This window comes from Pseudorca crassidens, chromosome 15, assembly GCF_039906515.1.
Source record: "Pseudorca crassidens isolate mPseCra1 chromosome 15, mPseCra1.hap1, whole genome shotgun sequence".
NCBI lineage: Eukaryota > Metazoa > Chordata > Mammalia > Artiodactyla > Delphinidae > Pseudorca > Pseudorca crassidens.
In genome coordinates, this window is record NC_090310.1 from 107,449 (window position 1) to 175,064 (window position 67,616).

At 57.8% G+C, this 67,616-nt stretch overlaps 1 long non-coding RNA gene and 1 other non-coding gene across 3 annotated transcripts; both read left to right on the forward strand.

Annotated features, from left to right (window-relative positions):
* The first annotated feature begins 25,208 nt into the window (after positions 1–25,208).
* Positions 25,209–29,472, forward strand: LOC137206554 (uncharacterized). 2 transcript variants are annotated; one of them, XR_010934683.1, is made up of 5 exons: positions 25,209–25,506; positions 26,288–26,426; positions 26,995–27,465; positions 28,141–28,227; positions 28,998–29,472. It is a non-coding gene; the product is annotated as an uncharacterized lncRNA (long non-coding RNA). The 2 variants fall into 2 exon arrangements; XR_010934684.1 differs by lacking the exon at positions 26,288–26,426 and having other exon boundaries at positions 25,211–25,506.
* LOC137208299 (small nucleolar RNA SNORA62/SNORA6 family) lies at positions 28,715–28,864 on the forward strand. Its single transcript, XR_010935604.1, has one exon. It is a non-coding gene; the product is annotated as a small nucleolar RNA SNORA62/SNORA6 family (small nucleolar RNA).
* Positions 29,473–67,616: the final 38,144 nt, after the last annotated feature.

Genomic DNA, 67,616 nt, shown 5'->3' on the forward strand with positions numbered 1-67,616 from the left:
GTCTTTGCCCCGGGGTCCATAACCACATCTATGTGCAGAGACCCTGTTTCTGAATAAGGCCACGGCTATAGACTGAAGGTTTGTGTCCCCCAAGTTCACGTGTTAAATCCCAAGCCCCAGTGTGATGGTGTTGGGAGGTGAGGCTTTGGGGTGATGAGGGCTCATGAGGGTGGGCCCCTCAGGATGGGATCAGCGGCCTCAGAAGAAGAGGTCCCGGAGAGCCCCTGCCCCCTCCTCCATGTGAGGGCACCGCGAGGAGCCGCCATCCGTGAGCCAGGAAGCGGGTCTTCACCAGACATGGAATCTTCCAGCGCCTTGCGGGACGCCCAGCCTCCAGGCTGAGAGAAATGTGTACCGTTTATAGCCACCCAGCCTGCGGTGTCCTGTTGCAGCGGCCCAGGCAGGCTGGGACGGTCCCTTTCTGAAACGCCAGGTGGACGGGAATGTGGGGGGATACTGTCCAATCCAGTCCGGGGTTTCCAGTGACAGTGTTTGGGGATGTCTCTACACTCACACACTAACGTGCATCACAGGCTACAGCGAAGAGGAGCCACAGGCCCTGAGGTCTGAGGACATACCTGCTCACCTGTGCGCAGCCCAGGGCGCCACGCTCTCCAGCCCGCTGCGAGGCTGCCAATCATTGCCTGCCCACCGCCTCCCACCCCCTCCCACCCCCTTCCTGGCCATTCCTACTGCTCCAGCCCCTCGCAGCGGTGAATCCCGACATCCTGGACACCTCGGAGGGAACCGAACACCCCTTAACGCAGAGACTGTGTCTCCAGAAATGACGCCCACCGTAGTCTTCATCAGCCGGGCTGCCCAGCATCCCAGGAGGCTGTGGGAGGGCAGGATCCCCAGCTCTGCCCAGGCCTCCCTAATCAGAAGCGGTATTTATCAAGACCCTCTGGCAACCCCAGGCAAGTCGAAGTCTGAGAGGCACTGGCCCCGATGGCCAGACAAATGGACAACTTGTCCTGGCCGTTTCCCCCGTCCCAAGCAGCCCTCCCACAGACCCACGCAGGTGTGAGCCCACAGCGCAGGGCCCCCTGGCTCCAGAAACGTCGAGGGTTGGTGTCTGGTTCGCTACTGCTCGCAATGACTCTGATGTCTTCCCACCTTCTTTGACCAGCAGGCGTTTCTTGCTAGAAGCCTGTTGCTGCCGACAGAACCAGTGTCCTGCAGGGAGCACGGGTCACCTGCAGCTGTGGCAGGCAGCTCCCCTGCCCCCGACTGCTCCCCTCTCAGCACCTGCTCTGGTAATTTCTCGGCTGAGAGCTCCCCCCGTGCCCGGCACCCTGGCCCTGGCCCCGGCGCGCCTTGACCAGCGGGGAAAACAGGCCTGGCGGGGGGGGGGCGAGCCCATCCCTGGCCCCAGCTGTGGAGCAGCTGAGCTCATTGGAAACAGGCTGGGGCCTGAATGCCTCCCTTGTCTCTGGCCTCGTCAATAGCCTCCAGAACCACCCGGCCTTCTATTGACTCAAGATAAGTTCCAGGAGGCCCAGAGCAGCCCTGTTTGGGCCTGCATTGGCCGGCCGGGCCTGCATTGGCCGGCCAGGCCAGCTGGGCTTGGTGAGTCCTGCAGGCCAGGACCCAGCTCTGCACACACCCTTATCCCTGCCCCCCTGCCGCCAGGCGATTACACCTCTCGCTCCCCTTGGCAGTGCCAGTGCGGACACACCCGCGTTCGTGCAGCTCCTCCAGAAACAGGTGCTGGAGGTGACATCACATCTCATGGCAGAGAGCACTTAAGTCTTCTGACTTCTATCAATATTTACGTTTCCATCTCCGCAGAGAATCTAATCAGACTTCCGATGACACCTGCCCGTTGCGGGCCCGCTCTGCTCCCGGCTAGGGGCCCTGGGTGGTGGCCCAGTCTCGCTGGTTTGGGAGTTTATACTCCTCGGGGCCTGGTCAGCTGACAGGCGGAGCCTCCGGGTCCCCAGACATGGGGCAGAGCTGGGTTCAGAGACAAGGCCCAGGAGTGGAAATGGTGGGGTCCGTCCAGGGCCCAGACCATGTGGGAAGAGAGGGTGTGACCCCTCGGTCTGGGGCTTTGCATTTATCTGCTCGCCCCTAACCTCATCGCTCACACTCAGAGGCTCACCCCAGGAAGAAGCGTGCAGAAGCTCTTTCCAGAACGTTCTTTTTGGAAAAAAGCAACTTTGCAGTCCAACGGCCAGGTAGCAAGTACCGTATGAATCAGGTCCACTGGCAAGTTCCAGCTCTGCTAGAGAGGGCCCTGGACCACCAGAGCCGGGCTGTGTCGTGAGGACAAGTTTGGGGCCAGGTGGACACGAATCTGGGGGGTCGCCCACTGTGGCTTTGGAAACCCGAGGCGGAGGCTCCCGTGCTCTCGTCAGGCACCTGCGCCCTCAAACACAGCAGCAGAGCTGTCCCCGGTGCCCTGGGGGAGACCCTCAGGCTCTCTGGAGCTCCCAAGGAGGGTCCTCCTCTCCGCACAGGGTGCTGTGCCTCCCCAACCGGCCCCAGAGGCCAGAACCTCAGGGAGACTCCCCAGCAGCGTCCGGGGTTTTACTGACACGCTAAGAGGAGACATAAACCCCACCTAATGTCAGAACAAATAGAGGCTGAAACCAGAGTGGCCTGGGAGAGACAAGAAAGGGTTCGCCGGGCCATGCCCCCCAGCCCCCCCTCCCCGGACCTGGGCAAGCAAAGAGCTCGGGGGCGGAGAGTTAATCATTCCTGGTGGGCTCAGAGCAGGCGGGCCCACCCCCAGACCAGGCCAAGGCTTCACGGTGTCACCTCTCAGGGTAACACCGGCGCCAGGCCCGGGCCAGGGGCCTGGACAGACCCCCTCCCTGCTCTCTGGAGGCTCCAGTCTCAGACAGACAGGGCTGCTCAGATGACCACACAGCTGGTGGGCAGTGACACAGGTCCGTGGGCCCTCGCCAGATGGTGGCAGAGCTTTGGGAGCCCATCGTCGGTCGGAAGAGGGCCCCCATGCCCCAGCTGAGTCTCATCATTATCACGGGGTACGTGTGGAGGGGGAGGAAGACGTTGACCCCCACCCCCAGGTGAAGCTTCCCCAGCTCCTCCGCTGACGGCACTGGACTGGCTGAGAGCAGGAGATACGCACCCCACGGGACCCCAGGTCACCACCAGCCCCTGGCAAAGGGCACAAAGCAGGTGGAAGGCAGAACTGAGTGAAGGCCGCCAGCTGCCACGGGCTGACCTGGGGTCTGACCTTGGGGTCCAGACTTTCCAGTCTGGGCCAGAAGAAGCCAAGCTGTCAGAGAGGGGCTGGCCTGGGTCCTTCCCTGGGAAAGCAGGGAAACGGCCAAAGTCGCCCAGGAGCAAGAGAGGCCCCCGCAGAGGGTGACCTCCTCGGACAGTCTGGGAGCGGGCGGCCCAGAGGCCCTGAGGAGAGGACCTCTGAGTGGCCAGGGTGTGGGCAGCCAACAGGGGGCCTGGTCAGAATCTCCCCCCGGGGCCACCAGGCAGGTGCCTCCTGCCAGCTACAAGGTAGGTGCCTCATGCCAGGTACCAGGTACCTCACACGTATCATTTTCACAGCTTATGCTAATTAGTTATATTTTTCTAATATTATATAATAATGTTATGGTCATGTTTTATGCCAATGAAATGGTAATTCTTGATGGAGGGGACAGATTCACAGGAAAAAATGGCTGACCAGGCTCGCACAGAGGGAAGGTAGGAACAGTGACAAGGACTCAGGACTCATCCAACCCACATAAGGCCAGAGGTCAGAGCAGGGAGGGCAGCCTGGGCTCAGCAGGTCCCGACCCCAAGGCATGGCTCTTCCTGTGAAGGAGAGAACACGTCCAGTGAGAGAGGGAGGGCTGCGCCCACCCTGGACAGGGCCTGTGCACAGCTGTGTGCGTGTGTCTGTACCGTGAGTGTGTACCGTGTGTGCGTGTGTGGTGTGTGCATGCAGAGAGTGAAGCCGTGCAGACCCCAATGACATTTGAATACAAAATATGTTTCTGTAATCTTGCCTTCCTGGATTAATGTTCAACGAAAAACCACTTTTCCAGGGCAAACCCTATTAAACCACTATAATAAATCCTTGTCAATCATCTAACCTTGAAATCAAGCAGTTTCCAATTAACTTTTTTTCATTTCACTGAAATTCTAAACATAGAAATCATTTCTCTTCCATTTCAATTTAACCAAAAAATATGATGTATTCATTGTTAATTGTTCGTGTCAGTTTTTATGACTAGAGCTTCTCATCTGGGGTCATTGGGGGTGAAGAGACACACCCAAGAGCAAATTGCTGCGTGAGGAGCCCCTCACGTGCCCACTTCCCAGCTTTGCAGACCACGTCCACTTTTTCTGGGTCAAATTTTGCACAATGCACTCTCAACTTAGAGTCCAAAGCAAAATTTACCATGGGTAGTTTAGTTTGTATGGATTTTATTTTGTTTGGACAATTTCTACCATTCTGACTTAATGATGTAAGTGATAGTTTCTGGGGTTTTGCTTGTCATTTTGTCTCGTTTTGTTTTTTCAGCTAATCCCTGAGAAAATCGTGAATAGTGTGTTACTGAGAAGGAGGGAGGGCGGGTGGAGGTGTGTGCAGGAGACAAGGGGCAGAGCGGGGCTGGGGGCAAAGGCGGGGCCGGGGCGGGCTGGGAAGTGGTGGCCGAGAGAGCGCACGGAGGCCCCAGCCTCGCGTGACAGGTCAGCGCATTTTCCGTGTCAAACGCCAAAGGCATGGTGACAGCTGCATTGCATGCGGACGACTCTGACTTCGCACAGTCAGGGTTTCGGGGCACTGCAGGGGCTCAGGACCCAGACTCTGATGCTTCTCGCCCCTGAGGGGTGGGGGGCTGCGAGGGTCAGGGAGGGCTCTGGCGGCGGGCGACGACCGCAGGAGACCTCACCCCGGGTGCTGTTGTGTTCAGGTAGCCCCTCGCCCTCGGCCCCACATACAGCCGGGCAGCCATTTCCCTGCTCGAGCCCAGGCTCCCCCGCCGCTGGGCGGTCGTCACAAGCAGCAGCTTTGAAAACTGCAGAAACTTCAAGGGCAGCTGTATCCCTCCCGGTGGCAAACTCACTCTGGAATTGAACGAAAAAAGGGGTGTAACCGAAGGCCTCCGACGGGCTCTTCAGTGACCAAGACAGCGCAGCAGCCCCACCCCACCCCGGCCAGGCTGGGCCAGGCCCGTGTGCCTCGTCTCCTCCCCTGCGCCCAACCAGGTCGGGGGTCCTGATTCCTCCTGGACTCTCGGTCCCCCACGATAGCCTGGGACCCAGGAGTCATTTCCCCAGACGGAGGCCCGGGTGCAGGGCCCGGGTGCCTCATCTCCAGGAGCTGGGGTCGGGGTCCGAGCCAGCCCCCTGCAGGAGGGCAGGATATGGAGCCCCGAGGAGACCGCCCCCCAACACCGGGGCTCCAGCAAGGGAGGCTCCTGCGTCCACAGCTCTCTTGCTGGGCTTGAGAAAACCACTTTCCTCTCCCTGCTGCTGGCTGCATCTGGAGAAATTCTGTGCTCCCCATTCAACTTAACCTGAATTAATCACCACAGTGATTAATTGTGGGCAGGTGCCTCCCTCCCACTGTCTCCCCCTTATTTGCTTGCAGATGGCTCAGTGGCCTCGGTGGGACCCCTCCGCGGGTCCAGGACCCATGGACAAAGGCTGAGGTCTCCTGGAGTCAGCCTGCGCGTGCTCGGTGATCCGGGTCCACGCAGCCGCCCCGAGGGGCTCCTGGACACCCTCCCGGCCTGGAGGGAGGATTTCTGCTGCTTTAGCTCTGCTACCTCAACCCCTCAGCCCTTCCCTAGGGCAGAGACTAAGATTCTAAATCCATCAGCAAAGAATCAAGGAACCAGGCCCAAGGGGCACCCCTCATCTGCCTCCTGTGTGGCTGAGGCCCTGCTGCTTGGGGGCAAAAGCATCTTCTCACCCCCCGGGGCCCATGGACGTGATCCTGAGGTGTCTGGCCGCACCTCTGCAGACCTGGGCTTAGCGACAGTCCCTGAGATGAAGCGCAACTAGGGCCTGGGGCACTTAGAGGGAGGCCCCAGGACAGCAGGGCCCAGGTTGGGGGGGCATCCATTCCAGGCCACACAGGAGACTCTGAAAGGTGGAAAGAGGAAGGAGAAGTGGGTCCCAGGACCAGGGCTCTGTCACCCCACCCAACAGAGACGGCCTCCAGGCCGGTGCTCCCAGCTCCCGGCCCGGCAAAGGAGGTGCTCAGGTAGGGTCACTCTCTGCCTCTGCCCTCGGCCCCCTGCTCTGTTCTCTGTGCTGCCTCTGGCCACAGGCCCTAGTTTCCGAGGAATCCGGGTGATTCCAAACTGCACAAGGGCAAACAGGGACAGGGAGGGATCCGGGGCATCTGGTGATGGTCCAGCTGCTCATGATTGGAGACTCACCCGGGGGGGGCGGGCACAGTGCCCACAGGGAAAGCCCTCGGGACACGCACCAGATGCTGACAAGCTCCCGAACATTCTTTCCGATGTGAGTTGCCAGGGAGTGGACGCCAAGAGGGAGGGCAAGGCCACGTTCAGCCTCCAAGGGTGTGCATCTCCATGGCCGAATCCTGCACTGTCCCCCAGGCTCACCAGAGCCCTGAAGAAGGGACAGCCTGGGTGTTGGAGACGGAGGCCTGGAGCCAGGTCTCTGTCCCATCATTCAAGCAGGATGGCCTTGGGCAAGTTCCACATCACCTCCTCTGGACAGTGGAGGCCACACAGTGCCCACCTCGGTGACTTGTAGGAGGGTCCAAGGAGATGCCTCAGGCCACCACCACCATCACCACCATCACCTTCATCAGCACTGTGACCTTCATGATCCCATCGCCATCACCTTCTCCCCCTGGGAAGGCACGCGGGCCAGGCCACTTCCTGGAGGGTCTGCCTACCCTGCAGGGCCCAGCGGGCTCCCGGGCCCCTCTGCCTGCCTGTTTACTTGGACCCTAACCACTTGCTAATGGGATCTGGGCTGGGTGGCAGCTGAGATCACCAGGAAAACCTCAGGGAGGAGGGAAGATGCTGGACACCTGACCTCCTGGTGGGAGGAAGCAGGTGTGCGGGGCCCGGGTGGGCTTGGGGGAGAGGGGGTGGCACTCTGAGCCCAGCCTGAAGCAGAATCAGTTCCTTTCCGTCAAAGTTTAGTTTTCTGGGCTTCCCTGGTGGCGCAGTGGTTGAGAGTCCACCTGCTGATGCAGGGGACACGGGTTTGTGCCCTGGTCCGGGAGGATCCCGCATGCCGCGGAGCGGCTGGGCCCGTGAGCCATGGCCACTGAGCCTGTGCATCCGGAGCCTGTGCTCCACAACGGGAGAGGCCACAACAGTGAGAGGCCCGCATACCGCAAAAAAAAAAAAAAAAAAGTTTAGTTTTCCAAAAGTCATGAAATGAATCGTGCCCACGGCAGACTGAATGAATGAGTCAGACCCCAAGCGTGTTGTTCGCACAAGCATATTGGTGGGAAACCCACATTTGCCCCCACCCCCCAGGTGAAGACACTGGACAAGCCTCTCTCCCCTTTCACATCCTGCCCTGGATTTCGTGACGGTCACTGGCTTGCTTTTCTATGTAGTTTATTTGTTTATTTATTTATTTTTGCGGTACGCGGGCCTCTCACTGCCGTGGCCTCTCGCGTTGCTGAGCACAGGCTCCGGACGCGCAGGCTCAGCGGCCACGGCTCACGGGCCCAGCCGCTCCGCGGCATGTGGGATCTTCCCGGACCAGGGCACGAACCTGTGTCCCCTGCATCAGCAGGCGGACTCTCAACCACTGCTCCACCAGGGAAGCCCTTCTATGCAGTTTTATCATGAATTAGGTAGCTTTGCCCGTCTCTTAATTTCTAGTCAGCAAAATCTTGCCTCCATGTCCTGGGACCCGCTTCTCCCTGAACGGAGTCCTTCCTGCCAGAGTCTGGGGCAGCGATGGGCTCCACTGAACAAACACCCCACACGCTGTTCACGCTGCTCTGAGTGTTACATTTGGGTTGTTTCCAGGTTTTTTGCTCTATAAATAATACTGCCATGGACATTCCCACAAAATCCCCAAGTCCTCCACACGGGAATTTCTCCAGGGCTGGTGACAGGGAGGAGGCGCCCATCTGGGGTGTGCTCACCGGGCTTTTCCAAAATGCTGGTGCCAAGTGACCACCAACCCAGCGGGGCGTGAGGGTTCCCGCGCCCTCACCAGCCGCTTGTCTGGTCTTTTTTAAACTTCTGCCAAGCTGCCGGGTGAGTAATGATCTTGTATTGTGATCTTAACTCGCTTTTCCTGATTACTAATGAGGTCTGATAGTATCTGGGTTCCTCTTTGCTGAGCCACTTACCCGGTGTTAAGTCAGGCGCTTTGTCCTACTGACTCCTGTTAGAGTTTGGTTTTCCATATTCCCGGCCCTCCTTTTTTGGTTGAATGTACGCAGATCTCCTCCCACTCTGTGGTTTGTCTCCTCACTCCTTTTATGGGGCCTTTCAATGAACCAGAATTTCTTAATTTTGATGTATTGGAATTGATCAGTCTTTGCCTTTATGGCTATTATCTCGTAAATTGTATAAGAGGTCCATCCGCAGCCCAAAGTTACCAAGATGTCCCTCTATATTCTCTAAAATGCTCTAGTTTTGTGTTACATTTAAGGATTTTTCTACCTGGGTCATTTTTTTAGTGTGAAGTAGATCCTTATCTCCCACTTAACTCGCTGTTTATCTCTGTGTTCAATGCCCATTGGTCTCTGCAAACTTGGGGGCAGGGTTTGTGCAGTGACCCCCCCACCATAGATCCGAGAAGAGTTGTTGATTTTCTGTCTGTTCAGCTTCTTCCTTGTTGTGAGGACGGGGTGGCGATTTCCCAGCTCCGCGAATGCAAAACCAGAGCCGGAAGTGGACCTCCTCCGTTGGGTGTCAATACCACGTGCATGGCTTGTTCCTGAGCTCGCTGGTCTGTTCCACTGGTCTGGTCTGTTCCCTCATCGGTGCACCAGGTCTTGAAGATTAAAGCTATAATTGCCTCGATATCAGAGCCAGTCTGCCCCTTGTCCTTCAGAGCGGCTTAGCTATTCTCAGCTCTCTGCACCTCAACATAAATTTTTGAATCAATTTGCAATGATCCACCAAAAATAAAAAAAGAAATTTAGGCTGGGATTATACAAATCCACGGATTCCTTTTGGGGAGAACTGACTCTCAAGTTCAAGACTACAGCATTTCGTTGCTCTAATTACTTGGGTCTTGTACGTCTCTCAATTTTTCTCGATCAATTTCTTCTACAAGAATCTTACACATCTTTTGTTTTTCTTATGCATTTCATACTCTTATGTCTTTGTAAATGATAAATTTTCTAAATCTCAGTTTGTCACTGGCCTATAGAGAAACAGCTAAGTTTTACATGTCGATTTTGAATGTAGCAAACTTCCTGGGTCTCCTATTAATTTTGACAATTTATCTCCTTGTTTTTCAGCCCTTTCTCCACACATTATCATGTCCTCTGTGAACAGTGAAAGTTTTCTACTCTGCTTGTCGATCTTTGGCCGGGCCTCCAGAATGATGCTGAGTGAAACCGGTGGCAGGGAAATTCCTCCTTTTTCCCAGCCTCAGAGTGAAAGCTATAGGGTTTCTTATGCATACAATTAAGGTTAAGGAAGTTTCCTCTCTTCTTAATGGAAGCATGTTTTCATGAATGGATATGGGATTTTATCAAACATTTTTCATCTGTTGATGTGATCCTCCCCTTAAATCTGTTGAGATGGATGACTATATTAATTGATTTTGTAGAAATTAAACCACTATTTTATTTCTGGGATAAACGCAACTTGGTCATAACGTATTATCCCTTTTCTACATTGTAAAGATTCGTTGATTTTTTAGGGCCTATAATTTTCCTTTCTTGGACTGCTCTTCACGAGTTTTGTTTTCAAGGGCACCTCCTACCTTGCTGGGCCTGGAAGAGTTGAGTGGATCATTCGCTTCTTGAATATATTTGCTGAAAATCACCAGTGAAGGCATTTGAAGCTGGCATTTCTTAATAAGAATTTTTAATTTTAACAATTAAAAATATATAAAAGTATATTTATATATTTTTTATATTTTATAAATATTTTATATTTATATGGGTATTACTTCATATAAAAGTAATATATAAAGATTCTCATACATTGCTGGTAAGGGTGCAAGTTGATACCATCACTCTGGATGACAACTCAGCAATTTCTCCTAAAGCTAAACGATCACATCCCCAGTGTGACCACGACCTGAGCACACACATCTACCCGGACAAGTGAGTCCCACCTGCTTTACTCCGAGAGCCCAGAGCTGGGAACTGCCCACTTGTCCATCCACGGGGCTGCGGTTTGTCCCCACGCTGGAATCGTGCCCACCAGCAAAGCAGAGCACACGGCAGGTTCACGTGACACGAGTGGGTGTCGCAGGCACGGAACTGGGTGACAGGAGCAGATGCTGTGACCTCACCCACGTGGGCTCGAGAAGGAGCAAAGCCGAGTCGTGGAGACGACACCCGCAGGGCCGGGACTGGGGCAGGCGTTAAGTCACTGCCCTCGGTTCCCCACCCCCGACCCCCGGGGCCAGGGTTCCTCCCCCCGAGCGCCAGCCTGGAAGTCGAATCGCGGTCACTCAGAGGCGGGGCTTCTGGGGAGACGCTCCAGGCAGCTCTGGGGGGTCTGGAAGCATGAACGTCATATAGAAATTCAACCGTGTGTGACTTCACATTGGTGTGCGTTGCCTCATTCCCTGGCGAGCGAATGGACCGGAAGGGTCCCCTTGGCTGGTTCCTGGGCTTCCCGTGGGCCTGGGAAGGAGGCACTTTGGACATCATCTCATTGGACAAGCAGGGAAATTGACACCCAGAGAGGGAAGGGCCGCCCGAGGCACGCCTAAGTGCCACAGATCTGAGTTGGGCTGGACGTCAGGGAAGGGCTAGGGAACGCGCGTCCCTCGGCCCACGGTCAGACCAGAGACTCTCAGGCAAGACCTCCTTGGTCACGGCTACAGCGGGGACCCAGGCACCTGGGCCTGCTAAGTGGGAGCCTCTGGGCCCAGAGGCGGGCCCGGAGCTGCCTTTTCCAGGCCCCGGGGCCATCTGTGGACTCCCTACTTGGCCCCTTCTCCATGTGCCCAACAGAGCTTTGTCTGGTCCACCAGCTGGCCGCAGGGATGGGCTGTACCTCCAGCGGCTGGTGTCCTGGACATCACAGGAGGGCGGAAAGGGCAGGAGAACCCATCTGCCCTCAGCACAGACTCCTGCCACGGCCTCGGGCACTGATGACCCTGAGGTCATCATGACTGGCAGCGTGTCCCCAGCCACTCGACCTGGGGTCTGGGGTATCCGTGCAAGCCTGTGACTTGGGGTCCAGATTCTCCAGCACCGCTTTGGCCCTGGGCCAGCTGGTCCTCATTTTCACACAGCTGCTCAGTGACTTGGTCGTTTCATCCGGTGGGGACGCGGTTTCAGGATCCAAAGGCCCCTCCGCCTGCGAACTGCGAGCCTAGATTCGCCCCCCAGGGATGACCCCATCCGAGGACGCTGAAAGCCTCCCCGACGTTTGTGGGTGACACCGGTCCCTCCAGATACTTGGGTCTGTGGCCGGGATGTGTCCTCCCAGAGAGCAGAGCCAGGGTCGCGGTGGGAGAGGGGCCAGGAGGAGGGGGACGTTCCTCGACAAGAGGAGGCAAGGCCGCTCCACCGAATTCCGGATGCAGCTCCCAGCACAAGCCCGGTCTTGTGGGGACGGGCCGCCCCTCCTGGTGCTGACAGCCCGGCCCACGGGGCAGCCTCTCTGGGCTGCAGGTGGCCTGTTGAAGACGGGAGATCATCCCTAGGGCCGGGGAGATTGATGGCATTCCTAGGGACCCGCCCTGCAGCCCGTGTGGACGCAGCCCCAGATCCGGAGGCCAGTCTGCGAGCATCCGCAGGGCCGCAGGCCATGTCGAGATGAGCTGGCCCTGGCCCTGGGCCGGGGAGATAAGACACCTACACAAACAAGGGCACAAAGGCTGCTCTCATGGCCGCACCAGCTGCGTGCCAAGCCTTCAGCGGGCACTTTATGGCATGTTATCTGCTCTGCACCCCACAACAGCCCTGCCAGGTGGGATTTTCGCTCCCATTAAACAGATAAGGAGACAGGGTTCTGAGAGGCGAGGAGGTGGCCAAGGTCACGCAGGTTATAAAGTGGCTGGGCCTGGATTCCACCCAGGCCCACCTGGACAGAAGCCCACCTCCCTTTAATAGAGTAATAAATAGACTCTTTGTTTTAAAGAAAACATTTTGAAAAGCTATGCTGGTTCTGGGGAAAGAGCAGGGGTGGGACACGTGCACAGCCTCCACCCCTCCTAGCATCCCACAGACCTGGTCAGGAGATGCCACCTGCAGAGGCAGAAGCCCAGGGGCAGTGGGGAGAGAGGGCAGTGGCGCGAGGGCTGTGACACAGCCTGGTCTGCATGCAGAACCCACATAGGTCCGGGGGGTGGTGGCCCCAGGTGCCTCGAGCTCTGAGGGGGAAGACGGGGTGAGCCCGTGTGAGTCCCTGATCTGAGCCCCCATGACTCCCTTCCCTGACCCCAGCAGGATTAGGAGATTTGTTCAGATGACCTGGTCTCTGTGATGCCAGACTAGCTGAGACCTGGAAACCACAGGACAAACGGGAATCCAGAAGGTGGGTGTGAGAGCAGCCCAGGACAGGCAGGGTCTTCATCTCCAGCAGGAACCTGGGAGCATCTTCCCAGAAAACAGCACCACCCGGGAGCACGTGGCCCTGGAGATTTCTGGCGAAATGGTCCAGCTGGATCCCCTCACGCCACGGTCCCCAGGCTGCAGCAGGAAAAACAGGGACCAAAGCAGACCCAGAGATGCTGGTTCAGGACAGAGCCCAGGTGAGGAGACCAGGTGAGGAAACTTCTCAGATGACCTCGGTGTGAGGACAGGCCCGGCGACCATGAGATGGCCCCAGGCACTGTTGAGAAGGGGCACCCAGAATAGGAAATGAAGATAAAAATGGAAATAAAAGCCTGATAGTAAAACAGAAGATCTGGGTGATACGGTTGAAGAAATCTCCCAGAAAGTAGAGCCGAAGGACAAAGTGGTACAAAATTGGAGAAAAGAGTCTTAGAACCATGGACGACCAGGTCAGGGGGCCCAATGCCCAAAGAGGAGTTTAGAAAAAGAGACTAGAGAAAATGGACGGAAGGAAATCACTAACGAAACAGTTCAAGAAAATGTCCAGAACCGAGGGCATGTTTAGAGACAGAAACAAGGCAGAGAACCGGCCACAGAGCCCTGGGGGCAAAGGGACGAGCTGGAGCCACAGGAAGGAGGCGTCACTCAACGGTTCTGAATTCTGCACAATGGTGTGGAAGCTGTGAGTCCTCGGAACTAACGGTGTCTCCGCAGTTTTGGAGGGAAGTCATTGCAGCTGGGACTCCACTGGCAGCCACACAGCCAGCCAGGACAGCGCCAGCCACGTCTGGTGTGATCCTCCCAGACAACTTCATTCAGACACACACACGGCCACACGGTTTCACAAGCGGGTCCAGTTGTGAGGACGCTGTATCAAGGACGATGTTCTCTGTCACAACGTACACAGCGCTGCTCTCTTCTTGCCGGCCACGGGTGCTCCTTTCTACCCACGCTGAGACCAACTCAGCCACCACTGTGACGGGCTTGTAACCTGCTTCGGTGTTTCTGCTCTTCCCAGTAATTGTGCAGGGATTGTCCACGAGCAGGTCCCGGGGCCCGTGTGTGAGCATCTTAGTAAGACAGAGGCCCAGAAGCGGAATTCCCAGCGTGCATGCTCTCAACGTTGGCAGGTACTGCCCTCCAGGAGGGTGGACCCGGTTCACCACCCCCATGCTGGCGCGAGACGGCGCTCCGGGCAGCCTTGCCAGCCCGAAAGAGCCGCAGTGTCCTCAGTTGGTCAGTCTGGTAGCCAACCCCCCCCAAAAAGGGGCAGATGTGAGTTTCCCCGATCGCCTGTGAGGTGCACCCTTTCCTCTCCCATGACTCACAGGTGCCTGTCCTGTGCCCCTTCTTCTGTCACTTCTTTTCTTTTTATCTTTGACACGTAGATGCTCTTCCTATAACTGGAGTATTAACTCTGTTGAGTATACACGCTCCCATCCCACCATCCACATTTTAACTTCCATACACAAGTTTTAAATTTTTAGGTGATCAGACCTGTGAATCTTTTCCTCTATGGTTGCTGGGTTTGTATGTGGCTTATAAGACAGGCCAAGTCCCGAGGAGCTTCGGGTCCTAAGGGCCTTTCTCAACCAGGTGTAGGGGCTGGTCAGCGGCAGCCGGCCCCGCTTTCCCGCGCTCCAGGCAGGGGGAGGGGAACACCACCCTCCTCTCCCAGTGCCATTCCCTGAAGCCCCACCCCCTGAGGGGGGCTGCCCTCAACATGCACAGACAGCTTCCTGGTCTGGGGTCCAAACTGCTGGTCTGATTACAGGAGGAACGCAGACCTGGGGAGATATTGGGTGGCCGCCCCCCCAACTCTCTTCCTTCCTGGAAGACGCTGGTCAAGCCACAGAAGCCCAGAGGCCATCAGGACGTTGAGGGGACGGCCCACCCTCGCTGCCCAGGCGATGAGCACAGCCACCCTCAGGTGGCTCTGCAGGAACAAGCCCTGTGGCCCTGCTCCACGAGCTAGCACAGGTGACACTGGGCCCAGGATGCGCTGCAGGCCCCTTGCAGCCCCGTCGACCCCTTGGGCGGAGTCGCCATCATTCCGCTTCCCAGAAAAGATCCCTGAGGAACCAAGTGGCTGGGTGACCAGGAGCAAACACTGGGCCTAGATTTGAAATTAGGGAAGCAGCCTGACCATCGCCACCCTGGCAGGTGCCCAGCTCTCCCAGGAGATGCCCCGAGGGCAATAGACCAGCCTCCCCGCACGCTCCCCACTCCTCAGATTCCCCTGGGGTCTGTGCGTCCACACCACCTATGCCGGGAGGGAAGAACCCGGAATCTGTGCCTGTCCTGGGAGGGAAGGGGCTGAGCAGGGAGCCCTGAGCCTTGGGTTCACTGTCGCTCTGTCACTGCCTCTCTGGCCTTGCACTGCCACGTGCCCTCCCGAGACTGCTCCCTCTGCTGTGGTTCCCTGGGGGGCATCTCAGGGGCAAGTCAGCTCCCAGGAGTCTGGGCGCTTCCGAAATTGCTCCGGCATGTGGATCTGGGGGCAGTTGTCCTGAGAGCCTGGGTGCCTGCGTGTGTATACTTGTGCACGCACGTGCGTGCCCGTGAGCAGGCGTGTACGTGTGCACAAGCACTTGTGTGCTCGTTTGCAGGTGTGTGCAGGTGTCCTCCATCCACGTGTGCGTGCACACACATGTGTCGTGGACACACTAACTCAGCTCCCCCAGCCCCCCAGCAGCCCTGACTTGCAGCTGAACGAACAACACTCTCCCAGCAGATTCGTTTGTCTGGAGACCAGCTCAGAGGCTGGAGAGCAGAGCATCCCACGCGCTCCCACCCTCGGACAGAAAGTTTCTCCACCGAGAAGGCAGAAGTTCTTCTTTTTCTCCTTGTTTGTCCAGAGGCATCCACTGCACAATGTTCTGCTTATGAAAAGCCTCACGGTAGCCAGGGCTGCAAATCCAAGAGAGAAAGGGGGTGGGGGCGGGAGAAGCAGCTTCTATTTCCAACTGTAGCGAGACTTCTTCCCTTCAGGAGCAGGCCTCTCACTAAGATTTTCTGGTCAAGGACCTGACTCAAGAGGGTCCCCGCAGAACAAACGTACCTCCACCCGCCACTGCAGCTGGGACCCTCCCAGCACAGCCTTGGGGTCCACGGCTCCCGCAGGGGGCCCATTGCTCCGCTAGCCGCTGCCACCCTCGTGGGCGCACGTGGGGCCTCCACTTTCAAAGCCAGCCTGCACCCCCAGGAAACGGCCTCTCCACCCCTCGTCATTCTCCCAGGTCAATGAACTGTCCCTCTTCCCCGGGGCTGCTCCCGTGAGCCCAGAGGTTGTTTCCAGAAGGGCATCTGGCCACGTGGATCGCCAGACAGGCGCTGCCCCCGTTGAGGGGAGCAAACCCAATACGTGAAGGAAGCTGGAGGTCTGGGGACAGGTGGACCCCATCCAGCCCCCCTCTCTGGGCTGAGGGCCGGCCTCGGGGGCTCCTGGGTGGGGGACCCGGGCTCTCCCTCCTCGGGGCGGGGGGAGAATCCTGAGCAGCCCCGCCTCCAGCCGGCCCGGCTCCCTCCTCAGGCAGCTGCCCAGCTTGGGCTCAGACAGGGACCCCAGAGAACCACTTTCTCAACCCAGTGAATCCCCCTGGCCCCCACACCCACCAGCTTTTTAATGGTTAACCAGAGTAATAAAAACAGACGCTAATGCAGTTTTTGCTCCCTTATCAGCATCCCAGAAGCCCGTGAAGCGGTGAATGTGCCACTCGGGGACCCAGCCCGACCCCCTTTCATGTGCGGCCAGGCGACTGCAGCGGGAAAGAGCCTTTCCAAGCGAACGCCCTCGGCCAGTGCGAGTTTTGCAGTAAAACTAGAAAAGGAAATTCCTAATCTGCTGTTTCATGTGCGACAAGCGGTTTTGTGGCAGGACAGGGGCCTGAGAACGTTGTCCCTTCATCTGAGGCCTGGCCTCCTTCCTCCAAGAGAGCACATGCCTCGCCTGAGGCCTTTGTGCTTTGCTACCAGCCAGCCAGGCGCTACTGTGGGGACCAGAGACTCCGCCGGGCCTGCCTGCGTCCCCTCAACTTTGATCTGCATTTGGCACCGTGGACACTCCGGCCCCCATCCTGGCCCCGGGCCCCCAGGGCCTCGGTCCCCACGACGCAGCTTCCCCAGATGGCTCTCTGGCGCCGAAGGCGACCAAGCCCGGAGGTGGGGCTGCTGGCAGCCCTGGGAAACCGGGAGAAGACGGGCACATCAGGACTTGCGGAAGCTCGGCAGTGGGGCGCTGCCGTCTGGGGGCGCCCGCCCTGTGCCGAGCTCGCTGAGCCTTAATGGCTGGGGCACATTTTACCACCAGCTCTTAAAGCACAGCGTTCTGGTCATGTTCGCAAGTCTAGGAAATGTGAATGTGCTTTACCAAAAGACAAAATTCCAGAAAAATAGTTCCGACTGATATTTTTTGAAGTTTTAAGGGTCAGGCCTCGTATCTGAAAAGATGCTGGATGCAGGAGCAGAGGCGTGAACGAATCGGTGAGTGGACGAATGAATGAACGGCACCTTCCTCTTCCAAGAACGAGGGGAACGGCCCAAGAGCGCCCCCATTTGGGGTCTGAGGGCCACAGGCTCCTTCTTTTTCCTTTAAGGGCCTGGTTCCGGGGCCCCAGGGCAGAGTGGACGCTGCCTAAGGGCTGGGGCAGCCCAGGGGCTGCCCCATAAGTCCTTCTCCTCTGAGAAAAGCGAGGTCCCTGTTCTGAGTCTGGCTCCACTACCCTTTCTGCTGAATTTTCACCTGTCCCCCCGCAGTCCCGATGGGGTGTCTGAGGACGCTCTGTGCAGAGCCCCATGGCCCCCTCCATCCTTCCCCCACCCTCCAGGGGTGCCCGGGCCAGGTGCTGGGACCCACAGGTGGAAATGGGTCACAGTTCCCACCCTCGGGGGCCTCAGGATCTGGTGGAAGAGAAAAACATGGAAACATCACCCGGATTTAGGGTTCAGGCAACTCCTTCAGCCTCGATCCCACCATGTGAAGGTTGGCCAAAGGGCAGATGGCCACCTGCACGACATCAGCAGGTGCCCCGTGAAGGGGGAGGCGAGGGTCTTTCAGCGTTGCAGCCGAGGGCACCTGGATGTGAGACCATGGGAGAAGGCGCAGGGGGTGGGCTGGACAGGAAGGTGGGCACACCTCTTCCAAGTGCAGTGACGCTACTGTCTGGGTCTCTGGATTTATCATGCTGACCAGAGCTGCTAAGTTTAGGGAGACGGTTGGTGTCTGCTTCACTCCAGCTGGGATGCACACTGGTGAGTGAGTACACGGTAGGTGGGAAAGGTGTGTGGACCCTGCCACCTGACTTGCCCAGCCACCCTCTGCAGGGCTGTCACATGGCCACAGCAGCCTGGTCCTGGGTCCCTCCAGCTGGAGGAGAAAGTTCGGATGTATGGAATTTGCAAGGAGGCCCACGATGCAGAAATCCCACAAAGGGGCCCGCCTGCGTCTGCACTGACACCAACCAGGCTGCTGGCCCACAAAAGATTCCCAACGGCCCTGGAGACACCAGAATGGCCCAGCTCTCACTGCTGGGAATGAGCCCAGCCAGACAGGCCCCCAGCCCAGCAGCTGGTCTGGTGCGTCCTGCTGCCACCGACCAGCAGGGTGAGCCCAGGTGGCCCTCAGACCTCACTCTGACCCTCGGCTTCCAGACCCAAGGTCTGTTTCCCTTCAAGGTGGTGGTTCCAACACTTTGGGCAGTAAGGTCAGAGCTCAGGGGGTCAGAATCCCCGGACCTGCGGGAGTGTCGCCAGCTCTCGAGGGACGGGACCTCCCAAAGCCCACAGGAACCTCGCTGCCCAGCCTATGACCAGCAGGGCACAGCAGGACGGTCCATCTTACAGACAGAGGAGCAGGACACGGGGAGGCAGAGAGGCTCAGGAAAGCACCAGGCGGGCAAGTCCTGAGGAGTATTTATAGCTGGAAAACGGCACCCTGTGAAGACAAGGGCTGTCTCGAGTCCAGAGCTGAAAGTTTGCTCTAAGTTCACGGGTGCCTCTTGGCCCGTGCCACGAACATCCTTCCTGGGGCTGTGGGAGGAACGCAGATGGATGCATGAGAAGCGGCTTCCTGGCCTGAGATTCTGGGTAGGCCCGGCCTGGAGGGGCCCGGGGACCCCACAGGGAGTCGGGGGCAGCTGCCCAGTCAGTATTCTGACTCCTGTCGCCCTCCTTTCCAGGGTTCACCTCCGACAGCCCCCCTTCTCAAGAGCCTGCCTGCTGACTCGAGTCCAGCTGTCCTCCCGGGGCAGTGGCATTTCAAAGGGTCCCAGAGGATGAAGAGGAGCTCGCCAGGCAGAGAGGAGGGAGGGCCGCGGGCGTGGGAACCGAGGGAGCCCAGCCTCAGGGAGTGACCGCGTGCAGACATGCGAGGACAGCAGGGACAGCAGGGCCGGGCGGGGGCGCTGTGGCTCTGGAAAGCCCCGGGGTGGGGGGCTGAGGGGCTGCTGGCGGGAGCCCGGCCGGAGGCCGCCCTGGCTGCTGGCTGGCGGCTTCACAGGAAGAGGTTTTCCTTCTTCTCCGGCTGGAGACAGCGGAGGAGAGGGCGTGGGTGGGAGGGAGCTGGGGAGTGCCCCCCCCACCCCCGCCCGGCCGGCTCAGGCGGAATCCAGGAGGAAGGAAGGAAGCTGCAGGCAGGCGGCAGCTTGTTGCGGTGGGAGGGCGGCTGCCCGGCCAGGCGTGCACCACGCGGGCTGGGACACGCCACAGCTCAGCCAGCCTCCCCTCTCAGCGTCCCCCTCGACGTCCTGGCTCCTTGACAGTCTCCACCGTCTCCGCTGCAGGTCGAGTGGGGCCCCCCCGGGAGAAGGGGTCCAGGAGCTGGGACTTAGGTTTCATCCTCACATCTGCCTGTGACCAGCCTGGTGCTCGGCCTGTGGGGACGGAGGGATATGTCTGCAGCTGGGAGGGCCTGGGACATGAGACTTGGGCCCGAGGGAACATCCAGACAATGAGAGGACATGAGGCACCAACCCTCCCAGCAAGAGTGGGAGGCTCATGGAGCTGGAGATCAGTCCCTTCCTGCATCTGAGCCCCAGCATCCTTGTCTGAGCCGTGGGCCAATAGCCTGTTACAGGCTCACCTTATCAGAGATGCTGGGCACAGGTGCTCCCTGAGGGCCGTGTGGATGGATAGCTGGATGGACGCGTAGATTGATGGATAGATAGATGGGTGGGAGAATGGGTGACGGGTGGGTGGGTGGATGGGTAATGGGTGGATGCATGGATGGATAGATGGTTGGATGGGTGGGCGGTTGGACGGGTGGATGACTTGTTGGTGCAGCAGAACTTCAGAAAATGTAGCGGCAGGTGCAGATGGAGAGTATCGTTAGTCCCGTAGTGTTTCCTGCGTGGCCGCTATGCGTCCATCTGTGTGCATGGCACTGGATGAGGTGCTGCATGACAAACAGAACCAGACTTCGCAGAGGGAGCTCTGGGGTTGAGCACAGCATCTTCTGTTGCAGATGATGATAGCACTAGTACTCAGTGAAACCAGAGGCAGCCCCAGCAAAGACAGCCCTTACCCCCTCAATACCAGGGCCAGCACAGATGCCCTGGAGAAATGAGGCTGTGGTCAGACAGGCCCGGCTGCAGGAGAGGGTCCACAGTGGGGAGGGTGGGCAGAGTCAGGCCAGTGTCCTCCAGCCTGGCCGAGGATGCTCTGTGAGTGGCCCCTGAGGGTCTGGCCCTACCCCCCGGCCCCTGACCCTTGTTCCTTTTTGTGTCCCCCTCATGCCAGGCTCTGGTCAGCTCCCTGTGGAAGCTCCCACGTGGAGCTTTGTGAAGATCTCTTGGCATTCACTGGCTGTCCGGGACCCTCTCCCGTTGACATGTGAAAACAGTGAAAGAGGAGCTGGAGGTTGGCCTCTGGGAGCACTTAGAAGGCCGCCCTGGTCTTAGGACTCTCCAGGTCTCCCTGAGAACCCCTGCTTCTCTCTCCACTTCTGGTCTCTCCTTTGGTCCCAGCCTCTGTTTCCCCGTGTCTTCTGCTCCCTTGTGTCTCAGGCTTACATGAGGCCCTTACCTTACATCAGCTCCACGGACTGGCAATTCTTCAAGTTTCGGAGCCCAAGCCCATGACAGAGAGCTGTTCCCATTGTGCAGCCATCAGTGGAGGCCTGGTTGTATTGGTCATGGGTCCGCAGGCAGCCCCTGGACAGGGTGTCCTTGTGTTGGCTCTTTTCTGGGTCAGGCTTGGCCTGACTGGAGTTCCAGACCTGGAGCCACCCATGTCAGGGACAAACGGCTCTGTCTCCGGATTCAGCACCATTAAAAGGACAGTAAAGGGACACCATGAGTAACTCCATGCTAGTAAGTTCTGCAGCTGAGAAAAAAAGGAAAAAAATTATTTAAAAAACACAAACCGTCAAAACTCAACCAAGATGAAACAGATCATTTGAATGGTCCTATAATCACGGAAGAAATTGAATTGATAATTTAGAATTTACCCCCAAAAGAAATCTCCCAGATCCAGTGGTTTCACTAGAGAATTCTAGCAAAAATTTAAAGAAGGAGTGACACCAATTTTACACAATTTCTTCCAGAACATAGAAGAGGAGGGAATACTTCCCAGCCTATTCCATGAAGATGGCATGATCCTAGTACCAAAACCAGACAAAGACAATATAAACACAAACACCAAAAACCACTACAGACCAATGTCTCTCATGAACTTAGGTGCAAAAATCCTCCATAAAATAAAAGCAAGTTGAATCCAACAATGTATAAAAAGAATTAGACACCAAGACCAAGTGGGATCTATCCCAAGTTTGCAAGTCTAGTCAATGTTAAAAAACCAGAAAATGGGGCTTCCCTGGTGGCGCAGTGGTTGAGAGTCCGCCTGCCGATGCAGGGGACACGGGTTCGTGCCCCGGTCCGGGAAGATCCCACGTGCCGCGGAGCGGCTGGGCCCGTGAGCCATGGTCGCTGGGCCTGCGCGTCCGGAGCCTGTGCTCCGCAACGGGAGAGGCCACGGCAGTGAGAGGCCCGCGTACCGCAAAACAAACAAAAAAACCCAGAAAATGTAATTTACCACGTCAACAAGCTAAAGAAGAAACAGCATATCAATTGACGCAGAAAATGCCTTTAACAAAATGCAGCACCATAAGAAACATAAGAAAACATAACATAACAACAACATCCGTAAGAAAACCCCGGGCAAACCGGGCGTAGAGGGTGAACCTCTTCAGCTTGATAGGAGACAGGATTGTTCTCAAGGTTGGAGATGATCCTGCACAGCCGGAAATATTAGTTATTATAAATAGCAAACAAACACACAAGCATTCATCATTTTTGAGCATGTACTATGCTCAGGTGTCGTCCGGAGCATTTAACATAGCCATGTCCCAGGAGAGAAAACACTGGGGCCGTTCCTCCCACCTCTCTTAGCTTAACTTGGCTCCCGCTCCTGATGCTGGAGCCCAGTGGCCAAGCCTGACCTGGAGCTCCTCCCGGGAGCACACAGGCCGTGTGATGGGGACGAAGGCCAGCAGGCCTGAGGTCCTGGGGGAGGCCCCAGCTGGGGAGCAGAGGGGCAGACGGGCTGGGCTCCTGGTGGGCAGGGCGTCTGGCTGTTTGTGGGAAGGCCGATGATGGGGAAGCCACATCAGAGGGCCGTGGCCTTCCTCCGGCCTGGTTGCCTGCTTCTGAGCAGGGGGAAGCACAGTGAGATCACCTCGTGTGCTGCCCCATTTCTTAACGATGAACAAGACGTGAGGTAGTATGACAACACACCCCACTAGCGGGTGCTGGGTCAAGAGCATTTACAGTACTTCTTCCAGGTGTGCTGGAAATCTCATACCGACGGTAATGAAGGCCTCCTAGTTCCAGCCCAGCCCACACTGGCCTGAAATGGCCTTTTTAGCCACTGACTTCCTTTCCCGTGGGCGTCTGGGGCCTGAGGCCTCAGGACTGCTGGGCTTCGGGGTGGGGAGAAAATGTCCCTCAGCCTCAGCTCTGAGTACGTTGTGGGTATGGGTCAGTTCAGGGCGAAAGAGGAGCCTTGGGGCTTATCCCCTCCCACCTCCCCACTCCCACCCTCTTACAGAGCCAAACGCCCAAGGTGGGGAGGGGAGAACTCAGGAGGGAGGCCCGCGGGTCTGCGTGACGCGGGGCCCAGAGCCGAGGAGAGCAGAGGCCTGGGAGGAGGGGCGGGGGGACACACGTAAGTTCTGTGGGAGGCCAGCCGTCGGGCCCTGCCGCCCTGAATGGGGCCCATCCCGAGCCTAGAGCACGAGGACCCAGAAAGCACAGGGCCCGGAGCAGGTGCTCAGAAAGCCTCAGGCCTGGAGGCGGAGGGCATCGCTGCAGCCCAGGCTTTCCAGAGACCATCCTCTCCCTCAGCCTCGCAAGGAGACCCCAGCCTCCCTCCAAGGTGCGCCCCGCCCACAGCCCCCCCTTGGCCAGGAGCAGACGCGTCAGAAACAGACAGACTGTCGTCGCCAGGGCCCCCCTCTCTCAAGGCCTTTGGCGGCAGGATGGGCGCTTTGAACGCGTGTCACCCAGGAGGTGACAGCCTGTCCGCCGCACTCCGCACCCAGCTGTTGGGTCACGCGGCTGGGAGGGAACGGAGGGCCCCGGGCTCGGATGGGGACCTCTGCCCCGCGTGGCCCCCGTCTCTAGACTCTCGTCTAAGAGCCATGGCGCAGGGCTGGGACCTGGCGAGGATTTTGTGCTGCAGAAGGGGGCCAGAGCCGCCGGTTTGGGGTGTTTGTCGCACAGCAGTGGTGCCGGGGTGACACGTCTGTCCCTCGGGCTTGGGGCTGAGGCCTGCGTTCGCTTCACTCGAGTGCTGGCTTCCGAGTTGGGGAGTCTTGGCGGTTCTCTGCCGGCAGGTCCCACGAGACCCTGCCCATGGCCACCGCCCACACCTGGGTCTGTCCCTCCTTCGTGCTCCGGCAGATACCCCTTGAACACTTGCACAGGAGGGGCCATCCTGGCCACAGTGCACTGTGAGGGCCCTGCCGTCGTGGAGGACAGACGTGCGAGGGCGGAGGGAGAAGGTCCCCGAAGGAAAGCACATGCCTGGCTTCAGGCAGGGAAGACCCTCACTCCACCCCAAGCCTTCAGATCAGCCCCATCTGGAGCCCCACCTCTCGAATCCCTACACGGGCCACTGTGCCAGCCTTTGCCGTCTCCTTGGACCTGCCGAGGTCCTGTTCACCTCGGCGCCTTTGCAGGTGCAGCGCTCTCTGCCCAGAAGGCTCCTGTCCCTGCAGGAGCCCCCAGTTTCCCCTCGTGTCCTTGGCACCAAGTCTGGGGCCGCGTTGTTCACCCGTCTGTTTGCGGGTTTCGTGGCTGCTTCTCCCCCTGGCTCCTGAGTTTCCTGAGAGCAGGAACCATATCCTCTTGGCCGTCATGTAACCTTGGTGATGAATAGCAGGCAGCCAGGAAACATTGCCGGGCACACAGGTGAGTGGGTTGGGGGCAGCAGGGAGTGATGTGGTCTGATCTGCGCTCCTGAAAGGACTCTTGGAGAAAGAAAGCCCACAGCGATGGTAGAGGGGCCGCAGGCTGCCGAGGGCTCAGGAGGAGGGAGGGGCAGATGGGTGAGCACAGGGATTTCCTCAGGGCAGTGAAATTACTCTGCACAAAGCCATAACTGCATTTGTCAAAACGCTAAGAATATAAGACCCCAAGAGTGAACCTATTGTAAACCACGAACTTTAGTGAATGATAATGCTGCCATATTGGCTCATCAGCTGTGACAAGGGGACTGACGGCATGTGTGTGGTGGAGGTAAATATGGGGACCCTCTGTACTTTCTGCTCAATTTTCTGTAAACTTAAAGCTGCTCTAAAAACAATTGTCTCTTAATTTTTAAAAATCTCTCAGAAACCACAATGAGACAATTTTGCACCCACCAGAACGGCTAAAATGAAAACAGACAGTGACAAACGTTGACGTAGACGTGGAGCAGCGGGTTCTCTCCCGCACCGTCGGGGGGAGGGACGCTGGCAGGGTCTCCAGAAGGGAGATTGGTTCCCACAGACACGTGCGCAGGTGTGTACCACATACGTGTCCAGACATGTACCCATCACACCAGAAACGTCCAGGAGGGGTGAGTGCATCATGGCCGTTTTGTACGGCAGAGCCACAGAGAAGTGACAGTGGCACGTGGATGAATGTCATAAACTTTACAGTGAGCGACAGGAGCCAGACGCAAGCACGCCCAGCGTGTAGCGAAAACAGTCAAAACCAAGGTGCGATCATGGAAGTTTTGTGTGGCTGGAGCAGGGGGCAGGCGGATGACCAGCCCAGGTAGGGGTCCTCACCTCCTGTTGTTGGCCCAGCAGCCGGCCCTCACAGCTGCTCCAGTTCTGGCAGAGGTCCCCCTCCTGCCTTCCCCCTCCCCCCCGCCCCCTCCCTCATCCCCCATTGTCCCCCATCCCCCTCCCTCATTCTCCCTCCCCTCCCCCCATCCCCCCCCCTTCAGGACCATGGCAAAGGCCAGCGATTTCTCTAGGGAACTGGCCTAACTGGGCAAGGACTTTTTGAACCAGACTTCAGAGTGGAATTTTTTTTCTCTCAAAATAGAGAGGAATTGGCTGTCCAGGAGTTAAAGATAGAATCCTGTGGCAAGGCCAAGGTCGGAGCGCCTGTCCCAGCTGGCAGAGAGGAAGGGCTGTGGAGGCCTGGCCGCCACTGCTCCCGGGGGCTGCGGCGGGTGCTGAGTCACACGGCTGCACCCACACTCCGCAGCCCCTACAGTGGGCTGGGGCCAGTGCTGAATCGGGACTCAGCGGGAGACATCTGTCCTGCGAGGCAGTAAGGGCAGGGGGCCTTGAGGGGCCTCAGTGTGAGAGCCAGGTCAACTTCCACGGAGGGTCTCTGGAGGGCTTCCTTGAGGAGGGGACCACGTGGAGGCAACAAAGTACGCCGGTAAGCAGGAACCTGTCAGCAACTCAGGGCCTGGAGTCCAAGAGGTCCAAGGGCAGTGCCGGGCAGTCAGCTTGGGACCAGCAGGGCCCGGATGTCAGCTCTGAGGGTGCATTTTATTTGTGGACAGTGAGGAAGCGCTGCCAGTCGTGCAGCAAAAGGAGATCAGGGGCTGGTGCAGCAGGGAGGCCAGGGGCTGGTGCAGCCAGGAGGCCAGGGGCTGGTGCAGCAGGGATGCCAGGGGCTGGTGCAGCAGGGAGACCAGGGGCTGGTGCAGCAGGGAGGCCAGGGGCTGGTGCAGCAGGGAGGCCAGGGGCTGGTGCAGCAGGGAGGCCAGGGGCTGGTGCAGCAGGGATGCCAGGGGCTGGTGCAGCAGGGAGGCCAGGGGCTGGTGCAGCCAGGAGATCAGGGGCTGGTGCAGCAGGGGGGCCAGGGGCTGGTGCAGCAGGGAGGCCAGGGGCTGGTGCAGCAGGGAGGCCAGGGGCTGGTGCAGCAGGGAGACCAGGGGCTGGTGCAGCAGGGAGGCCAGGGGCTGGTGCAGCAGGGGGGCCAGGGGCTGGTGCAGCAGGGAGGCCAGGGGCTGGTGCAGATGAGCGTCCAGCAATGGGGAGAGCCTGCCAAGGTGACGGTCCTGCTGAGAGCGGGACCAGCAGGGGCACGCAGAGTTGGGGGCACTGGGGAACAGCGGGCCAGAGCGGGGCTCCCCATGCCCCCCCACTCCGAAGGGAGCATGTGGGGCTCCTGACGGCCAGGTCCGGTCCATCGAGGGGTGGCCTGTCCCTAGGGTGGCGTCGTGCCCGGCTCCACACATGGCTCTCCTGAGAGGGGCAGGCCAAGGGGTGGCTCGGCGCTCGACCAGAGACCACGGGCGACTTCCAGCTGCCACCGCAAGTAAGGACAGATTCTCCTCACAGGAAGCCCAGGTGTGTGTTCACTGCGGTGGAATGTGTGTGTGTTTGAGGACACATCCCCACCGGGGGCCCGGATAGAGGGCAAGACACCTGGGGGCCGTGCAGCCCGCCCTGCACCCAGCGCCCTCTCGGCCTGTGGCCCTGGGGCCTGGTGCCACCTCAGGGCTGCACCTGGCAGAGCCCAGGCCTCCGCACGGAGCTGGCAGCCCTGCCAGGGCTCTGACTCACCTCTCAGGGCCACTTCTTCCTGCAAAGCCGAGCGCTCTCCAGTGCCAGGCGGGAGGTGGCCGTGCACCTGGAGGGGCCTCAAGCCCCCAGAGGGAGAGCTGGGTGACAACAGGGAGGGGCCGGCCCTCGCCTCCCCACCTGTTTGCCTCGGGGCGCCTTCCCTTCCCAACACTTCTGCAGCCTGGACCCCTTGGCATGGTGTCTGGGAGCCCCCAACGCCCCACCTTCATTCCAGGGGCGGGGGCAGGAGGGGAGTTAGCCCACGTGGGCATTCGTAAGCAGATGCCCCTAATGAGCCCGGAAGGCTGGAGCCCCAAATACAACATCCTGACCTCAGTGTTAACCTCCACAGGGGCTGCTGGGCCAACCAAGCCCCTCCGTCTGCCTGAGTCATTCCAGGTCACAGAACTCACCGTCCAGGTGGCCGCTGCTCGGGGCCGCACTGGCAAGAGGAGGGGAAGGACTCAAACCCAGGCCCCGCTCCCAAATCCCCGGCCTCTAAGGCGGCCTCTGTGGGCAGGGGCAGGGCACGAGCCCAGGATGCCATGTGGTGGCTCAGGACACACACCCGAGGGAAAGAGAAAGTAAGGCCAAAGCCACGGGTGCCCCAAGGCCTGGTGTGGCGGGGGGCCTTGGGGAGAAGATCCCCCATAGCCCAGCTAGGCCCTGGTCTCGTGTTCCCCACCAGTACTTGACCCTGTGGCCACTCTGGTTGGCCAGGCCCATCCACCCATCACAGAACCTCTTCCCCGACTGCCTGCTGATCGACACCCACAATCTGCGCACACGGAGATGCCGAGACCTGTGATGTCTGGTCTCCAAGGTATGAACGCTCCTGGCCCCAGAAGGGCTGAGGTCCAGCTCTGAGCGACCCCGAGATCAGGGCTGGGAGGAGACACCAGTGGTTCCCACCCCACCCAGGATGCTGGGGTTACGTGTCCTCCAGCTCAGGACAGGGGTTTGCAAACCTCGGCCTGAGGCCACAGACTTACACGTATTTTATCAAATAAAGTTTGACAGGAACACAGCCATGTCCATCATACAGCCCGAAAGCCTAAATATTTACTACCTGCCCATGGCATACCCATGGCATATGTGATAGCAAAATGTAAAATAATTAGGAAGCAATGAGTTTGAAGTATTAATTTGCTTTTTAAAAAACAACTTTATTGACTTATCATTTTCATACAATAAACTACATGTATTTAAAGTGTAAAACTGATAAGTGACATGTTGTGTATGTATATTATTTGTACATAAACATACCTGTGAAACCATCCCCACAATAAACTAATGGACATGCCCATCACCCCGTGCTACGTTAGTCTGTGTTTCCTAGAGCTTGTACAAGCAGAATCATGTGATGTGAAAGCTTTTCCTCTAATTATCCTGAGATTCATCGTGCAGTGCCTTCCCATTCTTTTTTGTTGCTGAGTACTATTCCATCAGTGAACACACTGCAACATGTTGATATGTTCGCCCATTGATGGACATTCAGGCTCCGTCCAATTCTGGACCGCCACAGCCAAGACGCTCTGAGCACCTGGGTACAAGTCTTTGCAGGAGCCGATGGTCACTTCTCTTGGTGAGTCCCTAGGCATGGAACAGCTGGCCCACGTGGCAGGTATATGTTCAAGTTTCTAAAACAGCCAGACCGCTTTACAAAGTGTTTTTTTGTTTGTTTGGTTGGTTTTTAAATTATTTCTTTATTTAGTTTTATTTCTGGCTGCCTTGGGTCTTTGTTGCTGTGCACGGGCTTTTCTCTAGTTGTGGCGAGCGGGGGCTACTCTTCGTTGCAGTGCACGGGCTTCTCATTGGGTGGCTCCTCTTGTTGCGGAGCACGGGCTCTAAGGGCGCGGGCTTCAGTAGTTGTGGCACTCGGGCTCAGTAGTTGTGGCTCGCAGGCTGTAGAGCGCAGGCTCAGTACCTGTGGCGCACGGGCTTAGTTGCTCCGCGGCATGTGGGATCTTCCCGGACCCGGGCTCAAACCCGTGTCCCCTGCACCGGCAGGCGGATTCTTAACCACTGCACCACCAGGGAAGTCCCTACAAAGTGTTTTTTTAAAGTATTCCTCAGCATATTGTTAGAGCTTGGAGTTGAGGCAACTGGCCAATGAACTCACAAGTGTAGGTAGTGTGCTATGTGAGGGGCAAGTTTTTCACTAACACCACAAGGGTCTCTCGCCCAATGAGTGGAGTCTGATAATAATACTTGCTACAAATGTATGATTTTAATATATGAAAGCTTTAAGGAGAGAGGAAAACATTTTAAAAATGGCTTGTGTTTTCTTCTGCTTTTCTCCGTTATTTCTTCCTCTTGGACCTCTCAGGCATTACTCGGCCATTCTGTTTTCAGACCAACTTGATGTATCCTGATGTAAGATCCTAGAAAGGGAGCTCACTCAGTGGGTCTGATGTGGTGGATGCTTGCCCGGGAAGTTCTGCGCGTGCGTGGCACCATCTCCCGTGAACACCCGTAGGAGGTCATGCCTGACCTCTACAACTACAGAAATCCTGAAGAGATTGAAAAGGAAGAGCAGGCAGCAGCTGAGAAGGCTGTGACCAAGGAGGAATTTCAGGGTGAATGGACTGTTCCAGCTCCTCAGTTCCCTGCTGCTCAGCCTGAGGTGGCGGACTGGTCCGAAGGTGTGCAGGTGCCCTCTGTGCCTGTTCAGCGGTTCCCCGCTGCTCAGGCCACTGAGTGGGTAGGAACCGCCACCGAGCGGTCTTAAGCTGTTCTTCCACAAACTCTTAAAATGGAAATAGGTTGACGGAAAATAAAGTTTCTAAAAAAAAATTAAAATAAAAAAATAAAGTATTCCCACCCACGATGTATGCGAGACCCAGTTTCTCCTCGTCTGTGGTCAGTCTTTTTAATCTTAACCGTCCTAATAAACGTGCAGTAAATCTCACACAGACTTCACTTTTATTTCCCAAGAGCCAATGACGTGGAGCATCGTTTTATGTACTTCTTTGTCATCTGTGGATCTTATTTTTATATATCTTCTTTTCTTTTTATTGGGGTTGTTTGTATTTTTATTATTGAGTTTTGAGAGAATTTACATATCCTGAATACAAGTCCTTTATCAGGTACAAGAGGTCAAAGATTTTGCTCCAGAGTCTATGACTTGTCTTTTCATTCTCTTAACAGTGTCTTTTGTTTTTACTTTTGTTTTTTTGCAGCACGCGGGCCTCTCACTGCGGTGGCCTCTCCCGTTGCGGAGCACAGGCTCCGGACGCGCAGGCTCAGCGGCCATGGCTCACGGGCCCAGCCGCTCCGCGGCACGTGGGATCCTCCCGGACCGGGGCACGAACCTGCGTCCCCTGCATCGGCAGGCGGACTCTCAACCATTGCGCCACCAGGGAAGCCCTTAACAGTATCTTTTGAAGAGCAGAAGGTTTATACTTTTGATAAAGTCAACGTATTAACTTTTTCTTTTTATGGATTGTGATTTTGGGGTCATATCTAAAAAATCTTTGCCTAACTCAAGGCCACAAAACTTCCTCTTCTATGTGTTCTTCTAGAAGTTTTTAGCTTTGCATTTAGGTCTACATTCTATTTTGAGTTAATTTTTGTATGTGCTGTAATGTATAGATCAAAGTTCTATAGATAGATAAATGATAGATGATTGATAGATGGAAGATAGATAGATAGGTAGATAGAGAGACAGATGGATATAGATATAAATAGAGACTGATCCAGTTGCTCCAGATCCCTTGTTTAAAAACACTGTGCCTTCCCAGTGGTGCTGCCTCTGCAACCACGTTGATGATCAATTGTCCATGTGTGTGGGTCTCTTTCTGGACTCTGCTCTGTTCCATTCACCTGTGTGCCCACCTTGGCACCAAACCCCACTGTCCTGATCACTATCGGTTTATAATAAGCCTTGAAATCATGAGACGGCGGACCTCCAGCTTTGTTCTTCCTTTCTGAAGTTGTTTGAGCTGTTGTAGGTCCTTTCCAATTTCACATGAATTTACGGAGGTTTTTAACTCATGGTTCAAGGTCTTTAATACATACAGAGCTATTTAGGTTCCTGTTTCTTCCTGAGTGAGACTTGGTAGTTTGTGTCCTTCAAAGAACTTGTCCTTTTCAACTAAGTTGTTGAGTTCATTGGGATAAAGCTGTCCACATTAGGCCTTCCCTGGCAGCCTGGTGGTTAGGGCTCCAGGCTTTCACTGCCGTGGTCCAGGTTCAGTCCCTGGTTGGGGAAGAGCCAGCAAGCCATGTGGCCAGAGAAAAGAAACGCTGTTCACGTGACTCCCTGTTATCCCGAACATCTGTAGACTCTGTGGTGGCGTCATCTCTCTTGTTCCTAATGTTGTTAATCTGTATCTTTTTTTTTTCTGATCAGTCTATCTCGATGCTCATCAGTGTTATTAATCTTCTCAAAGAACCATTCTGTGGTGTCTTTTATTTCCTCTGTTGCTTGTTCTGTTTCCATTTCATTCATTTCACTGTAACTTTATTATGTTCTTTCTTTTTGCATTTTTGTGTTCAATTTGGTCTTTTCTAGTTTTTGAAGATTTTTTTTTTTTGATGTGGACCATTTTTAAAGTCTTTAATGAATTTGTTACAGCATTGCTTCTGTTTTTTTACGTTTTGGTTTTTTGGCCACAAGGCATGTGGGATCTTAGCTCCCCAACCAGGGGTCAAACCCGCACCCCCTGCATTGGAAGGCGAAGTCTCAACCACTGGACTGCCAGGGAAGTCCCCTTTTCTAGTTTTTAATATGGAAGCTGAGGTCACTGTCTTAAGTCCTTTCTTCTTTCGCAATGTAGGCATGTGAGGCAGGGGTCGGCCAGCTTTTCCTGTAAAGGCCAGATAGGAACTTTCAGGCTGTGCTTGTCTATGTTGTGTGATGTTCACAGGAGCCCCAGCTTCCCCGAGGCAGCTGTTTGCTCTGCACACCTTTGTCTATCCTTTCGCTTTCAACTCGTTTGTGTCCTTGAATCTGAAGTGCGTCTCCTGTAGACAACTTATTCCTTAAGTCCAGTCTGACAGTCTCTGAATGTGACTGGATTGCTTAATCCATCCACACTGAATGCTATATGGGTACCATTGGCTTCACCCCTGACACTTCACATTGTGTTTTCCATGGGTCTCACTACTATTTTGTGCCTCTGGTTCTCCATCTGTATTTAGTGGACAGTTTCTAGTGTATCATCATTTCAATTCCTTTGATTATTTTTAACTATGTCTCTATCTACATTTTTAAAGCTTTTTTAGCGGTTACTTGAGGGCTAACAATATACAACTTGATTTTTCAGAATCTGCTTCAGATTCACACAACTCGTTTCCAGTAAGATACAGAAATTTCCTCCCCTGCCCCCCCTTGTTATTCATTACTGGGGCACCTCTACCCAGCAATGCTCGTAATAATCATTTAACTGTCTGCCTTTATTTACCACGTCCCTCCCCTGCATTCCATCCTGAGGATTCCAGTCGCCCTCCAGCATCATATAGGTTCATTTCACCCTCCTCCTTTGTGTTGTCACCGTCAAATACATGGCATTTCTGTAAGCTATAGGTCCTACAGTAAAATGTTATACATGTTGCTTTGTGCAATTGCGTTTTTAGATCACTTAAGGGCAGGAAGGAGAATCTACATGGAATCACACTGTGTTTTATGACTGCGTTTGCTGGCGCTCTCTGTGCTCTGGGTGGACTTGGATTACTGTCAGATGTGGCTGCCCTTCAGCCTGAAAAACAAACGTGAGCGTTTCTTGTAAGACAGCTTTGCTACCGTAAATTTGCTTGTTGTTTTGTTGTCTGTTTGTTTACCTGGGAATATCTTTATTTTACCTCCATTTTACAAAAATCGTTTTGCTGGATATAGGGTTCTTGGTTAACGGTGTTTTCCTCTCGGCACTTTGAATATATCATCCCACTGCCTTCTGATTTCCATTCTTTCTGATTTTATCGGGGTTGTCTTGTACATAATGAATTGCTTTTCTCTCGCTGCTTTCAGGAATTCAACATTTTGACTACGATATGTCTGGCTGTGGATGTCTTTGTATTTATCCTTCTTGGGTCCTTATTGTTATTCATCAAATTTGGGAAGTTTTCAGCCATTATCTCTTCAAATATTTTTCTTCTCTCCTTCTAGTACTCCCGTTATGCATATGTTGTTTGCTGAATGGTGTCCCACATTTCTCCCTGGCTCTGTTCATTTTCTTCATTGTTTTTTCTGTCTTCTATTCAGGTTACATGATCTGTACTGATCTATCTTCAAGTTCATTGAGTCTTTCTTCCTCCAGCTCAGATCTACTGTTGAGCCTCTCTAGTGAATCACTCACTTTGGTTATTATACTTCCAACTCAAGATTTCCGTTTGATTCTTTTTATAATTTCTGTCTTTTCCTATAGTCTCTATTTTGTAAGTCATTATCATCATGCCTTCCTTTAAGTCTTTCAGCATGGTTTCCTTTACTTCTTTTTTTTTTTTTTTTTTTTGGTACGCGGGCCTCTCACTGTTGTGGCCTCTCCCGTTGGCTCCGGACGCGCAGGCTCAGCGGCCATGGCTCACGGGCCCAGCCGCTCCGCGGCACGTGGGATCTTCCCGGACCGGGGCACGAACCCGTGTCCCCTGCATCGGCAGGCAGACTCTCAACCACTGCGCCACCAGGGAAGCCCTCCTTTACTTCTTTGAACATACGTGTGGTCGTTTCTTTAACGTCTTTGTCTGCTAAGTACAATATCTGGGCCCCCCCAAGGCAGTCCCCTCTCTGTCACTCCAGAGGGTGCAGTTTCAGCTTCCACACAGCCTAACAGACCACCACGGATGACTCAAGTTTTAGCCAGGCTGTCTCTGACTGTATTTTTCCATAATCTCGCCATTAAATTTCTGGCTTGCCTGCCTCTGTTAGTATCACACCAATCTGTGGCTAGCTGATTGCTCTATTGTTTTCGTGATGCCCTGGAGCCCAAATTGCTCTGTAGCCCAAATCCAAATAAGGTCAGGCCCTTTGGCAAGGGAAAGTTGTTGGCAGTCTCTGAGCCTCGCTCTGACCCTCCCCTGGGCAGAAGTTCTGTGCTTCGGAGCAGGAGGTGGGGGTGGAGGAGCTCGCTCTTCACCAGCTGCCCCACCCAGACCCTCACCACGGAATCGGAGCTACGGGGAGGGCAGGGGTAGTGACAGGTGCCTCCAGCACCCAGCCCAGATCGTTGGCCACTCAGAGCCCAGCAGGATGGGAGGTGCCAGTGCTCACCGGTGCCTCAATGCACCCAGAACAATCCTTCCACACCAGAACGCTGGGAGCTGACACTCGACAGCTGAGCCCAGCGGGACAGTCCTCCTGCGGAACAGAGTTCATGGGAGGGAAAGTACTGCGCTCTCCACCGGCCTCTCTGCCTGGATCTTCCCTGCAGAGCAACAGCTGGAGTGGGAGGCCAGGCGCCACCACCTGCTTGGTAGGGCTCTTCTGTGGACCTTGCTGGGGGTGGGATCTGCTGAGCCCACACAGAGTGACCCCTCCGTCTCGCAGAGCTAGAGGCCTGTGCTCCCAGTTAGCTGCCAGGCCCCTGGCGTAGCCCTCCTGCAGCACAAGGCCGGGCGCCCCACAGCTCAGCTCTCACAGCCGCACTCTCCTTGCCAAGTTCTGTAGATTTTCCTGAGTAAACGTCTCCCAATTGTCTGTCGGCCCTTTGGTCCATCTCCAGAAACTTTGAATGATTGTCTTTGCTAATCTCGACCAGTTTAATAATGTTTGTCTGGGAAAAAGGTTTTGCTGAACTCTTCACACTGCCCCACCCCAAACTCAGTCACTTTTAAGGAGATTTGAATAGCAGTCAATCTTATAGATTTACCCCTGTTTACCATTTCTGATCCTTTTCTTTTGTGTAGATCCATGTTTATATCTGATGCCAGTTTCCTTCTGCCTGAAAGTCTGCATTTCTTAAAGTACAAGTCTACTGAGATCAATTCTTTCAGCTTTTGTATGTCTGAATCGTCTTTATTTTGACTTTTTTTTTTTTTTTTTTTTTTTTTGCTGTGTTGGGTCTTTGTTGCTGCGTGCGGGCTTTCTCTAGTTGCTGAGAGCAGGGGCTGCTCTTCGTTGCGGTGTGCGGGCTTCTCATTGCAGTGGCTCCTCTTGTTGCGGAGCAAGGGCTCTAGGCACGTGGGCTCAGTAGTTGTGGCTCGCGGGCTCTAGAGCGCAGGCTCAGTAGTTGTGGCACACGGGCTTAGTTCCTCCGCAGCATGTGGGATCTTCCCAGACCAGGGCTTGAACCCACGTCCCCTGCATTGGCAGGTGGATTCTTAACCACTGGGCCACGAGGGAAGCCCTATTTTGCCTTTTAAAAGAAAAAAAAGAAGATTTTTTCCACTGTGTATAGAATTCAAGGCTTTCAGGTATTTTATATCAATAATTTAAAGCTGCTTCCCCTGTCCTCCAGCTTCACTGGTTCAAATGAGAATCTGCTGTCACGTTTGTTTCTCTGTGCGCAATAAAACTTTTTCCTCTAGCTGCTTTTAAGATTTTCCATTTAGCACTAGTTAGTTTTGAGCAATTTGTAGCATGCTTTCGTGTGGTTTTCCTCATGTTTCTTGTGCTTATGACTCACTGAGCATCTTAGATCTATGGATTTATATTTTTCATCAAGCTTGGAGATTTTTCAGCCATTATTTCTTCAAATATTTTTTCTGTCCTCTTTCTGCTCTCTCCTCTCCTTTAGGGATTCCAGTGACACACATGTTGGGTCACATGTACGTTGCCCCAAAGCCCAGTTGTTTTGTTCATTTAATTTTTTTCCTCTATGTATTTAATTTTTGATAGGTCCTATTGGTGTGTCTTCAAATGCACTAATCTTTTCTTCTATGATGTCTAATCTGCCTTTTAAAAACTTTCTCCATATAATTTCTCATCTCAAATATTGTAGTTTTTCATTACTAAAAGTTCAATTTAGGTCTTTATCTTCTATGTCTCTATTAACTTTTTGTGCAGATGGAATAAAGTGCGAATAACTATTTTAATGTCTGTCTGCTAATTCTAACACCCATATTAGTTCTGTGTCACTTTCAATTCACTGATTTTTTTCCTCCTCATTATGAGTCATATTTTCCTTCTTCTTTGCATGACTGCTAGTTTTTTGTTGGATGCCAGACATTTTAAAATTTACCTTGTTGGTAATATTTTCCCCTCTTGAGGCTAGACCTCTAGTACTCTCCCCAGTGCTATGAATTCTTAGATGTTCCAGCCTGACTGGTAAAAACAGGCTCCATTCTTGACCAGGTTATTCTTTTCCTTGCCTTGGGTAGTTTTCTCACTTGCACCAATCTCCTGAGTACTCAAGGAGGACTCTGAAAACTTCTGGAGTTTTCTCTCCATGCAATTCTATGTCCCAAGAACTCTAATCACCACGGTCTCCCCGACATTTCTGCTCTGCTTCGTCAAGTTCTCTCCCCCTGTGTGGTGGTGTGGGAAGTCTTACAGATTAATGCACACATTTCTGAATGAAATCATCAGGAGGGGCTTCTGGGTGCTGTAGCCAAGTTTCCTGACCTGGTGCTGGCTCCTCAGATGAGCTTATTTTGTTTAAAAAGATGGAGCCGTGCACTTAGGATGTGCGCGCTCTTCTGCTCATGCACAGATGATACCTGGTAAAGAATTTATGAAAATTAAAAAGCAGGTCTCGCCTCGAGGATGGGAACCACTTACGTCCATGACCTCCCCACTATCGTGGTCACCAACCCAGGGCCTCTGATCCAGCCAGCCACCGACCTGGGGCCCCCAGTGGTGTGCGGGGTAAGCACCAGCTGCCAGGGGGACAAGGTGCATCTGTGGGATGCCCGAGTCGGCTCCCGCCTCCCCTCCGCTTTTCACCCTTTGGCATTTAGCCTGAACCACGCACAGGCACTGCAGAGAGGGCCACACCCCCTAGGGCTCTGCCTGCCCCACCCAGAGCATCCGTCTCCCTGTCTGTGCCTGTCCCCAGACCTCTTTGAAGTCCCAGCACCTCCTTGCTTGGGGTCTGGGGAGTGCCAGGGCCCGAGGTGGGGCCAAGGCCAGCTGTCTGAGTTTCTGGGTCCCAGCAGGAGGGGGGATGAGGCTGCATGACCAGCTGGCATTTTGAAAGAGTCAGGCTTGCAGCTCCTGGGTGGTGGGGTGCTGGGGCAGCTGGGCCCACAGCCAGGCCCCCCAAACCCCTTGGGCTTCAAGCTGCTCTGCCCCACTCTCCCTCCCACCTCCAGACCACCCTGGTACTCACCCAACCTGCCCGCCCCCAACAGCTGGGCTTTCATATGGCTGGCCCTGGGCCTGACCCCTCTCCCCCAGGAAGAGCTGGCACCCAAAGCCCCCTGGTAGGGCCAAGATGTTCTCCCCAGAGGGTCTTCAGAGAGAGCAGGCAGCAAAGGCCTGCTCTGAGTATCAAGGTATTCCAGAGATCAGAGAAGGAAAAAATAAACAAGAAGGAATGGTATTTTGGAAACATCTAATGTGCCAGCTAATTAAGCGTCTGGGTACTAACAAGCTCCCTCATGGCGGAAGGGGGAGACCAGCCAGGATCCTGAGCCACGCTCCGCAGAAGTCAGACACAGAGGGTTTCTCACACCAAAAAGCACAGGTGAGGAAAACAAAAGTCAACCGATAGGACTACATCAAACTTTTCTGCACAGCAAAGGAAACTATCAACGTGGTGAGAACTGCACGGAATGGGAGAAAACATTTGCAGTCACATATCTGATAAGGGGGTGACAACCAGAATATATAGAGAAAACCTACAACTCAACAACAGCAAAAATCAAACAACCTGATAAAAAAAATAGGCAAAGGATTTGAACAGACATTTCTGCAAAGAGATGATATACAAATGGCCAATGAGTATGTGAAAAGATGGTCAACATCACTAATCATTACAGAAATTCAGGTGAAAACAATGAGATTAGGATGGCTATGATGAAAAAAAAGGAAAATAACCAGTGTTGGCAAGAATGTGGAGAAATTGGAGCCCTTGTGCACTGTGGGTGGGGATGTAAAATAGTGCAGCTGCTTTGGAAAATGGTATAAGTTTCCTCAAAAATTAAAAATAGAATCACCCCATGATCCAGTAATCACACAACTGGGTGTGTATCCAAGAGAACTGGAAACAGGATCTCAAAGTGATATTTGCACACCCATGTTCACAGCAGCATTATTGACAATGAGCAAAAGTTAGAAGCCACGCAGGTGTCCACCAGTGGACGATGGGTGAACACAGTGTGCTCCATCCACACAATGGAATATCGCTCAGCCTTAGAAAGCAAATTCTGACGCCTGCTACGCCACGGGTGAACCTTGAGGACATGACGTTCAGTGAAATAAGCCAGACGCAGAAGGACAGACGCTGTGTGATCCCACTTCTCTGAGGACCCTGGGGGAGTCAGGGTCACAGAGACAGAAAGTAGAGGGTGGGGGCCCGGGGCTGGGGGAGGGGAAGCGGGGGTCAATGTTGAATGGGGACAGAGTGTCAGTTTGGGAAGGTGGAAAGTTCTGGAGAAGGGCGGTGGTGATGGTTGCACAACAATGTGAATGTACTTAATGCCCTTGAACTGTACACTTAAAAATGGTTAAGGTGGTAAATTTTAATTGTGTTTTGTAACCACAATTAAAATTTTTTTTTAAAAGAGAGAGTTTCTCTTTCTCCCACATCCTGAAAACTGAATCCCCTGCAAAGGGCCCCAGCTGTCACAAAATAAGGCTAGAAGATAGATATAGATAGACAGATGATAGTTAGATAGATAAATAGATGATAGACAGCTGATAGATAGAATAGATACACAGCTGAGAGACGGAGGTGCTTTGTAGCACAAACATTAACAAACAGGCCATTAACATCGCAGGAGATGGAGGCCTTTCGTCTTTGGAAAGCAGAACAGGGTGAGGGTGGAAGGTCAGTGGTCATGGGGGGGTTGAGGGGAGGCTTCAAGCTGGGAAGCTATCGCCTCAGTCAGAGAAGCAGGAAGGAGGGGGTGAGAGGGAAGCCAGGAGGAGGGGCTGGATGAGGGCCAGGCTGAGCGGATCAGCTGCGCCTGGTGGGGCTGGGGGGCGATCCGCAGGTGAGCCAGGACCAGAGGAAGCCCTCAGGCTCTGTTCAGGGCCCACATGGGGCTGAGGGTGGGCAGCCGCCCCCCATCTAAACGACATGCAGCTCCCTCCTTGCCCCGCCTGCAATCTGTCCACCCGGGCCCTGGGTTGTGGGGGGGCCTCAGGCCTCTCAAGGCCCCCAGAGACTAATCTGTTTGTCTGGACTAATCCAGGCTCAAAGGAGACCCCGCTCTTGGGAGGGTGGTCCTGGCAGGGTGGTAGGAGTGCTCACCTGGAGGAGGGGCTGCCGGGGCCCCGCTAATCCCCACCAGGCAATTAGGGGCCTGATCGGGTTTCCTGACCGCTCAGGCCCAGCTTTCCCAGGGTCCGAATGCTCTCTCGGGACCTTTGAAGACCTCACCAAGGTGCTTTCAGGGTCATCCGACAGAGCTAAGTGCAAAGAAAAGGAAACGGCTCCGTCCCCAAGAGCCCCCCCGCCCCCCGCCCCATGGCAATTATCTGGGATTAGCCCCATCCAGCAGCCGAGCAGCGCCCCCCCGGCCCCTCCTGCTGCCCTGACACTGCCCTGCCCACCTCATGGGGCAGCGGGTGCAGGGAGGGGCCTGCTGGGCCCTCCGGCTGGGGACGGTGTCCCTGGACCCCTCCCACCTCCCCGGCCCAGCGCAAGGAGCCTGTTCCTTCCCTGGAGCTGGCGTGTAACCCACACGCTGTCGGGGTCTCCTCTTTGGCATCAGATAAAACAGGAGGGGCCCCCTCTTTCTCATCTCGAGGGCCTGGTTTAATACTTGAGTGACTCTGGTTTGGGATTTTCAAGGTACTTGTCTGGAGGGTGAGAGGTGGCGTCCCGGGGGGTGGGGGCTGAAAGGGAGACCAAGGGTGGATGCCCAGCTCCGCACCCGCCCCCACCAGCGCCTCCTGGAGCTTGCTCTTCTCTTCCAGATTCAGAATTTCCAGCCGTGATGATTGGTGCGCACCCAGAATTCATCGTGACGGCCCCCAGGAGGTTGGCAGGTCAGGATGGACACCCACAGCCCGGTGCCCAGCTTACAGAAGCCCAGACCAGCCGGGTGGGACAGGTCATGTTATAACACTGAGCTGGGTGTGTGTGTGCCCATGTGTGTATGTGTCTATGTGTCCTGTATGTGTGTGTCCGCATGCCCCGTGTGTGTGTGTGTGTGTGTGTGTGTGTGTGACCAGCAGGGGCACCTGTGCTTGCCCACGCAGCCTGGGCAGCAGAAGGCCATCTGAGCTGACTACGGGAGTGGACTTTGCCCTGCCTCTGCCCGCGGGAAAGGCGGCCACCCGGCCCAGGGCAGCCTCAGCCTCCCTTCCCAGAACCTCCACCACGTGGGGGTGGGGACTGCAGATACTCGGTTAACTGTGTGTCCTCCTGGCCAAGGCCCCGCCCAGGTTGTAGGCCGCGGTCCCCCGGTGAAGCTGAACCAGCAGCCTGAGCAGACCCAGCACACAGGCTGGGCTGTGGCCCTGCCGGGGGCCCTGCTGGCTGAGCGTTGGCACAGAGCCAGGGTTGGGGAGCCTTCTAGGGCCGACAGTGGTGACGACGGCTCAAGCAGTCCCCAGAACAAAGCCCAGCACCAGGGGTGTCTGCGTGCTGAGGGGCTGCTGGGACCCAGCCTTGTGCCTGGGCCGACTCCCCTCACTGGCCACACACCACGGGACTGTTTCCAGGCAGCCGTCAGTGTCCTTGCGCCTGGTCCCCACCAGCTTTCCCAAGGCCGTGGGCCACGCGCAGGTCTGTGGCATCCCTGTTGCCGGCCCCTGGGGCTGCATCTCCGAGATCGTGAGCCCCAGACAGCAGCACTACACGGGGCTTGAAGACCACGTCTCCCCTTCCTGGAGGAGGGGGTCCCTGGGGGGGGGCGGTCAGTTAAAACGGTCAGATCCTGCTGTGAAGTGGGTGCAGAGAGCCCCTCAGAGGTCTGGACAAAACGGAGCTCAGCGAGGTGGTGGCTCAGCCAGGACAGCCTGTGCCCTGCTGCCCGTGGCAGGCTCAGCGCGTGTCCGGCAGGCTCTGCACGTTCGCCACACCACGCCAGCCACGCCACAGCACACCATGCCACGCCGGGACACGGCTCTGTAGATAGGCCTGGCCGCGGGGCCATGTAGGTTTTCTGAAGGCTCCCGCACCACCACCTAACGGAGCTCAGTAAGAAGACACCAGCTGGTCACGGCCTAGAACTTCACACAAAGGCCCCTTGACGGCTCTGAGTGCTACAGACAGCTCTCGCCACTCCCCAGAATTTAGCTGGGATTTGGGGAAATACTGAGAAGACCCAGGTATGGTTTTGTTTTTTTTGCTGTATGCGGGCCTCTCACTGTTGTGGCCTCTCCCGTTGCGGAGCACAGGCTCCGGACACGCAGGCTCAGCGGCCGTGGCTCACGGGCCCAGCCACTCTGCGGCATGTGGGATCCTCCCGGACCGGGGCACGAGCCCGCGTCCCCTGCATCGGCAGGCGGACTCCCAACCACTGCGCCACCAGGGAAGCCCGACCCAGGGTTTTTTAAGGTATTTTTCCTGCCGTCCTCTGTCCTCCCCACCCTCTCGGGCAGTGATCAGTCACTGACCCGGCCTTTCCTGGGTCCACGAAGCATCGCAGGGAAGCACTTAAACATTATCCAGACCCTCGCCAGGCTGCAGCCGCCCAGAGTTCTTGTTTTGAAAGATCTCGTCTACAGAGAATATGGAACTAATTCCACAACGGTTTCCTTACATGCCGGTTTCTGTGACTGAACAACAACAGAGCTGCGGCTGCTACTCACAGGGAGGCCACGCCCACAGCGGAGACCCCAGGCCTTGTGGTTGGGCGGGGTTGTGTCTGAAAGACGCTCTAGGTTCCAAAGACCTGCAGCTCAGGAGAGCATGGGCACCAGATGGCTGCTGTGCCATCCGTTTGCCCAGCAGTCGCCAGCCTGGGCCAGCGTCCCTGCTCCGACCGCTTCTAACTTAATACACACCGGCATGTGACCTACTTCTCAGGGCCTCCGTTTGTTTCCTCACTTGTGAAACAGAGCCCACAGGGTGGACCTCATAGGGCTGTTGAAGGTGTGCAGAGACCAGCGGGTCCTCACCAGACACTGCCGGCGCCTTGGTCTGGACGACCCGTCTCCAGAGCGAGACACAAATGTCTGTGGTTTAAGCTGCCCCCTCTGATGTGCTGTTACAGCCCCGAGCAGACAGACAGAAACCACTGAGGGTGCCTCCTTTGTCCTGCCCACCTCCCGGGTCCCCATGTGCCCACCCCCAGGCCCCTCCCCTCACCCCAGTGGCCACACACACACGCACACACACACGAGTGAAATCCCGGTGGGAAGGAGCAGAGGCTCTGCTCCGCACACACACACACACACGCGTGCACGCACACACACACGCACACACGAGTGAAATCCCGGTGGGAAGGAGCAGAGGCTCTGCTCGTAGCCGCAGGGTCTCGGGAACACCTGGGGCCTGTTTTCAGGACAAATGGCTGAGTGCCTGGTGCCACCCGTACCTGCCCACTGGGCTAAGGAACGGCCTCTTTGATGGGCTCTGGGCTCTGTCCAAATCCCACAGGGCAGGAAGAGCCGGGCCCCAGGGGACAGTGAGTGACCGGAGTGCCCCCCCACTGTGGGAGCCCCCCCAGCCCAGGCTCATCCCAGGGGGGAAGGGGCCACAGGCACATGTTGTCCAGCTCCTGACAGGCCCCTGCCCAAGCCCCCAGCCCTCCTCAGTGCCCGGGAACTGGTAGAGGCCCAGACTTGGGGAGCACAGGCCGGGGCGGGGGTGAGGCCTCAGGCTGCCTGCTGGACCTGTCCGTTCAGACTGGGGCTCCCAGAGGGGGGCCAGGGGACATCCCATCTTCCCAGTGCCCTGGACCCCTGAGCCTGGCCGCCCTGGAGAGACGGGGCCTGAGACACCAGGGGGCTCCCAGGCTTCGAGGCCCCTTCCCCACCACTTTCCACCCGAGACGTCACTACAGGCGTCGCCTGGGAGAGCGGGCGGCGGGCTCTGAGGGGCAGCTGCAGCAGGAATCAGGGTGTAGGGGGTCTTCGGGAGAAGCCAGTGAAGGTCGCGGGGAGGAGCAGGGCCAGGGGCTCAGAGCCTGATGCTGGTGGGGACCTGGGGGCAGATGGGGAAGGCGGGAGGGCGGGTCCTGAGCTCTCACCAGGCAGCCCCCTTGTGTCTGGTTCTCAAGGGGTTCCTACTGGCTGCCTGCAGCAGAGCCCCTCAGGAAGCCACCCTGACCTACTGAACCTGGGTGTGAGTCCGGGACCCCGCAGCCACCTGGCCAGGCTCCCTTCCCGACACATGGGGGTGGGCGCCTGCCCAGGGGCGGCTGCAGCCTCGGCTCAGCGGAGGCTGTTCTGGAGCCAAACCCAGCCACCAAGAGGCTGCCCGCGAGCCCCAGACTGATCGGCCGCACCCCTCCTTCTCCTCCTGGGTGTGCGAGCCGTGTCTCCAGGGGCTCTCTGCTCCCTTCGCTTCACAACAGCCAGCAATTATTGAGCACCGACTGTGAGCTGGTCAGGTGCAGGGGGGAACTAGAAAGATGGGGGGGTGCCTGAGGGGAGTGGGGCCACATTCATCCTCCTGGGTAGGGTCACTCCCCCCAAGCCCCGGGATCAGGTGGGGCTCCTGGCCTGATTCTCTGTGTGATTGGAGCCCAGAGGGTCTCAGTGGTCCTCAGCGCACAGGGCACGGTCGGGATGGGGTCAGATGAGCAGTATGTCTGGGGTGACTGTGGGCAAGTTGCTCAGACTCTCTGGACCTCAGCTTCCCCACCTGTGAACTGGGGCTGCTGGTCGTGGTCGCATTACAGTTCGAGGACCAGATGGGAAGCTGCCAGATGCCCACAGAATCGCGGGTACCTGGTCCGAGCCATGCTCGGTGGCCAGGCTCTGTTGACTCAGGAAACCTGGCCGCAGAAGTGCTGAGACACAAGCCTCCTGCCCGCCGCCCACCCCCCGCAATGGCCCTGGTGAGAAAATGGCTGATCAAACACTTTCTGTGACAAAGGTGATCTGGAGCCATTTCAATACTTTTAACCACGCGGGCGAAAGCTCCAGCTTGTGCAGTTGGGACCACCCAGGCGCCGCGGAGAAGGCGGCAGGGCAGGGACCGGGGGAATTAGCAGGAATTCTGGAACGTCGCACTTTCTTCCTCCTGATGGGGGCCCACGTTGCCTGGGGGCTTGGCCGGCACTGTTCAGTGGGGTCTGGCCCCACTTCACAGATGAGAAAACCAAGGCACAGAGACGTCACCCCACTTGTCCTCCATCACACAGCAGTGGCAGCAGCCTGCTGTATCCCCCGGGGCTGAGTCAGGGCTGAGTCAGGGAGGTGGGCCCTGTGGAAGGGGGACTCAGTGAACCATTGGAGGGGGGAGTAAAGATCCCCAGGAAGTGTGGTTGGGGGTCACATAAGGTCACCAGACAGCTGCTGGAGTTGAACTGTATCCCCCAAAAGAGATCTCTTGGGAGTCCTAACCCCCAGTTCCTCAGAAGGTGACCTTGCCTGGAGACAGGGCCTTTACAGAGGTCATCAGGTTAAGCTGGGGTCACTGGGGTGGGCCCTAATCCAGTGTGACTGGAGTGCTTATAAAAAGGGGGGTTTAGACACAGGGAGAGCACCGCATGGAGCTTGGGGTGCTGCAGCCATAGGCCCTGGGCCCCCTCCTGCCCCCAGGAGACTCCCAGAGCCATCTGACGGGGGCACAAACCCTGCACGGACAGGAAACACAGGCTCGTGGACCAGGAAGCGGGCACGCTGGGGCTCAGCCAGGCCTTCGAGCCCCACCTGGAGAATCACACCCACCCCGTGACATGGTTTCTACATCCCAGGGCTCTGACTGGCAAGGCACCTCTGAAAACAGTGTCCCAAGGGCTTGCACGTGCATCCATGGCCAGTGAAGGTCCGGGATCAGTGAGCCTGTTCAGCTTCCCCTCGGGGGCCTTCTCACCCCCACGCCCGGGCCTCAGTTCTTCCGTCAGTAAGTCAAGCCTGTAGACTGTCCTGCTGGACCCTGTGATCCACCCCTACTGCTGAGGGGCTCGTCGAAAGCTCGTTGAATCGCCCAAGCTGGGCCCAGCACAGGCACACCTGTGCACTCTGAGGTGCAGGAGAGACGAAGAAAGGACACGGTGAGTCTGAGAGCTCCTAGCACAGACCCTGGCGTGCAGAAGGCGCCAATCAATGCCAATGAGCCCTTGAAGGAAGAGGGCCTCTGAGCCCAGCACGTAACTGCCCATGGAAGACAAATTGTCAAAAGCAGAGCCCCTGAGGCCGGCACGGGGCGTGCACACGGGCACAGAATAGAGGAGGTGAGTGCCCTGGGGAGACGCGGCCCCAGCAGGCACGCAGCCAGGCGCTGGCGGGGCAGGGAGCTCGAGCTGCTTGTGTCGTGGTGAATGTCCACGTCGTCGGACCCAGTGTACACTTTTCTGCCTGTTTTCTATTTGTTTCATGTTTTTTTTTGCTCTTCTGGTTTTTACTTCCTCTTTCCTGCTTCTTTTGTGTAAATTAAATATCTTAGAGCAGCAGTTCTCCAGATGAGAACTGGGGACCCCAGGAGCAAGTGACACCCTTTCACAGGTCCGTGGGGTCAAAGTGTCCCACGCACAGAGTGACACGGAGCGCTGTTTCAGTTTGGACTCTCTGCTCTGAATCCCCAGTGCAATTTTCCAGAGGCTACAGGGGCATAGAATTGAACACAAGAGCAGGTAGCAGAAACTAGCAGCTTTCTTTTACGCCCAAACATTAAGGAGATCTGCAACAATGTAAAATAATGCTATTTATCTCCCGACTCTTTTTAAGAATATAGCTATTTTTTCTTAAAAATGTCGTTTATGTTAACACGTAATGGGTCTACTGTGGTCCATCATTATTTTACTGCGCGTTGGGCACTTGGGTTTTATCTGACGTGGGAGATGGGGGACCTCAGAGATGAGGAAGTAGCAGGCAGCCCCCTCCCCAGTCTTCACGTGACCTTGGCGTCCTCTCTGCCCCCGGCCACTCTTGTCTTGGCAGGGGAGGTCCTCGCTGGCTCCTCCGCCCAGCCCAGCCCAGGAGGCCGTGGGCAGCAGCGACACAGGAGACGCAGGAGGTTTTGCTGGAATCCTGTCCCAGTTGGCCCGGGGCGACTCTGGTTTGTCCAGGGAGCCCTTGGCTTTTCCGCCTGGAACCCTGCCCCTCTGCAGCTAGCATCCAGGCCCGGGGGGAGACCAAGAATGAGCGGTAGGGCTGCCCGCCAGGCACGTGGCCCGGGAGGGGCCAGGAAGCTGAACTCCACAGCAGCAGCTCTGCAGCCCGGGGCCCAGGGGCTCCCTCCAGCTGCTCGTTTCCTTTCTGCGGGTGGCTGGGGAGTCCCTGCCACCGCTGCTCCCTGACAAGCCTGGGCGTCCGGGTCCTGCGACCAAAGCACGTCCCCAGCCAGAGCGGGCACAGCCCTCCCACTGCTCTTTCTCCCCGCCATCCAGGGCAGCTCCTGGCCCTTCCCGTCTGACCGCTCCGTCAGAGGCCAGAGACCGGAGGGACAACCCCGTAGAGCATCCCAGGAGCCTCCCTCCGGAGGGCCAGGGAGTCCTCTTCGATGAGTCCGGCAACACCAGCCTTGGCAAATGCCCAAGTACCCGCCGGCCCCGTGACCCGGCCTGGTGGGCCCAAAGAGATGTCCTCCCGGCCCTGGGGGCCACTGTCCATCCCTCGCCGCAGGTGTGTCTGTGTCCTGCCGGGGGCCAGTGGTGGGGGACCACCAGCTCAGCAGCTATTTCTGAGGGCAGGCTGGGCTCCCGCACCTCAAAAACTAACATTTCCCTGGTGTTTGTCCCCAAGTCTCTGCCTCAAAGGGCTCCCTGCCATCACTGTAACCCCAAGACAGAGAAACCCTGAAAACAAAACTTGCAGGTGGCCCGGAAAGTGTCGGGTGGGGGTAGTGTAGGGTGAGGGCCGCACGTATTTCACTGTCTTCCCCTGCGTCAGCCAGCCGGGCCCGCAGTCAGCTCCACTGCCCACTGGAGCTTGTTTGGCTGGAACTTTCTCTCATCCTTTCCCTCCAACTGGGAAATGTCCTCCTAGCCCAACAGGCAGGACTGCCCTCCCCAACTCCTTCCCCAGGACCTGGTGTGTCCACCTGCTACTTCCCCCGTGGACCAGCCAGCACCACCTGCAAAGGAGGGGGCACGATGGGGGGGTCCACAGGAAAAGACACAAACTCCAGCCACACGAGGACACATGTGGCTGGTGGGACCGTGGCCGGGGGAGGGGCAGCCCTCCCTCCTGGTGGGTCTTTGCTTTGCTTTTCACCAACAGTTCTCCAACTTTGTGGCCTCAGAACCCCTTTAACTCTTAAAACCTTTTGAGAACCCCTAACAGCTCTTGTTTCGTTCTTTTCTGCGATGGAAATTTAAATTGAGAACTGCTTTCACGTTCATTTATTTGTAAATAACAATAATAAGCCCATTTACCTGGTAACATAACCTCTGAACCAGCACTGATTTCCCCAAAAAGAAAAAACACACAGCTAGGAGTGGGGCCTCTGCCGTCTGGCTAGACGGGAAACGGCACCATCCTCCCTACCCTGCTGTCCTGCCATCACTCGGCAAGTGGCCCTGGAGAGCCCACACTCCTGAGGGGACAGGAGAGGGGAGGCAACAGCGCCATGATGCCTAGGAGATGGCGTCTCCATGGCGTCTCAGCGCCATGATGCCTAGGAGAACCCCGGGGCGCCCGCAGGGTCCCCGGTGCCCACTTTGAGAACTGTGCCTCGGCCTCCTCCCAGCCTCAGCTCCGCCTTGCTCGTCCTGTCTGTCCTCAACCTCTCCCTGGAGCCTCATATTTCACAATTGTTCTGCTCTCATTCCTTCTGCTGACGGCACATTCCTTCCATATTTCCTTTTCCAAATTCCTAAAGGAAAGAGAGAATCCATTTGGCCTGCTCTCCTTTTTGAGCTGGAGCCCTGGCTCCCGGGCCCTGGGGTGCTCGGGCTGAGTTCTGATGGGACAACGGGGGCCCCGCCTGAGGCTCCACCCTCCGAGCCAGGGGGGGTCGGCAGGGCCTGGGGGGTCAGCTTTCCAGCCCCTCCTGGGCAGAGCAGGGTGCTCTTCGCTCCCACAGCTGAGTTTCTAACGGTGATGCCTGCAGGACCCGGGCCACCTCTCAGCCCAGAGCTGCCCCTCCTCACAGCACCTGTCCCGGCCGAGGAAGGGGCCCTGGGGACACAGAGGAGGCAGGGCCGCCCAATGGGCAGAGGAGCAGAGCTGGCAGGCTGCAGGGAAGCCTCTGAGCCCCGCTCCCCAGCCGCAGAGCGAGACAGCACCGCCTCCCCAGAGGGCAGTGCCGCCTCCCCAGAGGGCAGTGCCGCCCAGAGCTGACGGACGGGTTCTGTGTCTGCACGGTCCTATCCCCAGGCCGCCAGCCACGCACGGCCGCTGAGCCCTGGAAGCATGGCTGGTGCCCCTGGGGACCAAGTGTTCACGGCACTTGATTTAATTGATTCAGGTTGGAGTAGTCACTTATGGCTCACGGCTGTCACTCTGGGAAGGGCCGCCGTGGCCCATCTGAGAGGTCACACAGGTGAGGTGCTGGGCGGGAACGCGCCTGCGGGAGCTGCCACAGGGGCAGGCCGGCAGGTGTGACTCAGGCTATGGGCCCAGGACTCCTGCGTGACACTGACCCCCAGGGGACGGCTCCCTTCTGATTGCGACACCCCACCCCCAGCCACCTTGGAGCATGGCTCCTGGGGCCCCGAAGGTGCCCATCTGCGGAGGAGCAGGTGTCGGAGATCTGGGACCCAGGCACATGGGCTTGAGGGACGCTCCCTGGGGAAACTGAGGCTCGGAGAGTCCACGACCACAGAGGGACTTGGGGGCAGGGGAACATTCACAGTTATTCCTGTATAGCACCAACTGCCAACAAGCCTGATGTAAACTCTGCTCAGCAAACCCCCCTTGAGGTCATCCTCCAGCCCACCCCACCTCGACGGGTCAGGGCCCTGGGCGAGGAGCCCTGTGTGCTCAGCTCCACGCAGGGAGGCCCGCGGGGCACAGGCCTGAGGGGATCTCAGCCCCTGGCCGCCTCCAGGACAGTGGCGGGACCCTCAGCACCCGGCCAGTGGGCAGCTGGCCACAGGAAGCAGACATCCGGGCAGAGCACCAGGGCAGGGGCACATGGGGGAGACACAGAGGCCCACATGGCCTCCTCTCTGCTCCCGGTGGGCTCTTGGCTGGGCTAGGAGGAGACGGAGGGTTGGTGAGGACGGCCAGAGCTGCCCCTCCCTCGGGCACCTGACACAGCACTGGGGAACCTGAGAGCCTTGTCAGCACATTCAACAGAATGCAGTTCTGCTCTGAGCGCTCAGCACTCGGTCCGCAGAGCCCGTCCACCCTGGCAGGAGACTGAGAGCGGGCAGCGTCCAGAAGAGGGAAGGGGGCAGGTGGAGAGCAGCCCCTCCAGCCAGGGACCCGACTGCGGGTGGGGAGAGCTCGCACCCCTCCACGGCAGGTACCCCGCCCGGCACCCAGATGGGAGCCCAGAAATGTCCCCAGGGGAGGCTGCCCGGGTGTCAGGAGAGCTCTGGTGAGGACAGGTCCTGAGAACCTCACGGAGGCCATAAAGTCCCGCAGGTGCACACGTGAGCCTGCCTGGACCCCCGTGCGGTGGATGGGAATCTGCCCAGAGGATGGAGAAACTGAGGCCACGCTGAGCAGCTACCCGCCCCGGGGGGCTGCCGGGAGAGCTGGGCTCTGGGGCAGCAGCCGACCCCTGCCCCCTCGCTCCGCTGCCCATGACTCAGCGTCCCCTGGCTCGACCCTCCCTGGGGAGGCGGTCGCCTGCTTTCTTCCAGGCCTGGCTCAGTCCACAGACCCCTTTCAACATGTGCCCAGCTCTTGGGCAACGAGGGCTCATTCAGCACCGCCCAGCCCCACCAGTGTCCCTGCACTGGGAGGGCAGGTGAGGGGCAGGGCCCAGGAGAACATTTTGTCTACGGCGTAAGTCATGCTTCCCTCGAAGGGCAAGAAGAGGCCGAACCCAGAAAGGAAACGGGCACAGCGCATGTGAAGAGATGGCCAACCTCACTCTCCACCCGGATGTTCAAATCCAACCTGCGGACGGGCCGAGCGCTGAGGGCTCCCTGAACGCCCCGGCCTCGGTTCCTGTGGAGTGGGAGCTCGTGCAGCCCCTCGGGTGGCGGCCCAGGCGCTGGTGGGCAGAGGGCTGGCGGGGGCGCAGTGTGGACAGCAGAACACGGGCAGAGGGCAGGGGAGTGAGCAGGTTGCAGACATACACGACACCACACACCAGTTTATGGAAAAAAGTGTGTGTGTGAGCGCGGGTGAGCGTGTGCGCACACTTACTTCCCTGGGCTCCGACCCCACCACAGACCCAGGTGGGCCCCTGGAAAGTGGCCGGAGGGGCTGAACTTCATGCCCTTCTGAGTCCCTGGGCTTTCTCGTGGATGGGCTTCCCGACCGTCTCCAGGGGAAGCCCCGCGGGGCGTGTGGTCGGAGGCCTGGCTGCAGAGCTGTTGGCAGAGCGCGGTGCCAGTGCCCTGTGGGCCTCAGTTTCCTCATTTGTGAACTGGGAGCTGCAGCGCTCCCTTGCTTGGTCCTCACCACCAGGGACTGGCGGGTGGGGTCCTGGTCCAGGGCATGGGGCCATGGGGTCCAGCCTAGGTGGCTGGGCCACTAGCCTTCATGTCCAGATGTTCCCAGCCCCGGCCAAGCTGCTGTCCACACGGGGCAGGGCCAGCTGCTCCCCAGCCCGTCCTGCACACACCGCAAGCACTGTGCACAGGTCTCAGGGCAGGTCACCAGGCAGCAGGCCGCCCTTTCAGAAAGACAGGGTCCCAGCCTGGGGTCAATGTGGGAGCTGGGGAAGAGGCCCCAGCATTGCCTTCTGGTCAGTCAGGTGAGGGGAGGACAGGAACCATCCTTCAGCAACAGCCCAGAGAGGCACTCCCCGTGGAGCACCCCTCCCCGTGGAGCACCCCTCCCCAGGGAGCACCTCCTCCCCCAGGGAGCACCCCTCCCCCAGGAGCACCCCTCCCCAGGGAGCACCCCCAGGGATAAGCTCGGGTGCCACAGGGACACCAGAGCAAGTGTCCGCTGGTCAGCAGCAGGGCCGGGTGGGTGGGACGGGGTTGGGTGGGGAGCTCACTGGCCCAGCTTTGTCGAAAACCCAGCTCCTCGTGTAGCTCCCGTGGGGTCCCTGGACTTAGAAGCGGGTGTCTGTGGCCTCCCCAAACAGGCACAGGGCTTCTGGGTCCCCCGTGGCCCTCGTGCCTCTTCCAGGTTCAGGTGGGGCGGCGCCTGCAGCCACCCGGGGACAGTCAAAGAGGGGTGCGGTGATGTCAGACCAGGCTGGCTGTGGGCCTGAGCTCTGGTGGGGGGACGCCTGAGGGACATGTGTCCCGGACACCTGCACCCCCGGGCCGAGCTTTCTCCCCTGAGGGCCAGCGGGGCTTCCAGGCAAGTGCACAGGCCTGCGGGACGGACAGGCCTCCCGAACCCAGCACTGTGGCCCTGGCTGCGCAAGGGGTGGGTGGCTGTCTCCCGGGGGTGAGCAGAGCAGCCTGCGGGAGTCTCGAGGCTCCAAGTCTCAGTGTCCACCTGCCTATGTTCCCACCTGCCAGCAGAGAATGGGCAGAGGAGAGGGGGTCCCATCCCCGCAGCCACCCGCCTGCCAGGTGGGACGAGGACGGCACCTGAGGGGGCCCCCTGTGCTGCAGCCCCCGGACGCGGGCGGCAGTGGAGACAGGAGGCCCCAGGAGGCTCAAGGGAGTCTGGCAGTCAGGACTGGACTGGACACGCCCTCCAAGGACTCTCGGGGAACTTGATCCCAGGGGGCCGGTTCCTGTCTGGGGTTTGTCCTACATGCTCGGGGGAGCGGACTGGCTGGAGGGTGGCCCCTGAAGGCAGGGTCATCCTGCCCCCTTGGCCCTGGAGAACACAGGAAGAAACTGGATGGTCCCACCAGTTGCAGCCGGCTTCTAACAGTCTGGAGTTTGGCCACCTTCCTCCACACCTGGGTTGCCGAGGAAAGGTCCTCGCTGGGTCTGCTAAGGAGGAGACAAACTGTAGAGGGCGGCGACCTGCCTTGCAAATGGCATTTGCTGCAAAGCAGGGCGAGCGACAGCAGAGCCAAGGCCACTCAGACACCCCTGAGCCCTTTGGTGAGTGACTGGACCTTCAGCGGCCATGCCTCAACTGACCGGACTTACAAGCATCACAGACCCAGGAGTGCAGCCTTCCACAGGGGGCAGAGGCCACAGGAAGAGGAAGGCCGCCCCTTTCTGGGCCTGGAAATGACAAAGTGTCTGGAATGTGCCCCACCCCCCAGGTAATGCCAGAACCTCCAACGGCTCCCCTGGTGCCCAGTGGCCTGACCCCACCCACCCCGACCGAAGCACATCCTGCCCAGACTGTCCTGTCCCACATCAAGCTCACGCGCACAGGCTGGACGCTTACTCTGCTGGGCCGGTACCGCAGGAGTCACAGGAGGCCCTGGGCCTCGATCACACTCGGGGCTTTTCAGCGTTTTCTTGCGGAGCCCTTTACTCACTGTCCAGATTTCAGTTAGCGCAGGCTGCGTTTTTCTCACCACAAACCTGTCCACCTATCTACCTGCTACCTGTCCATTGGCCCGTCATTTCTTCCTGGACGCGTTTAGGTTGCAGACATTATTAGACTTCAATCCAAACACTGCCACACACACATCTCCAACTAGAGTTCCAGGTCCATCTGTTTTAGGTCAAATTTACTCACAGTGGGATTCACAAGTCCTACAGGTACCAGTACGTAAGTTCTGACAAATGCCCACACCTGTGTAGTCCAGACCCCACCAGGAACTTTGTCCTCACCCTGGACTTGCACTGTCAATGTTTAAATTTAAGTTACTTAAAATTAAATGAGGGGCTGCCCTGGTGGCACAGTGGTTAAGAATCCGCTTGCCAATGCAGGGGACACAGGTTCGAGCCCTCGTCGGGGAAGATCCCACATGCCGCGGAGCAACGAAGCCCATGCGCCACGACTACTGAGCCCGTGCGTCACAACTACTGAAGCCCACGCACCTAGAGCCCATGCTCCGCAACAAGAGACGCCACTGCAATGAGAAGACCGCACACCGCAATGAAGAGTAGCCCCAGCTCGCCGCAACTAAAGAAAGCCTGCACACAGCAACGAAGACCCAAAGCAGCCAAAAAACCTTTTTTTAATTAAATTAAATTAAGTTTAAAAGTCAGTCGCACTGACCACATTCCAAGAGCTCAGATGCGGCCAGTGGCTGCCTCAGTGGATAGCACACACTTGCCCTAGAAAATCCCTTCATCCATTTTGCCTAAAGCCTTTTTAAAGGCTCCCAGTGGGGAGCCCTGAGCACTGTGCCAGCTGCCCTCCTGCCTCTGTGGGGCCAGAGCAGGACTGGAGCCCAGTGTCCTGCCCTGACCAGGGGCTCGGAGGCTGCACCCTCCCAGACACTACAAGCCAGCCAGGGCCTGCGTCTCCGCGGGCCACGTGGGCGCCAGGCTGCGCGCTCATCCCTGACGGTGGCGGGGGCGCGTGTTGGACGTGATGCAGGTCTCGCGGCCATTCCCAGCACCGTTATGCATTTTTGATGGGAGGCAAATTGTTCTCTGAGCATCAGTCTTCCATCAGGGCCCGATCCTGACACAGCAGCCACGGGACTTTGAAGTATTCCAGCCCAGTATTAATAAATCATAGGGCGCACTTCGAGGACACCACTAACGGTCAGAAGACTGGGCTCCAGAGCTGCCCTCGTGCAGAAGTGAGGCTGTGCCGGGAAGGAGAGGAGGGACCCTGCCCTCCACTCCCTTCCGTGCAGATGTGCTGTGTGGCCTCTGCCGAGGTGCCTGAATTCTCTGAGTCTCGGTGTCCTTCCGGATCGGGGAGAGGCTCCCATGGCCCTTGGGGGTGAAGTCTAAACCCTCAACGTTGCCCCCCGTGCGCCACTTCCCCAGCCTGGACTCCAGGCAGACCCCCAGGCTGGGGCTCCTGGGGGGTGACGCAGGTGTGACTTCCACTGGAACCCCTTTGGACAAAGAATACCGAGACGCCCCCGTGCTCTACGTCCAAACACTGGAAGTTACACACCAGGATGAACGACTGCGCAGTAAATAACACTGGTCCATCCTTCCACCGGACAAATCCCTACGTGGCCTGGATGTCATATTCCAGTTCTGGAGTCCCTGACGCAACGTGGCCTAAAGCTTTCCCTTCCCAAGACACCCCCTCCTGCTTGGTCCCTCATCATGTGTGGACGTGTGAACCCGGGCTGGACACCACACTCCCAGTGACCACACCCAGCTGCGCCCCGACAAAGAGCCACACTTGGCCACCCCTTAGTCCCAGCAGCCTGGCCGCTCAGGAGGGGACCGGCGAGGAGGAAAGTCACTCGGCCATTTGGGCAGGGAATGCCAGGGTCTTGGACCCAGGACATGGGCCAGAGCAGCCCATGGGTGTCAGACATGGGTGTCAGGCATGTCCCTGAGGCCTGAGGGAAGAGCTGGGCTCCGTGACTTGGCCCGGGCACTGGACTCGGACCATTCCCATGACCACTGGGTCCGGCTGCCCCGACACAGGAACAGCCTCTCCAGGTTGGCTGCACTCATGGGGAGTCAGGTGGGGAGAGCTTTGTAGAAACCGCCAACATCTCGACATCTAGGAAAGGGCTGGGCTCATCCTCACGCTCTGGCCCTCCGGGTGCCCCATCCTCTGCTTCCTGAGTCCCCTCACCTCTGACAAAGAGGTCAGCAGACTCCTGGCCAGAGGGAGGGTGCTGGGCTGGCCAGGGCCTCGGGTGGGAGAGGCCGTGTGGCCACATGGAAGCTTCTTGCCTCCGACGGGTGAGCTGAGAGAGCCACAGAGTCGGGGGGTGGGGAGGTCTCAAACAAAGGGACCAGCGGGCTGGACAGCACTGGCCCTCTCCCGACGGCTCCCACACACGTCTCTGGCCCCACGTCTGAGTACCTTGTGGCCTCCGAGGGAGGCTGGCGCCCGCACCCTCAGACTGGGCAGCCTGGCCCAGTCCCGTGGTCCTCGGGAAGAAAGGCTTGGGCCGGAGACGGCAGAGAGCTGCAGAATTGGACAGGGACACAGGCTCCCTGAGCCGCTGTGGGTGGAGACAGGGAAGGGCAGCTGGAGCCAGCCGTGGCGGTGGGGGCCTGGGACCCGGGGACCTCGGGGCTGGCGGCCAGCAGTCAGTGGGCTCGAGAGCCAGGGAGGGGACTGAGGACGGGGCAGCCGGGGGAGCACACACTGGGGAGCTGGGGGAGCGCCCACTTTAGAACCAAGGGCCAGCGGGCACGGCAAGCGGGCTGCTGGTGGCCAGGAAGCCAGGGGCTAGGGCCACAAGGCCTGGAGAGTCGCAGTCCAAGGGCCTGGGGGCCAGCGGGGCCGGCGCCGGACAGCATGGCCCTTGTCAGGCAGTGTGTGCGGGGTGGGTGTCAGCTTAGGCCATCGAGGCTGCAAAGTCAGACGAGCCGCCTCCGGCTGAGCGGACCTGAGCTCCAACCCCCACGCTGCTGTGTGACCTCAGGCAAGTCATTTCACCTCTCTGAGCCTCATAAGGAAGTGGAGGGTGTGTGGGAAAGTGTGTATCCGCCTCGCCCAGGCCAGCCCAGCAGGGCCCCTTCCTTGCCCACTCTCTGCAGGGCCCGGGCTCGGAGGGCGGTGGGTCAGGTTGGCCTGTCCCGAGATGCAGCCTGGAGTTCTCATGGTCGTGGGAGCAAACACCCGGCAGCCCCTGTCATTCTAGATGACTGCATAAAACCCGCTAAGAAAAGTCAGGATGGCGCCGCCTGACCCCCACACCCCTCCCTGACTGCTTGGCCCCGGGGTGGGGGAAGGCTGGCTGTGGGAGGGGCCTGGGACACATCCCAGGGATGGCTTGGCGGCCTCCGTGGGGGTGAGCGGCACCTGCCAGGGACAGATCTTGCCCGCGGCCAAGGCGCAGGCGGGGCCTGGCTCGCAGAACCAGCCCCTCACCAGGCCAGAGGCAGCAGCCCCCTTCCTGGGAGTTGCCCGGTGGATGACCGCGCGGGGGCGGGGGAGGGGGGCACTCCCACAGGGCTCAGGTTGTCGGGCCACATACCTTCCCAACAATAGCCGCTGCGGGCAGCACAGGCCAGCACAGGCCAGACAGGGCGGGCAGCCGGGCTCTGCACGGCGGGGCCTGCGGAGGCCCCCAGACGCTGGGACCACCCAGGCCTGCCCTCTCCCCACCCAGGGGAAGGGGACAGAGGTGCAGCATGTTCACCCCACAGATCTTCCCGGAGCCTCTGCACCAGGCCAGGAGTGTGGCGAAGGAGAGGGACAACCGACAGATGGACAGATGGACGGACGGACAGATGGATGGAGTCATGCAGACAGGCTCTGTCCACTCCAACTATAGAACGGGAAAGCCGTCCCGCCTGCACTTAGCACCTCCGTGACCCCACAGCTCAGCCCCGGGCACATGGCTGCACCTTGGCAGCCGGGGCCCTCCCCGGTGCAGGAACCCGAGTCCCTCAGGGAGCCCCCGCCCAGGGTCCTGTTGCTGGTGCGGGAGGGCCCCACACCCCAGAAGCCCCAGTTCCCACTGTCTCTTCATTTAAGTGGATCTCTGCCCCGACCCCCTCTTCTCCCAAACACACTCTCTCATTCTGTGGATGAGAGGTCAGCTTTCTGAATGGAAAATCGGATGTCAGGTTTTGCTGGGAGGCACCTGGTGGAGAGGTGAACGGGCCCAGCTTTGGGACCCAAGAAAACTGTCAGGCCTCCCCTGCCACTGGCCAGAGATGCCACCGGGTCAGCTGCTCTCCTGTGGAGACTGTGAGAATTCAAAGCAGTGAGTCCCGTTGGGCCAGGGGTCTGACTCGATAAAAGTCACCTGTCACTGCTGGGCTGTGATCATCATCCGACCCGTGCCTGGGCCGGACACCCCCTGCTGCCCCTGGAGAGAGAGGGGGCAGCCTCGGGCCACGCGGTAGGTCCTGGGTCTCCACGGCCAGGACTGGGGCCTGGATGCACCTTCCGGAAGAAAGCCCGGGGCCGAGACGTGCTCAGGGGAGGGGGGAGCATGTCACCAGCCGAGTCAGGAAAACAAGCTCCAGACAGAGGCCCGGCTGGGCCGCCCCAAAGCGGGAAGCGGGGAGGGGGGACCCCGGTGCGGCAGCTGCAGGGCCGGGAGGCTCACAGAGGCCCTGCTGCCTGGGGAGCTGATAAGAGGCTCAGCTCCTGATCTCCTGTGACACGTGATTGTGTAACCTGCACTTTTCTGTTCACATAGTCATTTTCACCTCCCTCCCTGTCAAACAGAAGACAGGTTTTCACCTTAAGTGGCAGCTGATGAGCCACCGAGATCGAAGGAGAGGCTGCGTTAATGAAAGTGATTCACAAAGAGGCTGGACGGACAGACGTGTGGGGACAGTGAACAAGGAGGCTGCCCGGGTTCTCGGAGACGCAGGCGGGCAGGCACGCGCGGGCTCGTCCCAGGACGCCCGCTCGCTCCTCCCTGATCTCCTGGGTCCAAGGCACAGCGCTCGCCGCCGGCCTCTGCAGACTCTCCCCAAGGCCCAGCTGGCGTTGGCTTCCAGATGGAGCACGGCCGCGAGGCTCACCCCCTCCCTGCACGTGGCTTTCGCTCCGTTGCTTAGGCCCCTTCCCGGGGGTCCCAGCTATGCACCCAAACTTCACGTGGCTATTCCTGAGTGGGACGCGCCTTCAGGGTGACGGCGTGCGCGAACGGAAGGAAGGCATGGCCTCGGCGTGCACGAAGGGAAGGAAGGCATGGCCTCGGGGTCGGACGGGCTCCATCCTGGCAGCTCTGCGCTTTGCAGCTGTGCTGCCTTTACACGGAGAGCTGAACCTCTCCGAAGCTCTGCTTTCTCACCTGTGAAAGGGGGATTGAACCTCCGTTCAGGACCTGTGTGACTCCCCGAGAGAATTCAGCGAGCGTGGCTACAGATGGCGCTTGGAGGAGCAGCACGCCCTGCACCGGGCTCAGAGGCAGCTACTCAGAGGCGCTCACTGCCCTAGACCAGCCCCTCGCTTCTCGCCCCCTACCGGGGGGGTTCTGCTCCTGTGAGCATGTCCTGCATCTGGGATCCCAGGGGGCATTGGGACGGGATGGCTTGATGGGTGGCCCAGCTGTAAACCTTGAACAGTGAGGTGGCCTGGCTTCCCCTCCTGCAAAGTGGACCCAGTTACCTCGAGACCGCGGGAGGCTAACGGGGCAGAGTTTGTACAGCACTCTGCGGATCTGCTGAAAGGGGCCGGCGGGGGGATGAGGGGCCACCCCTGGAGGACAGGGGTGGCCGTCATGGGTGCACCCACACGCTCCCTGCTCTGCACTGCGCGCACACTCAGACCCCAGCGCCGGGGCCGCCGGGCCCAGACAGGGAGACCTCCCACCTCCCACCTGCTCCCAGCTCAGCTGCCCCCGGGGCCCAGGAAGGGCCACGGCCCCTGGGGCAGCGCACAGCTGTATAGCGAGTGCTGCCCCAGCAGCCAGTAGGTGGCTGTGCTGGAGGCGTCTGGGTCCGAACCCCCCTTAACCTCCCTGAGGTGGGCAACTTAACCCACCTCACTCGTCAGCCCAGAGCCCACCAGCCGGGGGGGCTGTCTCTGCAGGAATCCAGTGCTAGCCTCCCTCTTGTGCCTCCAGGGCCTGCTTTATCCCAGACCACACCTGAGAGCAGAAAGGAAGCTGCCCCTCCCAGCCCCCGTGGCCCCAGTGGATGGGACAGGACGAGGGGCCAGACCCCCCCAACCCCAGCCTCCAGGCCTCGGAGCAGCTGCCTGGCCCAGGGGCTTCCCGGGGGAGCGTCCACACCCTGCCGGCCCCAGGGGCCCCAGCCTGGCAGTCTCTGCCCTCTGGCCAGGCCCTCCTCTCACACCCTGAGACCCAGAGCAGAGAGGCCAGGATGCGAGGATTCTCATGGGGGGGTGGGGGTGGCAAGAGCAGTGCTGGGTCCCAGTTTGGGGAGCGAAACAGGAAAACACACAGAGGATTTCAGAGTCTCGGTGCCGGCAAAGCAGGATTCCTCTTGAACACGTTTGGCGCGGGTTACACGCCGAGATGACAGCGCTTTGCACTGTTGGGTTAAATACACGACCAAAGTTAAGTTTCACCGTTTGTTCTTATGTCTTTTAATGCAGACACTAGCAAATCTGGAATCATCGATACACACATGGCTCTCGTTCTGTGGCTACTGCACAGCTCTGACCTAGAAAAACCACCCCATTTTAAGGCCAGGACATGAAGACTGAAAAAGAAAGCACCTAGTGCTGAAGGAAAGAATGAGTGAGCGAACAAGTGAATGAATGAGCGAGCCCCCTTGGGGAGAAGCACATTCAGGAAGCAGGTGCCCTGCAGGGCAGGTCGCAAGTGCCCAAGCGCAGGCGTGACCTCTTCTTACTTGGGAGTTTTGATTTCAACTGCAAGATGGGCAGAAAGGCTGTACTGAACCAGCCAGGCCCGTTTCCCAGAGAGCCAGCGCCCCTCTCGGGCTGGAGACTCAGGGGGGCAGCCTGGGCCACCAGCACGCCCTGTGGTGCCCAGAGAGGCTTTTCCTTCAGGAGGACCTGCAGTGAAGTCAGAGGCACACGGCCACTCTCAGAAATAACCGCAGAAATGCGGGATTCAGCAGAGAGCCCGCCTGCCCGGGCGCTGCCCCTAGAACTCCCCTCCCCAGGCCCAGGGGCCGTGCCCAGCTTCTCCCGTGGCCTGAGGAGTGGACTCCCTCCCTCCCGGCAGTAGCCCAGGCCCCCGGCCCATCCATCAGTGTCGGACTCCAAGACGGGCTCTGCTCTAAAGGACGTGCGGCTTCCGCCACGCACACGGTGAGGACAGAGGAGCCAGGTGGGCCTGCGCTGGCAAGGGGAGCCCAGCCTCCTGCTGGGGGGCACACGGCCCGAGAAAGGGGGCTCTTCTCTCTGCACAGCTCCAGCTGGACAGGAGCCCTGAAGGGACGGGCGTCTGAGGCACAGCCTCTGGGCAGAGCTGGCCATGGGCTCCTGCAAAAGGGTCCGGCTGGCAGCCCACCTCCTGAGTTCCCACAAAGGCCGGACTGACCAGGGGCCATGGGGTAGGCGCTGCCCCAGGCTGGCGGGCATTGCATGGCCCCGCCGGGGAGTCCAGGGACCTCTGCCGCCCTCCTAGGGCCCAGCATGCACTCAGCCATCAGGGTAGGGGCCGCTCTGAGCCTGCCTGTCTTCAGGGCCGCACGCCAGGTGTGGAGGAGCCTGCAGAGGTCACTCAGTACCATGTCCTCATCTTGTGCGGGGGAACTGAAGCCCAGAAAGAAAACAGGACTTGTTTGAGGTCACACAGAAGCCAGGGGTCCAGGCAGGCCCACGATGCTGGTTCAGGGCTCTCCTTGCTCCCCTTTCCATGTCCTATTCCCAGGCAGTAAAGTGAGAGGCGGGCCGGGTCACCATGGCATTTGGAGAGGGTACCAGTCTGCTAGGGCTGTCAGAACACAACACCCCAGACAGGGCAGCGCAAAGAGCAGAACTGCACTTTCTCACAGTCCTGGAGGCCCGACGACATCCAAGACGGAGGTGCCCCCTGGCTGCTTTCCGGCGAGAGCTCTCCCTCGCCAACAGCCGCCTCCTCCTGTGCACCCACACGGAAGGACAGAGCTCTGGTGCCTCTGCCCCTTCCTATAGGGGCACCAGGCCTACCGGGTCAGGGCCCACACCATGACCTCATGTAACCTAATTACTCCCTAGAGGCTGCCTCTCCGAATGCAGTCACGTTGGGGGTTCGGGCTTCAACCTGTGGCTCTCAGGGGGACATTCAGTCCATAGCAGAGTCACATGCTGTGATGGAACTAGTCCGTGAAAAGAGCCAGACGTCCAGCGTGCAGCACATGGCCGGGGCGGGGGCGGGGGCAGGGGCCTGGCTCGCCCTCGGGAGCTGCTGGTCTGCGTTGCTGACAGCACCTGAGCAGCAGAATGTGTGGCTGGGCGCCACCCCCAGGGTGTGGGGCTGCTCCGTCTGCATCAGGGGAGGAGCAGGTTGGCGCTCAGGCCCCCGTGCCCGCCCCACCCCCCCATCCACTCAGCGTCTGCAGTGAGGCCGAATCCGCCCGTCCTCCGGAGGGCGTGAGGCACAGAACAGGCCCCTGCTTTGCCCAAGTTCACTGACGCGCTGTGAGGCAGGTTCTGATTTGCACCTGGGACTTTCTGAGCCCAGGTCCAGACCGCTCCCTCCCAGCCTCACGGCCCCCAGCCCAGCTGCCCGCCACAGTGTGGCGGACGGGCTCTTCAGATCCAGCCAGCGGGCGGGAGGCCCCTGGCCGCCCACGTTAGCCATTCCTGGCCTGACACTTGAGCCACAGACTCAGTTATCCTTTATCCACTAAGTAATCCCAGTGGAGGCCAGAAAGAAGCCGAGACTTGCCTCGGGCCGGGGCCAGGCGGCCGGGAGATGAGAGGTCACGCTAGGATGGCCGCCCAGCCGTCCGGCGTCCTGAGCCAGCTTCTGAATGAGATCAGAGTTGGAGAGACTCCGGGCGTCTCGGCCAGGCACTCGGCCACCACCAGCCCCTAGGGCAGGTCCTTATTGAGAAACGCACAGAGGGGGACAGACCACTTGGATTCAGACCCACAGCTGTGCCCTTTCCCGCCCCTCAGCACCTGTTTCTGGCTGCAGAATGGAGTCTCTCTTTCAGGAGTTTGGATGAGCTCATCACTGGGTGAGGCGCACACAGCAGGTGCTCAATAAACGTGGCTCCTGGCTTGGTGCCTCCAGAGGCCTCTCGGTGAGTGCCGGTGCTCAGAAGCTACTGTCAGAAACTCTGAGACCCTCACCAGCCCCCGGCCCCCAGCCCTCAGCTGTACAGAGCCCCCAGAAGGGAGGCTTGTGGGCGTGGGGACCCTTTACTGCCCTCGTGCCCCTAGAAGACTCCTAGTGAGCATGAGACCAAGAAGGGAGCCGGTGACAGCCATTGGTTCCTTTCCGTGATCCCTGGGGATGCCCTCCTGTAGGGACCTCCCACAGCCACTCAGTCACATTCCAGAGGGAGCCCCGGGAGCAAAGGAGTTTGCAGAGCCCATGGCATTTCTGACTTCTATTTTCCCCATGACTTAAAGCCCTGGAATGTCAGCTCTATGAGGGCAGTGCTGCGTCCTGTCATGGCTTCATGGCCTCACCTAGGGCCCTGCCTGGCCCTGAGAAGTTATGGTAGCTATTGGATGGATGGGTAGGTGGATGAAGGAGTTGATGGACACATGGATGTGTGGATGGTCACATAGATGTGTGGATAGATGGATGGATGGATGGACACATGGATGGGTGGATGGGTGGATGGGTGGGTGGAGGTGAACAGCCTGGCAGCCAACAACAATAAAAAAGTTTGGCCTCTGCTGATGGGCTGAGCTAAGGAAGCCAAACAAACGAAGGTTACATGCGTTGTGACTTCATTTACATAAAACCATAAAAATGCCGGACAACCTGAAGTGACAGGGAGCGCAGTGGGGTACCAGGGAGGCGCCGGGGGAGGGTTACCAAGGGCACGAGGAAACTTTGGTGTGATGGGCAGGTTCATTATCTTGATTTTAGTGATGGGCATCCCTCAGTGATGGTGTATACTTGTGTCAGGATTGATCAAATTATACGTTCCAAATACATGTAGATTGAGTAATGTCGGTTTTACGTCAATAAAGCCGTCTACAAAAAGAAAGAAAAGCGTGGTATCGGGATAGCAGGATATTCATAAGAAAAAGATTAAATTAGATTCTTCCCTTGTCCTTTATACCAGAAGTAAACTAAAAATGGGTCAGAGATATAGATGTAAAATAAAACAAAATGAAACCATAATGAGGGAAATCTTCATGGTGGCAGCTCAGTTCTGGGTCTTGATGTGCCGGTGTTTCCACAAGTCTGCACACATGACGAAACTCCACAGATCTGCTGCCACTCTGATCCAGAGCCAATGTTCTCGTTTTGACCAGTCAGATAAAGTTCATCCATCAGAGGAAATGGTCGATGGGACCCTCTGCTGTCTTTGCCACTTCCTGTGAGTCCATCACTGTTTCAAAATTTAAAGTCTTTGAAGTAAATAAACAAACAACCCATAAAGCCCTGAAAGAAAACATGGATGGGCTTTTCCATAATTTCTTTGTTTAAAAAACTTTTTTGTTTTGCAGAAAAATTAGAAATTAACTAGATAAAAGACAAACTGAGAAAACATCTTCAAACTATATCATAGGCCAAAGGTTACTAGCTCTGATATTTAAACAGCTTTTACAAATAAAGAAAAAGGCAAACACTATAGAAAAATGGGCTAAAGAAATGAATAGATAACAGAAAAGGTAATCATATGAAAATATGCTCAAAAGATAGCAGGCAGGAAAATTTAAAACTGAAGTAGATTTGTCATTGGAGGTGTGAATATTAGAGAAAAATGAATTTGGGGGGTATTCGAATCAATTAGAAAGCTTTCAAGTATGGTTCAGGCAACCCAGCTAAGTGAATCTACTTTTCAACTGTACATTTTATGGAAATAAGTACAGATAAAGTATTTCCAGTGAGAATGCAGTGTGCAAGTCAAGACGTGCTGTCAATGCAAAATACGCACCAGGTTCCACAGACTCTGTATCAGAGGGAAAGAGCTCACTGATAAACTGCTTATCGATTACGTGTTGAAATGACCGTAGTTTTTGTTTGTTTTTTTGCGGTACGCGGGCCTCTCACTGCCGTGGCCTCTCCCGTTGCGGAGCACAGGCTCCGGACGAGCAGGCTCAGCGGCCATGGCTCACGGGCCCAGCCGCTCCGCGGCATGTGGGATCTTCCCGGACCGGGGCACGAACCCGCGTCCCCTGCATCGGCAGGCGGACTCTCAACCACTGTGCCACCAGGAAAGACCCAAAATGACAGTATTTTGTTGATCCAGACCAGTCAATCATCTGTGGTCCAGGCGCAATCAGCCTGAGGAGCAGACTTGTCTCCCAAGCTTGGGGAGTAGGCCCCCTGCTCCCAGACTCTTCTGCTGAATTTAAATGTAGGGCTGGACCCCAACTGCCCCTGCCCCTTTGCGTGACCACAGAGGATTGTCCTGAGGACAAGGTCTACCCCTGTGAGGACGGCTGGGCAGAGGGACAGCCTGGGTCTGGGATGAGACGTCAAGCTGCCGACCGCGCAGGCCCGCCCCGTCTCTACTCCTCTTGCCTTCATCGCGCTCTTCCTTGTTTTGTGTCAGACAGCTGGGTTTCGGTATCTGCAGCCAAAGAATCCTCTGACCCCCTGGCAGGGTTAGGGTGCACCTGCCGGGTGCCCTCCCGCAAGGCCCACCAGGGAGCCGGAGCCCAGGCCACATGACTTCCCGCCAAGTGTCAACAGGAACCACGACTGCCTCTCTCCCCCACCCCAACTCGCCGCCAGCGCTCGCCGAGTGCCAGCTGCCAGCCTAGCCCCGGGCTGCAGGCGAGCTGCATGTTAATAGGAATTTTCTGTGCCATGACCCCAAAGGGACTGAATAGAATTTCAAAGCGAGGTGGGGAGAGAGGTTTCCCCCAGTGCCCACCCCAGAGCAGCCACTCCAGATGCTTGCGGAATGAACGAGTGAGCAAATGAATGAGTGAATGCATGAATAAGTGAATGAGTGAATGAGTGTGTGCACCTGGCCTTGTGGGGTGCTCTGAGCCTGGGGACCTCCCAGTGCTGGGGGTACCCCCTGCCCAGTTCAGGAGGGTCCTGAGAGGGTCTCTGCTTCTTTTCCTCTTGCCCGTCTCTGTCCACGCCCACCCCACCCCCACCCACCCCCCCCGCCGACATGGGAAGGAAGCTGGGGACACTCCACCTCTCTTCAACTCCCAGCTGCGCTCTGCCGCTCCTACTGGGTGAATGGGGCCCCTGGAGCTGGTGCTTTGTTCTGCCCCTGGGGGAGGTGGCCGGGGTCTCAGGGGCTGCCGGGCAGGGGCTCCTCGAAGCTTGTCAGAGGCCGAATGAGAGCTTGGGTTACTCGGGCTCTGGGGCTGGGATGGGACCTGCTAACCATGGGTGGGTGGGAAAGGAGGACCGCTTAACCCCCTCCCTTCTGGGCTGCAGCAGAGGCCAGCCTCCCTGGGAAAGACAAAGGCGTTTAGTCACTTCCCTGGAAGGTTCACATCCAGCTACCCCGTCCTAAAGAAACAAACAGATGTTTTACCCAGCGTGGGGATTTTTCCAGACGCACACTGTGCACCACGTGGCCGTGTGGCCTCTTGGGAGGGGAGCTCAAGCCTACCCACAGGTGACAGGCCTTGGGTCACCTGGCAGGGTGCTAGGGGGTCACACCCTTTGCCCTCACCCCGCCCCACCCAGCAGAGCCCCTGTAATTTGGGAGTGACGTCATCCCCATCTTAGCCAAGTCCGATGAAAAGTCCCCGTTCACAGGAGAAGAGTGAAGTTTGTGGCGATCCCAAAATAGCCCCAAAGAGCTGCCTGCCACCTCAGGAATGCCCGGAAACCACGCCCGGCTGAGGACAGAGGTCACCCAGCTCCCAGGCCTTTGAAGCTCGAAGGGACTTGAAGAAGCTTCCAGAAGACCAGCAGGGTCATGGCTCCTCCAATGCCTGGTCCCCAGGAGTCACGGGAGAAACATCTGCTCAGGGGGTGAAGGAAGGAGGAACCAACGAGGCAGGAAGGGACAGGAAGTGACTCTCCCTGGGGCCTTAGGGGGCTCCTGCCCCGCCAGCACCACCGGGCCTGCTGGCCCTGCCAGCCCCACTGACACTGATGCGGCCCTGTGGCCTCTGGAACATGAGGGGGCAAATCCCGGCCGTCTGGGGTCAGCCCCAGGACACTCGCCAGTCAGCACCATGGCGCCACTGGGTGAGGCCCAAGCTGAACGCAAGACCCCCAGGGGGAGGGCAGGGCTGCTGCCCCATGGGAGACGAACCGAGTGCAGACCTCAAGGACTTGACCAAGGTCACAGGGCCTGGTGGGGAGGGGCAGGAAGACCCAGCTCTGGCCATGGGCGCGTGGCTGCAGTCGGCAGTCTGCAGCCTGTGAAACGGGGCTGATTCTGAAACTCCGCCCGAAGGGCTGTGAGGCCTGGGTCACCTCCTGGGGTCACAGCCATAGCTGCTGGCCTCTGCCTGCCACCCCATCCTCTCCCTGTTCCTCCCACGGACCTGGCTGGAGCCCCTCGCTGACCGCAGAGGGACCACGCAAAAGAAGCAAAGACCCGGCTCCTCTCTGACCCTCAGGAGGGAGGCCCAGGCACTGCCAGGTCCCTGTGGACTCAGGGAACAGGGAGGGGCCTCAGAAATGCCTGGACGGTGCCCTGGGCACCATCCTTTCTCTGTGGGCCTGAAGCTGCTGCCCATTTCCTTTCCAAGTGGACTGTGGAACATTCCAGAGAGAGGGGAGCAGGCCCGGCAGGGCAGGGCCCTGCCCACTGCCTGTGGGGAGGCTGCGTTTGGGCCCCGGGGTCTTAGGGGAGGTGGTCCCTGCCAGCCTGGGGGATCACAGTGTAGCTCCTCCCCGTGACGCTCAGGGCTCTGGAACAAGCACCCGGTGGGTATACAGGGGCTGGAGGAAATGCCCGAGGGCCCAGGGGTGGCCTGTCCCTCAGAGGAGGTGCCAGGAGGCTGGTCCCACCACGTCCATGAAGATGCACAGGGCGGACCACAGTGGACAGCTTCGCGCCCTCGGTGAAGGGCCGTGTGCTGTCGGTGGGCACCGTGTCCTGCTGGAGGACCGGCAGGGGCGGGGACGTCCCTGTCCTCTGGCCTGCACGGGGACCACAGCCGCCACCTAGCCTGTGTCCCATGTCCCTTCGTCGGTGTCCAACCAAAGCCGCAGAGAAAGGCCACAGGCACGTGGAAAACGTCGAGGGCCAAGGAAGGACCTGCTTTAATTCCAGCAAACATATATGTGTGTGTTGTGCCCAAAGATAACGTCTATTTATTGAGTGCTTACTGTATACTGCTACATCTCCTAACCCGTCAATGCTCACGTCAGACCCTGGAGGTGGGGTCTACAGTCACCCATTCTCCAGATAGAGACCGAAAACAGAGAGGTCAGCATTGTTCCCAGGTCACATGACTGGTGAGGAAATGCCAGGATCAGGACTCTGAATCCCCACGTCAGGCCCCACTTATTTAAGTCACACTTTTATTTCAGTGTCAGTGTTGTTTCTCTTGTGAGTTGGTTGTGGAGGCCAGGACCCAGGCCCACATGGGGTCTCCGCATGGTGTCTTGGTTTCCACCATCACGGCAGGTGTTTCTGGGAGGCCTGACAGACACAACGAGAGTAAGACGATGCTTGCCCTGCACCTTCAGCCCCAGAGGCGAGCCGTCCTCAGGCTCTTGGGTGAAGAAGAAAGGTGGGGGGTCGACGTGCGCCCTCCCAATATCCACCCCCAAACCCCGGCACCCTCGGACAGTGGCCCTGACGTCGCCCTCCGCCCCATCTCCTGAGCCCCTGGTGGCAGATCTTGGGTTCCCAGTGGCCCCGCCACCAACTGGCGAGCGGGATTCTGAGGCAGGTCGGGGAGCCTAGCTGCAACTCATCCCCAGACCCCCAGATCTGAGCTAATCGCTGGGCCACACAGACGCTCAGTGGTGCAGAAGGACGCCTTGGACCTCGGGGACTCAGACCAGGAGCCACTGCGGCTTCCTTCCACCCAAGCCATGGCCAGCCTCTCCTCGCAGCTTCCGGGCCGCAGGGTCCAGGAGAAGCCGCTGCCCTGGGCCGAGCCTCAGAGCCGCACCGGAGGGGCTCGTGGGGCATCAAGGCGCCTGGCATCCCGCCAGCTGGGGCTGCAGGAGGAGGCCATGGGCCGTGCCCTCCACCTGGGGCCCCTGGCCAGAGGCTCTGTCGGTCTCAGATTCAGCTCTGGGGCCCTCAGCACCCGCTGAAATGGGAATTCAGAGGTGGAGCCTCCGGGCGGTGTTGGCCCTGCCTTGAGCTCTGGACATGCCTCCTCCTGCCCTGAGCGGGTCCTGAGCCCTGGCCCACCACTGC